This window comes from Ambystoma mexicanum, chromosome 6q, assembly GCF_040938575.1.
Source record: "Ambystoma mexicanum isolate Mex_15411 chromosome 6q, UKY_AmexF1_1, whole genome shotgun sequence".
In the NCBI taxonomy this organism is placed as follows: Eukaryota; Metazoa; Chordata; class Amphibia; order Caudata; family Ambystomatidae; genus Ambystoma; species Ambystoma mexicanum.
Genome location: NC_090937.1, coordinates 484,721,101 through 484,793,189, shown reverse-complemented (window position 1 = coordinate 484,793,189; position 72,089 = coordinate 484,721,101).

Below are 72,089 nucleotides of genomic sequence, written 5' to 3'. Positions count from 1 at the left end.
GTCCAGATGGGTTGAGGCCACAGCTTTGGCTATGGTTACTGCCCAGAAAGTGGTGGAGTTCCTCTCTGCGGTGTTTGACAGGGAAGGTGTGCCTGCGGGGCTGGTGACCGATAATGGTGCCCAGTTTGTGTCAGAGTACATGCAGAAGTGTTTGCATGATCTTGGTATACGTCATCATAAAGTTGTGTTATATAATCCACAGGCCAATGGTTTGGTAGAATGCATGAATCGTTTTGTCAAGGGTGCGGTTCAGTTGGCCCTTGCCAATGGTCTTCCCTGGGGGAGAGTAGTATCGGAGTCTCTTAAAGCATACAGACCTACTCCTTCCGTTTACACTGGTCATTCTCCTTTCGAGTTGATGCGAGGGAGGAAACCTGGCTCCAAATTGAGAATCCCTGCAATGGGTGGTGGGGTTCAATCACAAGTGGATATGCAAGAAGTCTTAGATCGAGTACGGTGTAGGCAACAGCATTTTCTGCAGGAACAACTGGCCCGCAGGAAGCCCTTGCCGGTCAAGATGGGTGATTGGGTCCAGATCAAGAATCCCAGGTTTGCAGCGAAAGGACTCAGCAAGTATATGCAACTACGTTTAGTTGTCAAGTGTGGTCGTGGTTACGTCAAACTTGAAGATGGCTCCAGATGGAGTCTCAGGCGTGTGGTTGTGGTAGACAAGGCCAAAATGGATTCTGCTGGTGGTGCGTGGGGGGAGCCTGATTGCGCTGTAGGCGATGATGGGGCGGTGGTTGAGTGTCCCTTGCTATGCCCTTCTACTTATGGGGAAGCTGCTGATAAGGTGCTTTCTATGCTGGCCCCTTCTCACAATTGTGAAACTGCTCCTGTTCCAGTGCGTGAACGTGATGAGGAGGCATCCTCTGTTACTGGGACGTCTGCCTCTGTCCAGAGTAATGCTCATCCTGTCAGGGCGAGGAAGGTTCCTTCTTAGTACAATGATTTTGTTTTGGGTGCCATAGTTCGTTAGCACCTGTTCTTGTTCTTATGTTTTCCCCTCTTTGAGCTGCATTTAGGTCCTTGTTATTGTTCTTATGTTTTTCCCTCCTTGAGCTGCATTTAGGACCTTATTATATGTGTTGTGGTGAATGTGTGTGGTTGCCTGTTGGTCTGTGTTGCGGTAGTGTGTGGTGCTGTGTGTGTGCAGTTGTTTTGCCGTCAGTTGTGGGTAAAGGGGGGAGAAGTGTTGTAAAGTGTCTTTTGCTCTTGAGTGGAATTCTACCTCGTAGAATTCCACTCTTTCTCTGATGTCATGTTTACTTCTGTTAAGAGGGGATATTCTATGAAGAGCCGTTAGAAGTGCTTAATCAAGGAATGGGTGTTAATTAGCAGACATTGTAGAGTCATAGATGGACTTATAGCATACAAGGAAGTATCCTCAGTGTTAGCTGGTATACAAGTATTGTTAGAATTAGAAGTGTCCAAGTCTCTCAAACTAGTTTCATATCGGTCACTCGTAGCATATACCAGTATTAGACTTACTAGGACCCATCGGCTCTGTGACAACAGAAATAATGTTCTGAAACTGAGCCAGGGACTGTGAGGGAATAGGATCCACAGTCTTAATGAGGATTTCATGCCCAGCTCCCAATACCAGAGATAAACAATTGGCTGTAAAGTCATGTCAGAGATGGACAACAAGTATCAATAATACCTGCATCTGATTCAATTACACAGGGCAGTACTATACAAGCATTTGTGGATTCATATGCGTGGGGTGCAAGAGCCATTGCTTGATAGCGCTCCAATATAGCAGCCGATTTATTCGATACATTGCACTAGCCATTTCCCACCCACGGCATGCTCAGTTTGTGAAAGGAGTTATAGTATAAAGTATGGCAATAAAAGCAATATGTATATATGAATAACAAGCAGCACAACTGAACTTACTCTTACAAGAGCTCTGAAGAGTGCTGTGTCCTTCTGCGATCCTGGCACAAACCGGCCCCAACAGGCTCTAACGCGCCAGCGTGAACGCCACTGAAAAGATGTTATACACTGGAACTGATGATGGCTCCTGTAGTTCCTCAGAAGAGTGGAACTACAAAGATATCACAGTTGTAAGGAAAAAAGAGCTAGCACAGTCCAAACAAGTGCAGCCCTAAATGGAGCAACACACCAATGAAATATGTGACAAAACCAGATTTTAACTACTAAAAAGCACACATCCTAAGCACTTGTAACAATGATTCAAATCCACAAACTGTGCATGCACTCGATACAAACTAGCAGCCAGTCACAGCAGGGACATTCTGGATAGTTTTTAGTTTTAACTTCTCCCTTTTGGGGAGCCCTACGTAGCAGTTATGAGACAGTTGTGTTTCTACAGAACTAGCATGTGGATTATTCAGGCCTTGTTTTGAAGGTTCAGGAATGGCAGAATTCTGTGCAGACGTGCATTTGGAGAGGCTAGTTACTATTCAGAGGAGCTGCCTGCCAAATTAAGAATATATATTTGTCAAAAGTGATAACTAATTTGGGAACTTCATGCAAGGGATATACAGTGACCATTTCTGGAATATATTGATTGTGGCTGCATCTTCATGTAGGTGATTCACAGCGACCAGTAATGGCTTATATTGATTGTGACTGCAGATTCATGCTAGTTATTCACAGGCACTTCTTTTGGCATAGATTGACCTTAGCCTGATAAAAGTGACATTGCTTTTGGCTGCAGAAACAAGCAAGTGAATTACAGCCACCTTTACAGGCATAGATTGGCCATAGCCTCATACAAGTGAATTGAAACAAAGTTCCATGATATAATTGCTAAAGAGATGCAAAAGAAGACACATTAAATGATGTAGATTAAAGTCTAATCTCTCAGATAGTGCTTATGAAACAACTCAGAGGAGAACTATTTACTGCTTGTAATTAAACCCCCTGGTTTCCAGATACATTTCATGAAGAAGCTGAATGAAGAAGCATTGCCTGCTGGCAATGGAAGTCCAAGTTTCCAGATAATCTTGATAAAGCAGAACCATGAAATGCTGGAAACTGAATGCCACATTCCCAGATAAAGATGAGAGAGAGACTGCTTGATAGCCATATCTGATACAAAGACTAAGATAACTGTGCGACTGACAGGACAAATTTGAGAATACAGAATTACCTGACAAATGGATTCTAATAAAACCACTGAACTATATCTTGTGTCACTTTCAACAGTTGGCACAGTTGCAAAGTACTGCATGTTGGTTTGAGTTGGAGCAGGGTATCGTGGTGTCACCGTACATGATAAATCCAAAGAAATTGTCTGCCTTTCCTGTTTTGTGTATTAGTGGATTGGAAATCACTTCTTCCTAGCCTTTGACTTCCTCAAGTGACCAAGGTCTACAATGATGTCTGCATTCTCCCACAGTGGAATGATCTGCTGCCTCATCTGGCGGGAAACTTCCAGCAGAGATAAGATGCCTTTTTTTGAATATGCTTCCTCAGGTAATTCCATTGCTTCTTGTGGTTATCCAGGCCATGGGGATGTGCAGCTATAATGTTGAAGGGCATGAGGATGGCCTCTCTCTACTTAGGCACGATGACCAGTAGTGTTGTAATCATCAACCATTCAAACCGAAGCACGTTTCATATTCCTTTATGATGCCATCCTCCTGAGTGGTGAGTTCCTTGTTAGAGAACTCGACTATGTGTGTTCTTCTAACGCTCGGCCTAATGGATTCTTAGTTTTATATATATGTGCACGATAGAATTCAAGAGATTATTTTAGAAGGCCACAGGCTATTGGAGCAGTCATCAAGAGCAGGTAACCATGCATTGTGGGGGCCCACACAGACAGGAGAGGAAGCAGTTCTCAGAGCAGAGCAGAGGTAGTACAGGAGAGGGCCCAGCAGTAGAGAGGGCATCAATCTGGTGTAGAACAGAGTTTTAGGCAATGCAGGTGGCAGGCAGCTGCAGGTGGGATCAGCAGGACTGACACAGTGGTATGGAGTAGAACAGAGCATAGAGAAAGGGGCACAACAACACATCTTAAGCATAGGTTTATTGGTTAAAGAGTGTGCTGGTGTCACAAAAATAAACCCTCCCCGTAATAAAATCTCCCCTGTGAGACTTTATTCTGAAATAAAGTCTCCCGGGAGAATTTATTCTGAAAAGGAATCCCCACCTGTGAAATAAATTCTCCCCCATGACAAGAAATTAATTTCCTCTCATTTTGGACCCTTCAACATCCAGCATTTTTTTAAAACTGTGTCTTTACTCTTCTATGGGTGGTTTTGGAAAAATCCAGTCAGACGAGTCTCTGTTGAAATATTGTTGAGCCGTCACCTTGATGGGGAGAGACTCTGTAGCATAAAGGGGAGACTCTGTATCAGAATACACTCTCCCCATTGAATGGTGGAGACTATGTAGCAGAATACATTCTGCCCCTTGAAAAATGAGACTCTGTATCAGAATAAACTCTCCCCTTGATGGGGGAGATTCTGTACCAGAATAAACTCTCCCCATTGATGAGAGAGACTCTGTAGCAGAATGCACTCTCCCCCTTGTAAGGGGAGACTATGTACCAGAATAATCTCTCCCCCTTGAAGGGGAGACTCTGTTTCAGAATAAACTCTCCCCTTGATGGGGGACATTCTGTAGCAGAATAAACATTCTCCCTTGATGGGGGAGACTCTGTAGCAGAATAAACTCTCCCCCTTGATAGGGGAAACTCTGTACCAGAATAAAGTCTGCCTCTTGAAGGGGAGACGCTGTGTTAGAAATGACTCTCACCATTGAAGGGGAAGACTCTGTAGCAGAATAAGCTCTCCTCTTTATGGGGGAGGTTCTGTAGTAGAATAAACTCTCCCCTTGATGGGGAAGACTCTGTAGCAGAATAAACTCTCCTCCTTGAAAGGGGAGACACTGTATCAGAATAAACTGTCCTCATTGAAGCATTATGTCTGAGATGCAGGCCATATATGGCCTCCAAAAGTAACATGTCCACAAACTACAAGAAGGATAATGGCATATTTATGCACACATGTCTGAGAATGTGCATGATGTGCACAGACATGTCCCTATTGTGGGGTGTGGAAAAGCAGTGCAGTAAGGATCCACATGTGACAGATTCTTGCAACTTGACCACAATAAACCCCATCCCAAATGAACCACTCAACTAGAGGTAATTGACAATTGTGACAAAGAGGGTGACACACCAGAATGGCCACATCCAGACATGCATGAATTAATGTGGCCATTCCATAAGGATCAAGATAAATGCACATCTTACCTGTCCCCTGGGCATGCAGTCGACAGTCAAAATTCATTCCATGGAATAGCCATCATTCCCTGACAGACGGATCTTCAGAAAATGTAAAAATACAAACTGAGTGCAGCCAATAAATCCATGCACTCAAAAACACAGACCCATGTGCCCTCTTCAGTGACATGCAACACTTGTAAACAACTCACAAGACAACCATCAGCATGTGTCCCAGCACACATGCAGCAACACCTGCACACTGCATGCAATTCAAACACACAAAACACACACACTGCCAAACAACCACAGCCCCACACTGCCTGACCCCCTCAATGACATGCAGCAAAATGTACATGTCACATATCCCCATTTCCAAGCCAATGGCACATACACAACAAACACATTAGTGAACATGCTGCTTGTAAATGAGAAGATATAAGAAATGCAGATAATTGAGCACCCAAAAAAGCAGGGACCCCCCTGGAAGACAAGCAATGACATGACAAGGCATGCCATCACCAGCGTAGTAGTGGGACACTGCAGTGAACAGAGTCATGGGAGCACATGATGCAAAGCACAAGAAGGTGTTGGGATGGAAATGAGTACATCCCACCCCCTTAGGCTTTCAGGTGAGGCAAATTCCCTATGAGGTAGTGTAGTGTATAAGGGGGGAGAGAACCACACTATGAAACTCAGCGCAAAAGCAATATAGCACAAACAGCAGATGCATGGCAGTAGGAGACACATAGAAAGAAATACCATTTTGTAGTTATGGTGAAAGCACAGGCTTGCATGACTGCGCTGCTCCAACAGAGCTGCATGGAAAGATTTTACTAGGCCCAACATCATTAGGGCAGATTGGATGCACAACGCCAGTTCTCTCGGAAATCCACTTCCCCCATGTCCCTTCACTGTTGCAAACATTTAGTATCTTTCAGAGGAATGCGCTCTGTAAGAGCGTGAGAAAAACAAGGCTGGGTGCAGTGCCCATTCATCACCACCAAGCTGTCAGCAGTCCTCTAAACCCCACACTGCCAGCCTGAAGCCAACACCACACCACTGACCCGACCCCCACACCCCTACATTCCAGGATAAGCAAGCAACCCCCCTGTCCTAAGACAAATCAAGTTTCCATGAAAGATCTAAGCATGCGTGACTGTTTTACCCATAGCATGAAATACATCTTTTGTAACACAAGGTACAGGGAGGGATGTATTATAGATCAAACCCAGGGTGGAGACCATTGAGTGCGAGAGGTGCAGTATCAACAAAGCCCAGAATGTGTGGGTCAGTGTGACTGTAGTTCATCCTCCCTTCCCCCTGGCACCACTCCCCACGCCACCCAAGTGCATGCCGCAGTGATATAGTAAGTAGGCTTAGCATGTTAGTTTAGAAGCAACATTGTATTTTATGCGTGCCCCGACCTTCACCAGACTCCAAGATGAGTCCAGCTGAACAACGTGGAGCCTAACCGACGGCTGAAGAACTAACCAATTGTAGCCTGGCATCCCATATGGAGCAGTATTATATATACTGTCTGCCCAATGAAAAGTGCAAATGTAGACCCTATATGTGATGTCATCAGTGATGAGTTGGTCTCTTATAATACACTGTCATGTCTTGTAGAACCAGAACGTTCTAAAGCAGCAGAGTCCTTTGCTTTTGTATTTTATTATATTAAACCTTGTTATCCTTGCAAAGCAATCTCCTGGCTTATTTCCCTAGAGGGTTGTATTCACTCTGGAGTGTGCGTAAAAAGGGACTTGCCTTCAAAGGCCAGCACACAAATACTCACCTCTTGCACTCCATTCAGGACCATGTTGGAGGCAGCATTTCACAGAGGCCGATGTCAGACTGGAATGCTCGCCACTGAGGCAACTGCCATGGAAGACATAAGGAGACACGACAAAGCAATGTGAAACTGCTGACAAGGATACATGCATGCAAAATGTAGGATGCAAGGGAAAAGTGCAAAGTCAATGCAGACTTCATTGTGACAGCATACAATTGGTTCAATTGCGCATTCTATTTAATGCATCAGCACCATGCACCCAGCTGTGGTCAACTTGAAGCTGCAAACACCATGGTGCAGCATGCATGGAACATGCATCTGAAAACACCAACACTGCACAACGTAATGTGCCTGTACACAACATAGCGTCCCAAAAATGTGCATCAATGATTACATTTTTGTGAATTGTAACTGGGGTTGCACACCCTCAATGTGGAACCCTGTTCAAGAGAGGCCAAATGTGCAATAAAACCATCACCCACCAAACATTGCATGGGATGTAAAGTGTCACTTAGTACACATGTGCAAAGTGCAATGAAACACACACCAGCACAACTATCAACACTTATCACAGACCACAAACAGCTGGCCCTGTCACCCACTCCCAACCAACCAAAAAAGGCCCCCACAGCTGGAACTACTACAGTTTGGAATTTGCAATCTGTGGCCCCATTAATCCATAGAAACCACACCATGCCCAGACCCACGCCATGTGACAAATTCATCCATGAAGTAGTACCAGTGGCCCACAAGACAATTCAATCCAAAGTGATCACACACAGTGCAAGACTCCCAGCCAAACACCACACAAGTGTCTGCAAATGCCCTTCACTTACATGCACAGGGTACCCACCTGCCTTGTATACGATGCAACCCACCGGGAGACACATCCCCTAAAATCAAATACATGCACAGTAACAACAGAAAAAACTGCACATCCATGGCAACACATGAATAGAGGATGTAGAAATGCTGAGACCACTAACTGCAGAAGGACCACAGGGTGCAGGACATAGATTGTGATCTGCCCATGAGTGCAGCATAGCACAACAGAGAGAAAGAGTGAAAAAAAGAGGGAAGGCCAAGTGAAAAACGCATCAACAAGTACACTGTCTTGAATGAGATGGCTGAGGACAAGCACTACACCACAGTAGGTGTGGGCATAGCTGAATTGACCGAGGGAGTGACCTGAGTACCACTTGAAAAACCATCCTGGCAGGGTAGCATGCAAAGCACATATAAGGAAACTTCCAAATGCAGCAACAACGGGGAACAATGACGCATGCTGAACATGCAAGACAGTGCTCATGCTTACCTGCTGACTGAGACGGCATGATGTGAATCCTGCATCCCCTTCACCAGGAACTGCGCCTCCAAATGAGTGACAGGAGGGCCAGTGCCTGGCAAAGGTCATGGGGAGCATTGGCCTCAAAGGGTGCAGGGTGTCTCCCCCGGGACAGCAGTCACTGCCTCATTATGGATTACTGAAACAACATGGGACAAGACATTACAAGAGGCATAGTTAAGTACCATTCACGCAGCACACATGTGTCAGGATACACTAAAATCATAGTTACCTGCACATGTCATTCTGATCACCACCATGCAAACATGCAAGTTGACCTCACTCTGCATGCCTGCATGCCCACCACTGCATACGTCATGGCCTTGAGAGGGCAACTGCGTAACTCAAGTAAAACATAAAAAACAAATATAAAAGAAACCTGGAAAGGCCAACTTAAAAATAAAAAGCCAACATTTATTTAGCCGGGGCCTGGGGTCTACAAAATTTGAAAAAAAATAAAATAAAAAAATATCCATCATAGACAGCGGGTGTGGGTGGGGTTCACCCAGGATGGGGGAGGGGTAGGGTGCATGTCAATAATAAAAAATAAAGAAAATAATAAAAAACAAAAAACCTTCATTGGGCTTATGGACCTTACGGCTATGGTGGACCAGGAGGCATGTCTGTGCTGACACCCCCATCCTGCGTTGAATCTGCAAGTGGAAGTGGTGCTGGAGGCTGACCATGCAGTGCCCTGGCCTAGTCCTCAGTGGCAGCCACCATGTGTAACACTGATGAATGCACCAGTAGACTGAGGGCTATGAGGTCACAATGCACAACCTCATGGATTGCATAGAGTTCCTCTGCGATAGTCTGCCTCAATGGTAACACCGCCTGGTGGAACAGTCTTCTGGTCTCTGCATGTTCCTCATGGATTGCAGCCCTGTGGGCCAACAGCTCACGCATCAGGGCATCCCTGTGTGCACGACCCTCTGCAAGTAGGGATGCCTGCAGACACTGCAGATCTGCCCGTCAGCCCCTGATGCTGGCCTCCATGCGCAGTCTGTAGGAGCGGTGTGTGAACCGCATGATGTGCAGCTGTTGCACCACCTGTGTTCCTGGGGGGGTCATGGAAGTGACCACCCTATCCATGCCCTCCGCCAAACTCTCAAATGCTGCACCCTGTCGGTGTGCGGAACACAACATCTGCTGCTCCCATTCTGTTTGCCAAGATTGCACAAGTCCCTCATGTGTGTGTTGCCCATGCCTGCCTGATGCAAGGGAGCGTGGCCCTTGCTGTGATGCCCCTGTCCTTGGCTGCAGGTCTCCATTGGACATCTGTCCCAGGACCAGAAACCAATACATGGGAGGGTGGCCTTGCAGCCATAACCACTGCAGATGGGGGGGCCACCACTACTGGCCTTGTAAAGGCACCTGACTCCCTGCAGATTTACGGGCAACAACTGCTCCACCCATTGGTGCACTCACCTTCGCCAGCATTGAGGACTGCACATTCGGTTCAGCATCAGAGCCAGCTGCGTCCAAAGATCCGGAAGAGTCCGTAGCATAGCTGATGATGGTCTGGAGCACCAGTGGGTTCTCAGGGCCTGTCACGCCACGTCCTCCACTGCTGGTCTGAAGCACCACAGACACTTCTTCATCCTCCTCCTCCTCTGCATCTGTTGCATCCTCACACATGAACAGAAAATGACGTGGAATCATGTGCAACTCGTCTACAGTAAACATGTATATCACATACCTGCCATGCAACAGCATGCAGGGCATGAAAGTCAGAAGAAATACAGCATCCACACAATATGGCCAACAAGCAATGCAAGCATGGCATATGCAGAATGGCCAACAAAATCCCTGCCCAGAGTCATGGTGCCAGTGGACACATGGCCAACCAACAGGGCCGTTAAGAAGCACGTTAGGGGCCATGTTACTGTCCACGTTTGACTAATACCAGTGAAATGGGCATGGACATGTGTCTCTGTGATGTACAATTACATTACATGGCAACAGGCAGCCACACATATGCACATACAATGCTGCATCCATCACATGCCACACCAGTGTTGGCTGGGTACAGGTACTCTAGACAAAGAGAGCATGCCGTAAGTTAGGGAAACAGCAAATAGTCATAGGTGATGTATGGGTGTAAGAGCATCACCTAGGCAAGGTCTGTGAAGTGGATAGAGTAAGTTAATGGAATTGTAGATAAAACCAGGGTACAGTCACCCACAAGAGGGTTAGGGGCTTGGGCACATGGAGTGTGAGTCATTGTCATTGGGGCAGCTGGGATGTGTACAGTCTGAACAAATGCACACTCCCTCAGGGCATGCCATAAGGCATGTAGTGTGTCAGCTTGGATGGTCTATGTGGCATGGCAGCACATATATAATACATGTGTGAAAAAAGATTCAATACCCTGCATGGCATGACGTGTAACTAGGATTTGGGACACATGCACATGTCTAGCAGAGCAGGGTCAACCACATGAAGGATGCTTAAGGTTTATAGTGAAAAGACCGAAAACAAAATATCGGAAAAAAAGGTAGAACCAAAAATTCTCGAAAAAAAAAAACCAAATTTTTTTTTCAATACGTTTTTTTTACTTACCTGACCCCAAAAATACATATAAATAAATAAATAAATAAAAAATTCGATTTTTATTTTTTTCGAGATTTTTTTTCAACATTTTTGTCATTCGATATTTTTTTTTCGGCCTTTTGACTGACCACCTGCTGCAAACAATTGTGCATGTAGTGGTATCATGTGGCAGATGTTGAGGGGGATGCTTGTGGGGGATGAGTAGTGTCAACCGGACATGTTCCACTGATGTACACCACATGGTTTGTATCCGCTATTGTGTCCACTGGACAGGAGTCAGTCCACCACATGACGTGGTTCACCCAGAGCAGTTATTGCAATGCACCCAGATGTGCACCACAATTATAATTCTCGCTGATGCATTACTTCACATACTCAGGATGCACAATGTTGGTCACTCACCGGACGTGTCCTCGTAATTTTCCTGGTCTCCCATGCCTTGTACCTGCTCCAGTATTATGAATTGACTCATAGCCTCTTCATGCTGGGTCTGCTCCTCCTCCTCTGGTGATCGCCCTCCAGTTGTCAGAGCAGAGGACAGGTTGGCACCCAGCTTGGACTTGGTGCAATGGGTGAGATCATTCCAGCACTTCACTACCTGTGCAGCAGTGCACTTCTCAAACCCCCCTAAGGCGTTGATCTCATCCGTGACATGCTGCCAATGCACCATATGCTGATCAGTTGTATGGTGCTCAACGGATGCTGGCACATGTCATGGTGGTGACTGGCCACGTAGTACATGAGGATCTTGAGTTCTTAATCATGAAGTTCTTCTTCCTCAATGTGCCAGTGTCCTGTATCATGTCATGGGGTTGAGTCTATTCCTATTGTGCATGCTTAGCCTTCTTGCCACGGGTGAACGAGGTATTGGTGCCACCCTTGTGTGGCTGGGACCACTTTGGGATCCAGATACTGGACCACAAGTGGCCTGGGGCATGGCCTGACCCATTGGAGCTGGGGCAGCTGCTTCCACAACACGCTCATGACCCCTTGGGGCTGGGGCAGCTGCTTCCACAGCACGGCCTTAACCCCGGCCCGTCTGTCCCCTTTCCGTCTTGGGGCCTTTCCACTCATGTTCCTGGTGTAATGGAAATATTGAAGGCACACCAAGTATTTGTCCTGGGCAATATGAGTGAGGGGGCAGTCTATGTGATGGAAGACGTAGTTCTGTGGTCCACAAGGCTCAAGTGTACCCCAGGTTTGTATAGCACAGTACGCTTAATGCACAGGCACCCCAACAATAAAAATGCACACGCGATATCAGGGTTGCTTCCAAAATAAGAAAAAAGAAGTATGTGATACGCAGTGGCACCCAGCAACACAAACCTTGGCCACCAAATAACCCCAAATGTGTTTTCCACAATTCTTCCTCACTGTGTTGGCCGCAGTCAGCGGTGGCTGTCTACGGATCCAACATGGCGACTGTTCCGAAAAAATATGACGCAGCTCACGTTTTAGAACATCCAATCAGCGGGCGCATATGGTGTCCATGAACGTTACGCCAAACTCTAATTGGTCCAGAGATGTCCACGGACTCCAAATCAGGAAATGAGTCCACGTACTGGACCCAGATATCACACATTTTTTAACCTACTTTTTGGGCATTTTTAAAAAAAAATATTAGACAGATTTACACCAAATTTACAAAAGCACACTTTTGGGACAAAGCCGTCTCTCCTGGCGCAAATTTCTTGAAAATTCGTCCAGCGGTTTTGGCTCTAGGCACGAGCAATAAATGTCTTGTATGGCAGCTTTGAGGATTTCAAATATGATGGGACCACACCAAACTTCAGAAATTCATTCTGAGGGGGACATATACTGTTTTTGCAAGGTTTGGTGAAGATTTTTTGAAAGGTGCTAAAGTTATAAGCCACCCAAAGAGTGCCCTCTCTCTGAGTTGAGCAACTTAACCATAACTACAGGGCAGCTACCGCATATATATATGTGACGGTGCCCATGTCACCAGAGAACCAGGTATCACTAGAATGCTGTGTAAAGGAGATGCTGGATGTATGGATGCCGAAATCCAAACCCGCGGCAGAGAACTCTGGCTGAGTCCAGAGAACATGGATGAGGTGGGACATGGTAGGAGCAGCCCTCCCAGTGGAACACAGAGACCACATGTCCCTCTGCCGCATTCGGCATGCAGCGATCTGTCATTTTTCAGCCGCACATCCTTACCTGCTGATCAGCCTTCCCGGGTCCTCGGTTCTCCGGTTCCTAGTACCGGGAAAGCCGGTGTCTCACGTTTGGATGTGTTTGGTAGCGGGGCAGCATGGCAAACCGCTACGAGGGAAAAAGGGGCCAGGGCCTGGATGTGTCTTTATGAAGGCATGAGCAAAAATGCTCCTGATTGGCTACTACTGGCTCAACCCCCTATAAGAATTTTAATAGACAATTGACTAAGAGTGAAATGCTCTAACCCTTACAGAACGGACGCAACTTTGAGAGAGCTGCAGAAAAAGAATACTGCTGGGCATACAAGGACTAAGAAGAGGGACAGGAGAGTTCATCCATATTGCAGAGACCGAGAAGAAGAGTGGACCTTAAGAGACTGAAGCAAGTTTCCTATGAACTCAGTATATCTCCTCTGCACCTTCTTCAATAAAGTTACATTTTGGTTCAGGCAACTCTGCTTCCTTCATCCTTCCACAATATAGAAACAAAAGTCACCCTAACAATAAAGCGTTTGTAAATATCAAGCATATATACAAGTTTGGTCATCAAAGACTTTAGTTGTCAGAGTGGAATGAATGCTAAAAACTCAAAATTACTAGTGTTGTGAATCGGCCAGACTCAGAGAAACAAAATTGGTTTTATATTTTTAAAAAATGACAAGCCGCAAATTGAAAATAAAGTGTAAAAAAAGTGATGGCCACTCCTCGGCCCATCTGCTGCCCTAGGCCTGGGCCTAGTGGGCTTTGTTGTAAATACTTATAACAGCATATAATTTGAGGAGGCTGGTTAAGATCATGCTACTATTTACATCCCCAGGAAAGGTTTCACTTTTTTGTCCCAACCAGACTTTTGCGGGGTGAGTCACACTTGTGACAGCTGCGTACGTTTTTGCCATGTGTTTAACCTGCACTGATCGCCTTGGGATGTCACCAAAATGCCATGAAGTGACATCACACAACCCTTGAACTCTGATGACCTCACAGGAAGTGATGTCATTTGACCCCACTTCGAAGTGACATCACAGGAAGCAATGGAACACAACCTTTCACCCCTTGACAAAACAGAAAGTGGCATCACATAGCATTCTTCCTACGTACACTACGAAAAATATGGTTACGATATCACTGTAATGAGATATACATTTCATAGAAGAATGGATCACCACATGTATCGTTAATATCAGTGTGCATAGGTCCATATTACTGTGAATGCAAGGAGATGTCCAAGCCTAAATGATAATGATGTGTTATTATAGCACTTACGCTTAAGCGCTTTACATATGACATGATATGGCATTTATAACACGCCTGTACAAACGTTTTTCTGAACAAATATTCAAACAATATCATCTAACCTGTGTTGGTACTCATTTATCAATCTCAGAAGGATGAAAGGCTGAGTTGGCCTTGCCTGATTCGAACATGCAACCTGCAGATCATAGACACATTGCAGCAGCGAGCACCCAACCCATTGAGCTATTTTACTGGCTCTAGCTATTTTATCGTCTATAGTAAAATTAACAATTACAAGTCTGAATGTTCTCAAAGTCAGAAAGCAAATTACACTCTTTAGTGGATACCATTAAACTGGCAACTGAAATTTAGTTTTTTTTTTAAATACCTTTTTTAAAGGGTAGCAAGGAAGACCACGGGGGTCGCAGTTGTGACCCCCAAATGACGTCCCTGCTGATCGCCCATCATGCAAATAGACAGTTGAATTTGCAAATTACATACATGCCAACATTCTTAAACACCTGGGAGTGCGATTTAGCAGCGTAACGCGGGAGAAATTCAATTCCTGATAGGATTACTTTAGAGATTAAATTATTTTAGATGGGAGAAAGCAAAAAAAGGTAATATTTCTACATAAAATATTGAGGGTCTCCAGCCTAAATCGGGAGGGTTGGCATGTATGAAATGATCAAAACGGAATCTGTAATATTAATTACATACTTTTCTGGTAGGTGGCAACATTAAACGGAGTTGTAAACGATGTAGGAAGAATGTCGCCTTGGGTAACTTGAAGGTTGGCTGCTAATCGGGGAGAGATTCTATGGGGGTCATTCCGAGTTTGGAGGTAAGTAACAGTCCTTACCGGCATGGCATAAATAGCGTGTCCGGGCAGTCATTAGTCCGCTAATAGAGGACTATTACTACTTCGTGGGCACGAGCTTTGCGCCATGCCGGTAAGGTCATTACCGCCATGCCGTTAAAGGCACGAAAAATACCCTTAGCGGCATCACGCATAGCGCAGATAGCACTACCGGCATGGCCCAATGCGGCATTAGCGGTGACCGTTATTAGCGGTCACTGTTAATAACGGTCACCGCTAATAAGCAGAACCGGAAGCAGCGTCATCGCACAGGAATGGGAAGGAGCATGGCGGCCATCTTTAAAAACACAATCCATTGCCATCCTCACAACACAGGACCTGTTGGACTCTGCTGTTGTTCCGAAAACATTCTCTTATCACACCACTATGCCCAAGGCCCTTAAGAAGGCAGCTGCCCGCCAGCGGAAGGAGAGATTTATTGAGGATGAGCTGGAGATGCTGGCCGGGACACTGCAGGAGCATGCTGGGATAGTCTTTTCCAGCAACATGAAGAGGGAGGCAATTCTGAAAAAAAGGAGATCTGGGCACTTGTTGCTCAGAAAGTCAGTGCTGTTGGGAACACCCAACGCACCATCAAAGACTGCCGTAAGTGCTGGGACGACCTGCAACTCAGAGTTAGAAATATACTCTCAATGAACAGGAGCCAGGCAATGGGGACAGGAGGAGGTCCCAGCTCACCAATCAACTTGACCCCAGGGGAGGACATCTGCGCCAACATGATCGGAATGGAGGGGATAGAAGGTGTTGACGAGATGGAGTTTGGGGCCACAACATCGGGCGATGGAGGTGAGTGTCCTAAGAAAACATTGTAATGCCGAGTCTGATGAAAGTCAACCAATATGTCAGTCCAAAGAGTCAAGCCATGGTCCAACACACACACACTCCCAGCAAAGTAGGCAGACACATCACAGACACATGCAGATGCCTGCTGCAAGGCAATGCCGTACCTGACACATACCACACAAAGATGTAAATGCTATAAATCACACAGCGTGCAGGCCCCAATAATATGCATGTCAGATAGCATAGCTCTTGGCCAAAATGAGTGACGCTGACGTATGCCTGCATAACCCACCCATGGAACAAACAACGTGCTCATCCAAACACAAATGCCTATTACCCCCAATTGTGTGGATGATCAATTGTCCAAATGTATGTATGATACCTATCAAAACATCACTCATGCCGTCCCTCTCTTCGACCCCCGCAGGCTCTGACCATGACAGCGATGGGCAGGACGCATCCCTCGCAGAGACCACACCCTGGAAGAGGTCCCGGGATGACGCCAACCACCCTTCGACCTCGAGGGGACAACCCAGGGGCCACCGTGCACCAACAGGCAAGACACCCCAGGTTGCCAAGACACCGGTGCTGCCAAGGGCCGTAGAGGCCGAAGCACCACCACCCATTGGCCATCCTGAGGAATCAGGTGAGGCATCACATTCTGAGGAGTCCAGTTTGGCTGGGGAGGTGGCAGCCACAGTACCCCTGGCTGTGGTGGACCCACACGATGACATATGGGTGCCCGTTGAGGACGATGCATCAGAAGTGGTCTGTACGCCCAGTCCACCGCCATCCCCCCAAATATCGTCCCTCGAAACTGACCACGCCACCACCCCGGAGCAGTCTGATCAGGAGCAAATGTAAGGGCACTTCAGTCCCATTTTGACGAATATAGAGGCTGAGCAAGCTGAGCAGGACAGCCAGGGACCATCAACCTCCACAGGTGCACCCGCAGGGCCGCAGCGTTCAGAACAGCTGACTGCCCTTGTGCGGCAGTTTGTTGAGGACAACACACTGCCAAACAGGAGTGGCGTGAGAACTTTGCCTCTCTAGGCAGGTCCATCACAGAGAACACCGCCTCCATGGCCAAAACCTTTGCAGATCACACCAGCCGCCTCTGCGAGGAGGTCTCGGCCTTCTGCCAGGTTTTAGGCCGCAGAGCCGATGCCATGGAGGCAGGGCATCCGGCTACACAATCCCAGCAGGCGGCCACACCATCATCATCTAGTTCGACGCAGACGAGCCTGCTCCGCAGGTTAGCACGTACCCTGCACCGGCAAGACATGCCGCCACCTGGAGCAGGGAGTGCCAATTGATAGTCAGGGTAGCCTCATGTAGGCATTGGAAACTTGATGGGACATGTGTGGGGGAGTTGTGGGGGAGGGGGAAGAGGGAGAGAGTGTGTGGGGGAGTTGTGGGGGGAGGGGAGTGAGGGTGTGTGGGGAGTTGTGGGGGGAGGGGGAGGGGAGTGAGGGTGTGTGGGGAGTTGTGGGGGAGGGGGCGAGGGTGGTGGAGGGTTTTTGTACTTTCGTTATCATTGCTATATTTAATACACCGTTGTGTGAAAAGCAAGACCTGAGTGGACAGTCATCATTGCGCATGTGTCATTTATTCACATACAGTGCATAGTGTACTTTACACTTTTGTTATTGTTGTTATATTTAATGCACCCGTTGTGTGAAAAGCAAGACCTGAGTGGACATTCATCATTGCGCATGTGTCATTTATTCATATACAGCACATAGTGTACATGTACCCCCACACCCAGTGCCCTCTGTCCAACTATCATGTCACACTCTGCTGCCATGTGTGTCAGAAATATTGTGCAATCACTGACTGGCACACAGCACGTCCCTCCTGTGCATCAGCACCGCGATGATGTCCAGCCACATCTTCTTCATCCCCTTCATCCTCACCAGGTGGTAGCAGTTTAATGTCATTTCAATGTCAGAGGGCAGGGGCACGTTCCGGCGGATACACAAATTGTGCAGCATGACACATGCATGACACATGTCATGATGATCTTGGCCACCTTCTCATGCCTGTAGAGGAGTGCCCCACCCGACCAGCTGAGGCAGCAAAATCGTGCCTTCAACAGGCCAAAGGTCTGCTCGATGACCACACGGGTACGGGGATGGGAACGATTGTAGTCCTCCTCGTGCCTGTTCTGTGGCTTTCGGACAGGGGTGAGGAGCGATGGCTTCAAGGGATAGCCACTATCACCTGCATGAGAGGCAATACAAGGTAAATGTTAGTTGATTCATGATGGACAGCTGTACTAGTCACACATGCCTGCAGATTATCGTTGGCCACATGCACATGTCCCTGGATATTTTTACGCCATTTTCAGTTACTCAATGTGTCCTGTGCCATGGACTAATGGTGTGGGTTGCATCTTCAAGATGATACATGGTGTGCACTGACGTCTTGTTGCACATGCATCGTGTACGCATACAGCTGTGTTCGTGTCAAATTTGTGATGTGTGGTGTTCTGTGAGATTCACTTAGAGGGAGCGTCAGCAGTAGTCTGTGCAATATTGGCCAATCAGCGCTGATCATTCCCATGGTGGCAGCACTCCTGTGGGTGTGGCGGCCCTGTGACAGACAGTGGATTCCGTAGTTGGTTCAGTTCAATGCACTCCCAGGGATGCTTGCCCTGTGTGGTGATTTTCTGGAGACAGCAACATAGTGCATGTGCACTGCATGGTGCTGGATGGCGTTACGGAGGGTGAGGGCCACTGATGAGTGGTGCACATATTGTGGGATGTGGGGTGGTTTGCTGTTAGTCATGTAGTGATAGGTGTCAACCTTACTTCATTCCTATGGAATTTGGGTGTCATGTACCGTTTGTGATGCTTTGGGGCACAGTGTTAGGTGATGTGCACATCGTGCCGTCACATCAACATTGGCAGCATGGTGGTGTGTGCATCTCTCCCCCATTTCAATGCCATGTGCCAGTCATGCAACTTACCAAGCAGCGAGGAACGTTGTGCAGCATGTCGCTCCATGAAGCATGGTAGCGTGGAGTTCCCCAGGACCATAGAGCCATGAGTTGATCCGGGACATCAGGCACAACAATGTGTGATGATCTTGCTGGCGTCGCATACCATCTGCACATTGATGGAGTGGTATTGCTCGCGGTTGCGGTTAACCACCTCCATGACATGCAGGGCCACCAACTCCACGTGGGTGCAGTTGAGGGCACCTACACAATTTGGCATGCCTGCCAGTGCATGGAAGCCAACCTTTGTATCAAATGTCTCCTGGGGAGTCCGTGGTAGGGATATGTAGTCCCTTGTGTGCTTGAGGAAGGCATCCAGCACTTGGTTCAGAATTCGAGAAAATAAGGGTTGTGATATGCCATGCATGTGCCCCACTGTGTGCTGGTAGGTGCCTGTGGCAAGGAAGTGGAGCACGGACACTACCTTCCGTAGAGGGGGATGGCGGTGCATATTTTAATGAGGCTGACAATGTCATCATGTATCATGTCCACAATTGTGGTGATGGTGTCCCGGAGCAGACGGTACAGAGTGTGGATCTGCTCAGGGCATAAGTTGAAAGGACTGGCTCTGATGCGAGGGATAGGGGCCTGTTAGGCAGAATCCCATGCTGTTCCCTCATGGAACACTACCCAGGATTAGGACTACAGGTGAGAGCAATAAATCCCCTTTGGTATCAGTCTGTACCACAAAGATTTAGTTGGTAGCTGTGGCTAAGCAGTCAGACTTATCTCAAGAGGGAGATGAGCAGTATTCAGGGTTTACACAATAGGTATCACAGTACTATGGAACAAGGAACCACTGACCAAAGCTTTGTATCAAAAAGAGAATATATATGTATTTTATACACATCTAGTTCAACACATGAATCACAGTTAATAAAGCCAGTTAAGTTCAGTCAAGGAAAAATATATACAACTCCCTATTCAATTGTAGACAAGTTTGCGGTAGCGTGACAACTGAGCAAAACGGCACAGTGAAAACCAACTACAAATGGCACTCTATCAATTTAACGAAAGGGAGGGAAAGCACAAGTTAAAATGAAATATCTTCAGACACCCCCTAGCAACACTTCCCTGAAGTTTTGTGAACAAGTAATGCACAGTAACACTTTAGCAGAAAGATAAGTGAATGAAAACTGAGCAAAATGGCACTCCACAAGTTAAGACAGTAGGAAGGAAGAGGGGTTTAGAAGATTCAGGTGCATCAACACACTTCTTATTGAAAATCAATCTAGTGAGAGCAGATCTAACAAATCAGCCAGAGGCAGTAGGCCTGAGCCAGAGTCTGTGGTACAGGACCAAGAGCTTTGGAGCAAAAATGTTCTTGTTGCTGCAGTCAAGTCTTTGGTAAACGAATATTGAAAAGGTAGATGCGAGGTGAAAGACAATGTTAAGAGAGAGGGCGGCCAACCCAACAAGTAGATAAAGGATTTAAAACACCTTTAGGGCTAGCACGGGGAAAGGGAAGCCTGGCGGAACAATGTACCTTAAACGTGAAGAAGTGGCTTCTGCGGTGGCGGTTGTTCCTGGTAGCTCCTACAGGTCGAGGGGTCCAGCAGAGGAAGAGAGGCTCTCGTCGTGGAGGAAGGTTCGAGACACTGCACTACCCAGGGATGAAACCAACCACGGTGCTGCCAAACGAAGTTTAAAAGGTACGCTCCTTTTAATCACGGTCCGGGTCGATAGCTGCCTGGCTATCCGGTGTCCAAGTGCTGGGCACTGTCGATTCGACCAAGGCAGGTCTGGGGAAGCGATGGGTGAACTGGTTGCTCCCACCAGCTCAAGGGAAGAAGGCTCTTTCGATGAAGATCTCCTCTCGTCGTGTGGAAGAAAAGTGGTGAGACGATCCGGGAGGGCTTCACCGGTGGTGTAGATGCTGAAGATGTCTGTGGCTTCATTCCCCTTCTGTTCCGTAGTTCCAGTGGTGACGTCTTGCTCTTCCAGTCATCAGGACCCTGCTTTAATGCAGAGAGACCCATTCATACAGCCTAGCTGCCACTCACACAGTGCAGTGGTCTTCTTGGCAGGAGACCCTCCAGCTTATCAGGTTAGAGTGCGACCTGTGTTGCTGTGGCAACTCTGTCCAGGGGTTCTACTCCCCCTCCCAAACAACAGACCCACCCCAGACTCAGAGGTGCCGAAAGGAGGGCTTCTTGGCAGAAGCCCGCCAAAAGAGCGAACAAAGGATCCCCGACCTGGGTTAGGAGTTTAGAGTAAGACACGAGAAAGAATTTAGATTAAAGTTCTGGCAAATAAAACCTACCGGAGTAAAGTTAATAATAAAATAACCCGGCGGTATGTTAGAGGCTGTCAGTAAAAGTGTTAGCTTCGAACAATGGGAAAATCCCATAGGAAAATATTTGCAGTTGAATATTTATGGTAGTGACCACTGCCACCAGCCAGAAACTTTATAGAGCGGGACTTTAAGGTACCCCCTCGAAAATGAACCTAAGGGAAAAACTATTAACCCTTTCCAGTACCTCCATAGTAAGATGGGTTGGACTGGTTAAGATCATAAGATTTGACTAGTAAAGTCAATGGGGACTTTACATGCCCTGGGAGACAGTAGTCAGTCCCAGGGTATGGAGTCTATGTTTGGGGGTCGCTACGACACCCCTGTGTCACTGCACGGAGGGTGTTGTGTAACACATGTGAATAAAGATGGTTCCTATGGGTGAGCAAAAATCCCATAGGCATTAAACACAGAAATAGCCTAGAACACACATAGCAAAAGTGCCTAAGAGTGGGAAAAAGAGTCTCATTCTTAGCAGGTAAAAAGAAACAAACCCTTCAAATCCAGCAAAGCTGCTGGGGGACTCTATAGGTAAGGGAAATTAGCCAGAGGGTGAGAATTCTCCCTAACAGGGGCTGCCTGCGTGGTAACGGTGGCTGCACTGGTGGGGCATGCTGGGCCAGTTTCACCCTCCTTCTCCTCCTGCGTCTCCTCTGTGGTGCCGGCTGTTGTTGTTGCTTATGTTGTGGCAATGCAAGCATGTCCTCCAGCTCCAGTAATGCTACTACTATTGGAATCATCTTGGTGTGGGAGGCGGTGTGGTGTGTGGGTGTGCTCCTTTTGTACTGGGCCAGACTCCATTGCCTCCACCTGTGCTGATTGTGTGCACCTGTGGCAGTTGGGAACACTGCACAAGGCATTTTACGGTTGGTGAGAGATGTCGGTATTTACGGCATTCCGGTAATCACTTTTAACACCTTCATGATGCCAGTATTTGTATGTCCGCTTCACTTGTGATCTCCTCCAGTTTACGGCATGTCGCTATTGTCGGCATGATGGCCTGCGTGCCCGCGCCCATGCCGCTATTAGAGGCACCGTACTTTACGATGCCGCTAATAGCGGTCTGGCTGGTCAGAATAGCCCGTAGCGGTAAGCAATGCCGATAATCCTTTACCGGCATCGTTTTCCCTTTCCCTCCAAACTCGGAATGACCCCCTATGTCTTCACAAAGTGAATAGCTGCCCTGCATTCCCACAGTGGTCTTCAAACAGTTGGGCTGGACCCCCTGAACTCTTTCAAAAGGCAGTATGGTGACTGCTTTTAATAGAAAATATGAGCAGATATGGCATCTGGGAGTGATAGGGTGGGAGGTAGCAACAATATGAGGCTCTTCATAACAAACGTTTGAATACCACTGCCAGAGCCTTGGCTGCCAAAGGTTCACGATAAATGGCTTCCTGCTTATTAATAATTTGCTTAATGTTTTGTATCATTGGATTGAGAGGACTGCGCATTTTCACCCATCTGAGAGAATTAATTCTCAAGGCTGTACAGCGACGTACGTGTTACTCTTCCTGGTGAGAGCTTGAAACAGGATTCTAAAGAATGGAAAACATGCAGGTTGAACAGGAGGAAGCAAGGTCCTCGTCACATTAATTCAGCCTCCTGCTAACCTCAGTTTTAAGATGGCGTGATATGTCCTCCAGGAGAAATACGTACGTAGTGAAACTTTACCCTGGCAGTGCACTCCAAGCCACCTAGCCCCTGGGCTTTTCTATGTCAGAGTGCTAGTTCTGTGATTTTTCTCTGCCCACAGGAAGTCATAATGTTGCCTAATTTTAAAGCAAGACCTTGATGTGCAAACCTCGTTCTTTACTATGTACTGCAGCAATATAGCACTTCCTAAAGGCTACAGAACAGCACAATCAATGTTTAATAGTACGGTTCCGTTTATTTGCTTTATTCAGTCCATATATGTTTTCTAGCTACTATACGGAAATCATAATTATTGATGAAGCTTAATACAAATAGGTTTATTATTTGTGTGTCTAAGGTACTTTTCACCAAGTCGGTTTTCTTTCCTGGGACCAGATAACAGAAACGTTTCACTGGTGCAAGTGCAAAGTTTGGCCGGTATTAGCACAAGGGCAAAGTTTGCCCTATTTTTAAAAACACTGGGGCACATGCAGTTTGGCATATTAAAAGCACCAGAGCTAAAATTGCCCTAGTGCTAAAAAGATACATTTATGACGCATTTTTGCATCAGGGCAAAGATTGCCCTAGTGCTAACACCATTCCGTATTAGCACTAGGGGAAACTTTGTCCCGGTGCACAAATGTACAAGCGGGCCAACCAATTATAGACGGCCACATATCAAAGACACCTATAGTTTGTGTAGCCAGTAGATCATCATGTATTTTGTGACAATGAAGATGACTTGCACTAGAGGAGGGCTTAGTTGTCCACCTGATATTAGAGACCCGATCACAAAAGTCAGTATGGAACGTATACATAGATGTTTCTGTTAAGCCTATCACATCCCCAAGTCAGTTATCTTAGTCTGCTAAGTAGTATGACGTCAGTAGTGTCACATTTTCTGAATAAGAATGTTGTTTTTTATGAACTGCATTGAGATCGTACTGTGCAATGTCTGTTGATGTCCGTTGTATCGCACTGTTTTGGATAATTGTTAATAAAACAGTACTAAGTTTTGCCAACTTCCTGAGTCGGTTTGATTATTGATGTATGAGTAAGTTCTGCATCCCCATCCTTCTCTAAGTATTGGTACCTCGTCTTAAAGGGCACCAGGTCCCTGGGTTCACGTCGTAGCAGAGGTAGGATGGTTAAAGATCCATCGACCAAGTAGGCTTTTAAGAGTCTTGGAATATCGGATGTCCTCCACAATTTAACTGGAGGACTGCGAGGCTTCCTGTGGATAGCGGCCAAAAAAAGTTCTTGCAAGACATAAAGAGATAGGTGGGATGGGTCCCTCTTTCACAAACCTGGTTTCTACAGAGAGCTGAGCGGACCGAAGGCGACAGTGGCCGGTTGCGGAGGAGACAATCCCGAGCGTCAGGAGTTGAAAAGCAAATGGTGAGTAGATTGAGAAAGGTGGCAAACAATGAATGAGCATTGAGTCAGGAAAGTGATAAGGGGAAGAAAGTAACGGAGGGGTGATGGGGTACTTAGTTAATGAAGAAGAGCGTCACTCACATATAGGTACTTAGTTAATGATGAAGAGCGTCACATAGAGGTATATATGATGAGGAGCGTCACAGATTAAGCCCATAATCCTACGTTCAAGGAATGTTTAGAAGAAGTCATTTCAAAATCCAAATGGATAAATAGGCGACGAGCGAACAAGGTTTGTTAAAGCGAATAAAGTACACTCCACCAGAGTAAAATTTAGGGGCAAGAACAGCAGCGAGGAGCGCTGAGAAGAGATATATTTTGGGGATGGCCAGTTTGTCTGTTTGTGTATTGTATGTGTTTTATGTGTAGAGGAAACAATGAGATGTCGAAGAGCGATTAAGGATTGATTATGTTAAGATGTTGAGAGAATATTATTTATTTAGTCATTGATGGTGTCGACTGAATAGGTAGATTGAAGTAAAGTGAGACATAAAGGTTTGGAGTGGCAACGATTGATGCATGCTCATATTTATAGTTTTTCTGAGAAGTATCTTTGTGTAAAATAATGGTAGGTATGGACAGTGGATTGAGACTTGTCACAATGGAGGATGTTACTCCGCTCATGCACCTATGCAAACAGCTGCCAAAACATGCACCCAAGCTTAAGCAATATATTGCAGAATGGGTTAGGGGCACAGCAGATAAAATATTTATGCCATGGCTAAAAGGGGGATCACTGTCAAAAGCGGTTTTGCAACATATGACCACATACTTGCCCGCTGCGTACACAGGAAATAAATTAGAGAAAAGGTTAGCTAGCCTCGAGCTTTGAAAGATGTATCAGGAGGAACGGAAAGACCCGCCTTCTGAAGACTGAATACTTAACCAATGTAAAGAGGAGGTGTTGCGCCTTCTGCACCTCCTACTGCATCTGAAGTAAATGGAAATAGTACAAAAGATGAAGGATTGTATCCATTAAGGGAGCTTAAAGCAGCGACAGGATACAGTAACCCGATACATGAGCCACCTACGTATAACACTGACAAGAGCCCACAATGAACTCCAGATAAGGATGTGATCTTTAAAGTCTCATGGGACAAAGAGAAAAGTGAACTGCAGAGTGTGACCCTAGATATAGAATGGGAAATTAAGAGATGGAAAGGAGAAAAACACAAAGCTGACAAAATAGCCCTCATACAGAATGAATGGATGGGTGGTCAGATACTGCTCAAATTTGGTGGGAAGAGCAGTGAGGAAGTAAGGCAAGGAGAAGACCAAGACGACCAAGATGAAAAAAGACAGGGAACGAGAGAAGCGATTGAAAGAAGACAAGTGTAAAAGAAAGAGTAGACAAAGATGAGAACAGATGTGTCAGGAAGAACAGCTAAGGAAAAAAGAGGAGAAGAGCAAAGAAGATATGGTAATAGACAAAGAGTGATCGAAGAACACAATAGGCTAGAAAAGAAGAGAGAAGAGGAGGAAGAGCAGAAATGAAGGGATAAAAGAATGCAAAGACGAAGAGATGCGTAGGGCAAATGAAAGGAGAGAAGTGAAAAAACAAGAAGAAGAAAGGGTTAGAGAGGAAGCAAGGAAACAAAGGGAAATGATGAAGAAATCGAACGAAAGAGAGGACAGAGGGCACGTGACATTGATTGCATCGAGAAAGAGCTATTGTAACCAAGTCCAGTAATATTATGGGAAGACATAGAGGAGTTTCTCCTGTTGCAAGAAGCGACTCCAGGACCCTGTAGGGTAAACCTAGAGGAGAATACCGAGATAGGAAGTATCAGAGACAGAATCGAGAAGGCTTATCAGGAGATGAGGACAAAAAGTGAGTCAAGAAATAGAAGGCAAGACGATCGATCTGAAATTGCCCAGTCACAAGGCAAGGAGGGAAGCTTGTTTAGTTTCGAGCACAGAGCTTGTCTTTGGACAGGCTGACTCTAAACAGAGACGAGAAAGATGATAGCCATACTAGTTGTGGACAAGATATGTCAGACGAAGACAGGGAAACCTTCCGAGAGGAGGAGGCTAGTGCATGCGGTCCTGAGGGATGTTTTCCGATAGACAAGGAAGTAAGTTGGTAGGACTTACACCAACCTAAAGAAAGGATGCCAGAGCCTATGGCATACCCAGAGTGACCTTAAAGACGATCTCGTAGAGAGATGGGGAAATTGCCACCATATGTGAGCAGAATTAGGTCATTACCAGGAAGAAGGCGATCAGGAACCATTGTCCCCACTATGTATAGGCAGACGAGCTGATTGCGATTTTGGGATTATACAATTCCCTTTGTTAGAATAAGGAGGGGCAGACCGCAGTATATCCCATGGCCCCAGATGGATAAGTACAATTTAAGATGCAAATTGCCAAGCATAATGGCGGGGTGGGAAAATGGATCTATGAATTGGATAAAATGACAGAAGGAAATATACTTTAGCTATAGGGGACATTAAGGGTCTTCTAGCATCTATCCTTGGAGAAAGATCTGACGATATTTGGACGAGAGCAGGATACTCCAGTGTCACAGCACAGAAAACAGTGCATGATGGAGCACCGTTTAATAATTACAGAGCGGCAATCTGGGAAGCGCTTAGAGTACAATATCCTGACATGGGTGCAATTATGGCACGCAAGATGCAGGAAGGCGAGGATCCGCTTCTTGCATTCAGAATTTTCAGGAACAGTGGTCTTTGGAAACTGGAGAGCCTTGGGGTAAATCAATACCTGTATTCTATCATGTTTAGTGTCAGGGATTGCCAGAACAGGTACAGAGACAGCTCAACAAGCTTGTGGGTATGGAAGCAAAACCATACCCACGAGAAATACAGCTGACCATTGCGCACCATTGCCGACTGTTGCAGGAGAAACATTGAAAAAGGGAAGATGCTAGAAAGCTCGAGGAAGCTAAGCTATAACAGAAAACATTATCAAAATGTGCTATAGAAGGGGCAATGTTGACCAGCGGGGAGGGGCTGGGGACACAGCAAGTAGCGGGGGAGCGGGGGGTGAATAATCAGCGGCAGTCGGATCAAGGAGGGAACGGATTCATGCCAAGAGGCATGAGAACAGGTTTTAGAGGAAGAGGAGGCTACCAGAATAATCAGGCAAGCTTCCAGAATAAACAAGGTGGTTTTCGGAACGTGCAGAACCATAATCAAGGCATGCAGGTGGGCAGATTAGGAGACTCCCTCCTGTGTGTTGGACATGTGGAATGACAGGGCGCATCGCACAAACATGTGGGAGCCAAGGGTATGTACAGAATGGAAAATTCTCAAGAGTAGGGACAGCTAATCCTCCAGCATATAGCCCACAAGGAAGGGATGGGTTCGCCCAAGATCAGACAGTGTATCAAGCACAAGTGCTGAAAATTCAACAGGCTTTGCAATCACAGCAAGCACAGTTGAATCTGTCACAAGGGCAGTCACAGCACGCACCCATGCAGATACAGCAGAGTGCAAACACAGGGCAGGTATTGACTCCTAGAGTAGGGGGGGACACTATCACGGGAGGGAATACTTTTACACATACGGGAATAAGCATGTACCCACAATAGGACAGCTCACAGGGTGACTTTATGTGTTCAGTACTATCAGTGACACCAAATTCTCAAGAGGAACCAAGGGTTGATGTTACCATAGGAGGCAAATCTTTTTCTTTTTTAGTAGACACTGGGGCAACTCGCTCATGTATATGAAAGGGAAGGTTTTCATTATCAGGAAATGCCATGAATGCTCAAGGGTTCTCTGAAGCTAAAAGTAGAGTTTCTTTCACTGAGAAATTACCAGTCTCTATAGGAGAGTGTGATATGTCTGTCCCATTGTGGCATTCAAACAGACACCAGTTAATATTCTGGGCCAAGATTTAAAGACAAAGCTGAATATGATGATTTCCTTCACTGACGAAGGCATAGTGTATTCCACGCCAGGAATACATTATTTAAATATGGATGAATTTATCATGGCATTTATGGGACAAATCAGCCAACAAAGGTCTCCTTTCTGCAGCCAGTATTCTAGCCAAAAGGGCTCCCGGCTTCTGCCCCTCGCTGTACTGTTGTACCTGCAAGTTTTGACTCAGGAACTTAGTCTCCCTTCTTCCCTTTATTCTGAAATTCTGCCAGCTAGGCCCTCACTGCTACTAGTGTCCTGGGGGTGGCCGCGGCGGCATAAACCCCTTCCAACTCTTTCAATTTTACTTCACCGGCCTCGAGCTCCCTCCTAATATTCCTAAGCATACCATTCTCTTTCGCCATACAGATACCTCCGATGCAACATTTAAAACTTTCCCAGAGGACCCCCTGCGATCCCACTGAACCTTCATTACACTAAAAAAAGGACACAATTTCATCCTGAACCTTCTGGCGAAACACTGTGTCCGTCACTACATCAGATTTGAAGCGCCGTGTGCACCCTTCCCCACACTTCCTCTTTGAGCCACACTCCAAAATCACAGGTGAATGATCAGACAGAGTCCTCGGAAGGATTTTACAATCACCCAGGGAAATTCCTCCCGCCTGTGACACCAACAGGTAATCCATTCTGGAACTTGACCCATGCTCCCATGAGTGAAAACTATACTCTTATCACAGTGCTGCACCCTCCACACATCTACCAGGTCGTACAGATCAATAACAAGGTTGTTGGCTATGACATTTTGACTGCCTGGTAAATAGGTAAGAACAAAGTTAAATTGAGAAAAGAAATACGCCCAATGGGCCTGTCGGCTGTTATGGTATTCTATGTTTTGTAGGACCTTAAGGTTTCTATTATCAGTTCTTAATTCAATGGGATGAAGGGCCCCCAACAGGAGATGTCACCACTCTGAGCAGGCTTGTCGGATGGCAAGCAACGCCCTTTCAGTCACGGAGTAGTTCATTTCACTGGGGGTCAAAGTTCTGGAATAGTAGCCTACTGGATGTTATAAACTGTTGGAACTAACTTGTTTGAGTACTGCACCTATGGCATTTAAAGAGGTATCCATTTCCACAACAAAGGGCAACGCCTGGTTAGGCTAGATAAGAATGGGAGCCGAACTGAGGGATCTTCTAAGATGTTGAAAGGCTTGTTCGGCTGCTTCATCCCATTAAAAGCTGAAATTCTTTTTCAACAGACAGGTAATTGGTTCAACAATAGTCAAGAAATTCCTAATAAAGCGCTGATAGAAATTAGCTAGGCCACGAAAGCACTGTAGGTCCTTGACCGAGAAAGGAGAAGGCCATTGTATAACAGCCAACGTTTTGTGTGGATCCATTTCCAGTCCATGGCAAGAAACAATAAAACCAACATATGGTATGGATTGGACTTCAAAAGGTCATTTTTTGGATTTGGCATATAGGGTATGTAAGCATAGATGATGAAGTACCTCTTTGAGATGATCTTGATGTGGGCTCTCATCACTGGAATATACTAAAATGTTATCCAAGTAGATGATTACAGAGTGAAAGAGTAAGTCGGCAAAAATACAGTCCATAAACCTCTGGAAGACTGCTGGTGCATTCACCAAGCTAAAGGGCATAACTTGGCATTCAAGATAACCAAATAGTGTGCAGAGCACAGTCTTCCATTCATCACCTTCCTGGATACGAAGGAGATGGTAAGCTCCACGAACAGTACGTCTAGGGAAAACTGTGGCTCCCTGTACTGCCTCCAGAATATCGTTAATGAGGGGCTTTGGATAGCGGTCTCTGATCGTCATCTTGTTCAGACCTCTGTATTCTTATCTTCAAAAACATCACAGTAATCCCAATAAGCCAAAGGGATGCAATGAATATCTACTGATGGCCTGTATTCCTGCACAACCACAACTTTAGACTGATTAACAAGGGTGCCTTTGAAGCTGCGTTTCTGACATTCAACAGCAGCAAATTGCACCGTATTGTATGACCAATCAATCTGTGGATTGTTTTTGCAAAGCTGCTGTGTTCCTAGTATTACAGGAAAATGAGCAGCATGAATAAGAACACATACTAGTGTCTCATGGTGATTGTTATCATCCATGGACAATGGAACAGTTCTTTGTGTAATTGGTCCACAGCTTAGAGGCCGTCCATCCACTCCTTCCACGGGTTGTGAATACTCTTTCTTTCTACTTGGTATATCCTCTTTCTCTGGCCAAAATGTGTCCATAAAGAGGCCTGCAGCTCTGCAATCCAGGAGAGACAGGACCTCCAAGGCAGGCCTTCCTTTAATCCTTATCGTTATATGAATGAACAATAAGTCTGCTGTCTAGGGCATCCAGCAGTTCTTTAGATATTGTAGAGGGGCAAGTAGTACAACCCTGAATAGCAGGCCCTTCTAGGATCAGGGTCTTTCATTTCCCTGGCATCTAGAAAGCACCTATAGACAATCCCTAAGGAAATAACCCTTGGATCCACAATGCAGACATCATTCTTGATCTCTTCTTCGCTTTCTTTCAGCCGAGTTCAAAGGAATACAAGCGGTTCCAATTTGCATAGGTTCCTCCTGAACCGGAACCTCTCCGGAAGGTACAGATGGCAAAGACAGAGGAACAGGTCTGACTGTTCTGTTTTTTCTTCGTTATTCTCTATGCTCCAGTAGCCTGAATTTTATCTGCACGGCCATGGAGACTAACTCAGCAAAGGAAGCAGGGCAAGGTACCCTTGCCAATTCATCCTTTATATCTTCATTAAGTCCTCTCCTGAAGATTATATATTGGGCGATATCCAGCCAACCTGCTTCAGTAGCTGTTTTCTTGAAACTTGACACGTAAGATAGCACACTTGTGGTTCCTTGGCAAATGTCCAAGAGTGATTCATGGCAGAAAACGTTTGGGTCTTTCAAACATGTCCTTTATAGCCTAAACAAAGACTTGATAATCAGTTAACAGAGGACTTGCAGAAGTGACCAGCGGAGTAGCCCATGCCAGAGCATTGCCGGTCATGTTAGAAAACATGAATCTGACTTTTGCCCTATCAGAGGCGTAAACAGTGGTTCGGAAGGTAAAGTACACGGTGCAAGAGTCTAAGAACTCTCACAATGTTCAGGGAGATCCTTTCCAGATGCTAGGTTGAAAGGAGGTAAACCCATACTCAAAGCATCTCTGGTGGTAACCATCTGCCTCAAGGAAGCATTTTCAACCTTGAATTGTTGTCCTTCCAAAGAGAGGGCCTGAACTGCATGTATTAACTCTTGTAATTGCTCCATCTTGATTGAGATGTCTTGGCATTGCAAGTTCTCAGAAAGGTCATCAGACCTCTCATCTGATTCTTGCACTGGTTCCGTCTCCTTGCTTGGTCTCTTCTCTCTTCTCCATCACACTGGCTGGAACTCCTTGTAGAAGAAAATGCCTGTTCCTCTCAGCAGCCACCGTGCCAGTTTGATTAGAAGAGACAAAGCCTGAAAATGCCAATTAGAGAGACAAATGGGGCAAAAACCTGTGAAGGCAGAAACCCCCCCCCCACATGGAAGACTTGTTGTTGGAGTGGAGGAATACACTCCAAGGGAAATGAACCGCTGAAGAAACTTCGAAATGCTGACAAATGCAAACTGTGATCCACGGCTGAGCGTGGAACTGCAGTAAGATAAAATATCCAATGGAAGGCAGAGTTCCTTTTTAGGTTTTAAAACCTTGCAGTCTCACAATGAATGGGAAACAAGTACTTAGTAACCCGCCACCGGGGAAATGAAGGCAAGGCAAGCACCCAATGTGGAATAATACAAGGACATATGAAGAATGGTCGCAGGCCAGAGGAGGAAGGTAACTAAGGCCGATTTGCAGAAAACAGATCAGAGACAAAAGAGGAAAGTATAAGAAATCACGGAATACACAGGAATGGTAATACAAGGCCCAAGCGTCTTACCCTAAGAACCGCAATACTTGGGGCCGCGCCTAGTCTGCAGTGATAAAGATGCACAGTACCATGATGAAAAATTCTAGGCCTGCATACTCCATTTACCAATGTGACGTACCTGCACACGAACAGAGGTCCTCTTCCTCTTTTTCTACAATGTGCATCTGTTGGTCATGACAGTGAACATAAGAACATTATTGAACTCTTAACAAGAACGAAATATTTTCTTTGTTATTTACTATAAATAAACACATTCTTAATTTAACCTTGTTTAATTACTTTAATAATTTTAACGTGCAAGACTACATGCGGACATGGGAGTGTTCATGTGGTCAGCTAATTTTAAAATGCAAATAGATTATAACTTGTCTTCAAAATCAAATTTCTTTTGGCACAATCAATAACGACTGACTTCTTTCTACCCATTTCAAAAAGTGTCCTACAGTATCAATGCCACCTTTATCCACAGTTTTATGTGAGTTTGCTACAATAGTAACCACTGGTATCACGAGCAGGGGGAATTTGGTGGGGCTGTTTGGTGTGCCACTGCAAAGGCAATTACGTTTGCCGTATGAGCAGGAGCACACCAGAAACGGGTGTTCATGTTATCTTATGTAATGTTATGTTATATTATGTTGTGATTTGTAATTTAACTTGTTGACACTAACTAATGCACCAGACACCTCAACCTAGTTGTATTTATAACATGTATTGGCTAGAACAGTGGTTCTTGAACATCCCAAAACTAATTTAATAACAGTAAATCTATTTACCAATGATATCCCACAAATGTATAAAACATACATTTATCATACAGTATCTGTATTGTTTGTTACAATCAAAATTCCTATTTTACTAGTTGATCAATTAACACAATTTGACTTTATTAGAAACAAAATGTTGCCATTCCTACCTACACGTGTTTTGACATTCAATTACAGGTCTTCATCAGGGCTTACTCAAAATTCTGTTATAAGTGTGTTAACAGATCACTTATTTTTTTTTTAACAATTTTATTAATTTTCCACAACAGTGTAACTTACAGACTTTCATATCCGTTCACATAGCAATATGCATCTGATTGTTTCTGTTTGTCCCCTACAATCCCAAATCCCCCATCTCTCAGCCTGTTCCACCTACATTATCTCTACAACACTGCAACTGACTGTAATCAATATTTAGATTAGTCTCTAGTCCCTCTGTTGTATCACAGCCTGCCCACCTTCATTGGTATGCCTGCGCGCTGAGGAAGTCAGCCCCATTAACATATGTTTCCAGGAGTCCAAATCCACATTTCGTTCTTCCAGACCCCGGCGGGCTGCCTCTTGCCATGCTGAGGTTTGCTCTCTCGTCCATTTCTGCAGGTCCTCCCACCATAAACGTACTTCCGAACCCATGTGTGCTTTCCACACCATCGCTATTCTACTTTTCACCAGTATGTATGCCAGATCTTTAAACTTACTCACAAGTCTCGCCTGCTTCTGTCTCACAAACCTCCTGAGCAAACAGGCCGTTGGAGATCTAGTATGTAATGTAATGCCCGCCCGTGATAAAGTCTGGGTTATCTCTTCCCAGTATTGTCTAATCTTCGTGCAAGCCCAAAACATGTGTACTAGGTCAGCATTAATCAGTCCACATTTCGGTCAGGATTGTCCCGTTGCTTTACTGAATTTGGCTATTTTATTTGGGGTTAGATACGCCCTATGAGTCCCATACAGTTGGATCAGCTGTAATTTTGTGTTTCTGGACACTTTCTTGTGGTAAACCATTGCTCTGCCCCATGTTAACTGCTCCTGCAAATATGCTTCCCAGCTATGCCTGATCTGCACTAGCATATCACCTGGCCTTGACATCAATAACTCATATATTCACAACACTTCATGCCCTCCTTCCGAAATATCAAAAACGATTCTACCGTCTCGTCTTCCTGCAGTTCCCTATCTATTCCTGGCCATTTCTGCCTTAGACTAGTGAAGAGTCTGGTATAAGTTATATGTTGGCCCAGTTGTACCCCCGTTTCCAAAGCAAGTTCCATGAAATGTTTTGGTCTTCCTTTCCGTAGCACATCCCCCACCGTCGCCACCCCCATTGGTTCCCAATACTTCCTCACATTCAGTCTCAGTTGAGTATCTTCCACTTTAAGGGTTGTCAACCGGATCTGGGGGAGTATGGTGTTGTCTTCCCCAACAACCAACAGACCTTGTACCATATTGACCTGCCAACCTTCAGCAAAAGTGGAGGTTGTGGGTAACGTGGCACAAAAGTCCATATCACCTCTTTCAAAAAGAATGGGACACATGCTGCCTGCAGCAACTGAGTTTCTTGAGTCTGCTCATCTGACAGCCATTTTGCAACAAATTTCAGTTGGCTCGCCACAAAATATGCTTCGAAGTTGGGCACTCTTATACCACCTTGCTCGTATGGGCTATGCAGTTTCGTCAGTGCCATCCTGCACCGCGAGTTATACCATAGGAAGCCCTGGCATATAGTGTCAAGTCTCCTAAAGAAGGCTTTAGGGATGCCGTACAGGACATTAGTGAAGTAATGAAGGAGCCTCTGGAGCACCACCATCTTCAACAGTGTGGCTCTCCCTATTAATGAGAGCGGCACCCTGGCCCAGAAGGTCATGGATGTCTCAATTCTATCTATCGCTTTCAGTGTGTTTTGTATGTGTTCTGTGTTAGGATCATGAAAAATGTTTCCTCCCAGGTATTTAAATGTGTTCACCTCCCACATGATTGTTAATGTTGGCAATGTGTTCACAGGTTTCCCTCTATACCCCGCTAGGTGGAACAAGCACGACTTCTGTGCATTGATCGTGATACAGGTCCACTTAGCGCTCAAACCCATCTAGAATATACTCTAAGTTGGTTTCCGGGTGTTGTAGGTACAGAAGCATGTGATCCGCATATATAGAAATCAGGTTCCAGCCCCCTGGTGTAGCTATACATCCATCTCGATATTCCTTTCGGAGATAATCCACTAACGTTTCCAATGCCAAAATAAATAGCATTGGAGACCATGGACAGTCCTGTTGTGTGCCTTAGCTTAACTGCCACTGTTCCGAAACGAGTGTGCCTGTCCTGATTCCCGCTACTGGTTCGCTATATAGCAGCCGTACCCACTCATTATACGTGGGCTCCATGCCAAAGCTATTCAACACCGCCATCAAACATGGTCATCTGACTGAATCAAATGCCTTGACTGCATCGAGTGAGGCCACCTCTAAATATTGTGTGCGTCCTTGGGTATGGTCTATGATGTGGTGTAGCCGCCTAAGGTTACTCAAGATATTTCAATTCAGCACGTACCCTGTTTGGTCTGAATGTATACCCTTCAATATAGCTGGCTTAAGCCTGTTGGCTATTAGAGCTGTGAGAATGTTCCCATCTTGATTAAGCAATGAGAGGGGTCTATACGAGCGGCAATCGGTGTCAGGCTTGTTGGGCTTCAATAGTGGGATGATAATGGACTACCTCGGTGACCCCGGTCTAACGCTTCATTGAGCGTAGCTAACAATGGAGGCGTGACATCTGTCATGAATTCTTTGTAAAATTCACTGGGTAATCCATCTGTTCCAGGGGCTTTGCTCATCTGCAACTCTTTTATGGTGTGTTCCAGTTCTTCTTTGGTGATGGAGGCTCTCAACCTGTTAGCTGTCTCTGCGTCCAGCTTCAGGAGATCTATCTGTGAGAGGGCCTCATCTATCTCAGACATCTGAATTACTGACGTCTCTGCATATAACTCCCTGTAGTAATTATAAAACATAGATTTATGCCTTCTTGCGTCCCACATATCTCCCCATTTCCCCCTACAATCGCTTGTATCATATCCTGCTCAGTTTCGCTCTTGTATAGCCAGACCAACAGGCGTCCAGGCTTATCTCCTTTCACATGCTGTCTTTCAAAATATTTTTATAACTCAGCATGCCCAACCTACACCAGTGTTGTAGACATTCCTGCTGCATGTGGGCAGCCTCTTGGTCATGTTCTTTAGACCTGTCCTTTAGACCTGTCCCCAGAGCTTTCCATGACTTCCAGTTACTTTCTGCCTTGTATAGGTCTCTTTCTATTGTGGTTTGCATTCCTTTTGTTTTAGCTATTGCTGTCCCTCTAATCACTACTTTGAAGGCTTCCCGTAATGTGCCTGCTGATTCCACGCTGCCCTGTTATATTTGATGTATTCTCTCACCCCCTCTCTTAGGTGTTCACGGAATCCCGTATCCCTCAGTGATTTGCCTCTAAGCCTCTATGTCGGGATTCTTGCCCTGGGGGAATGGTTCTGCCATGCCACCACTAAGGGGGTGTGGTCTGATAGTACCCGGGCTTTGTACTCTGCCCCTTTACATTTTCCTAGCGTCTCTTCCCCTGTGAAAACGTAATCCAACCTAGTATATAGATCTTGAGAAGCAGTGTAATGTGAGTATTCCCTGTCCTGTGGTTGTAGGGTCCTCTATATATCGGACAATTTGAATGCACATAGCAGTGTATTCAATGCCTTAGCTGAAAGGGCTAGGTGTGTGAATTTGCCGTCTGATCTATCCATTGCTGGGTTAAGCGTGCAGTTAAAATCTCCCCCCCCCATATTAATGTACCATCCCTCTATGAGCTGATTCAAGGATATAATGAACAGATGATTCATTATAATGATTCGGTGCAAATGTGTTAATAACTCAGATTTCTCTCTGCTCTACCAGAACCTGTATTACAATCATCCTGCCATTGGTATCTTGGAAGGTCCTAAGGACTCTTAATGGAACAGATGGCACCACCCATATCAGGAACCCTCTAGCATATGCCGAATATGACAAGCCTACGGTTATGCCCACCCCCTTTTTGGCTCGGGCGATTTGTTTCTCTCTGGTGAGGTGTGTCTCCTGAAGGAGAGCGCTATCGATTTTCTGGCATCTCAAGTATTTCATTATTCCATTTTGTTTGATGTAACAGTTTAATCCCTTGACATTCCAGGAAGCTATTTTAAGTTCCCCCATCACACATAAAGGTTCTGACATACTCTACCAGTCTGATGCACAAACAATATCTACCCAGTGTGGATCTATAGGCTAACTCTGCACTAACTACCTTAACTTCCCTCCCTTCCCTCCTCTCAACAATGGCCCAGCTCAATACCTTGTGCTCAGGCATCCCCGCTTCTCACTCCCACCCCAGATACTTGTCCTGGCACTCAGGGTGCAGCAGGAGGCTACGTAACCGCTAGTAACCAAAAATAAACCAATCCAGTCTCAGGTGAAGGAAGTTTTCTCCCAGGGCATACACGGATGGGCACTTCACTGTTGGCTCCTGCATTCTGCAAAGAATGTTAGCACCCGTGTCTCCTATGCATTGCGGTTGCATCCAATCCAATCAAATGGCTGTCCTTCTTCGTGTCCATCCAGTTTCTCTGCAGTTTGTAAGGATGTGTTGCCTCTGCCACTCGTTCAGTTATCCGCTCCGGTTGGCACATTTTCCGCGTCCATCCACTAATGTGCATCTTCAGGGATATCAAAGAAGGTGGAGCAGCCTTTGTGTCTGATTTTCAGTCTGGCCAGGTATACCAGCATATACTTAAGGTTCCCCTCCTGCAGCCTCCTCTTGACCTCTGTTTTTGTGCCAGTAAGTTATAGTCCGGGTATGCAGTGATGTTGGCCAATGCTTGTTGAATCGTTCCCCCTTTGCGGAAGCGTTCGCGTATCTTTTTCCTATCCTTGTAATTTAATATCTAGGCTATTATAGGCCGAGACGGGACTCCCGACGGTGGCTTCCTCGTCAGGGACCTATGCGCTCTTTCCACTGTAAATCCTTGAGTGCCCATGGGCCTTTTTCTTGTAGCAGCATATTTTCTATGAAGTTCGTTGGGTTTGACCCTTCCTCTCCTTCAGGGAGCCCAATGATTATTGCGCTATTACGTCTGGCTCACCCCTCCACATCTTCCACTCTGCCTTCAAGGTTCTGCATGTGTTGCTGCAATATCATTACTTCTCTGGAATTGTCTTTCAAGTTACTTGTATTTACTGCCACCTCTTTTTCTAGAGCACCAGCACACTCTGCAAGCGACGTCACATCCTGTCTCAAGAGGGTCACATGCAGGCTGATAGCATCCATTTTAGATTCCAGTGCTATCTTCAAAGCTGCTATGGCATCCAGGACCTCTTAATCTCCTTTCCTTTGCACCTGCTCCTCTTGTGGCGTTGGGATCATTGGCATAGTGCCTTCAAGTGCGTGCATGGGTTTAGCAAATGTGTCTAACGTAGGCTGTTGCACCTTATTCTTTTGAGACTTGGACGACATGGCTGGCTGGGCCCGTGCCGTTGTGTTCGTTGCCTTCTGGTTCCTCACTTGCCTCGTGTTATGCCGCTGGGGTCTGATGGTTGCTCGGTGAGCCCTCTCAGCCCTGCGTCTGTCTCGTTTCTCTCCAGCAGGTGTCAGTCAGGGGCTTCTTCACGTTTTCCGGGGTTGCAATGCTGGCTCCTTGGTATCCACAATATGCTCTTTTGATGGGCATTTATCACTGTTCACGCCGTGGTATTTAGTGCCACCATGCCACAATGGAAGGGGCCCTTTCTTTCACACTCTTCGTTGTGTACTTTGTGATGCCCAGTATTTTCAGGCCAGGGCCCCCTAGTGGTCTATGGGAATGCCCATTCGTGTTTCTTCTGCACACTTATTCAGGACCCCCTGTACCTGTGGAGGCCAGTATTCATCCCCAACGCTCCCTGTAATTTTGGGACCTTGAGCTTTGCGTGCCTGAGACACTCCTCCTTATAACATGCCCCCGAATTATGAGTGCACATCCTAGCACTTATTTTCCCTGCTTCGGGTGCCTCTCCTGGCCGTCTACCCTACCAGGGCATATGCCAGCTACTGTATGTCCCTTGCGTTACTTGAAGTTCACTTCATAATCAACTTTGATTCTTATCAGGCCTTGGACTATGCTTGTGTGCGTTGCCTTTTTCGATCTCTTCACAACCCCTGTTCAGGGCTGTGTTTCTATGGATGTGTGATTGCACCACATCTGCTGCTATGTGCCCCTTTGTATTTGGCAGCGTGTGCGCACTCCCTCACCAGCCCTCAGTGTCTAATGCTGGCTACTGTTTCTGCCTGCTCCAATGCTAAACCAGCACTGGGTTCAGGCTTTCTGAGTGAGGGCCTGTGCACTTGTGGGTATCTCCCCGCTTCTATGTATGCTTAGTGGATGCTCGCCACTCAAACTTCGAATGGCCCCTCTGACGTCCCCAGGCCGTTTGCGCTCAGGGCCTCGCTTCCTCCTCCTGGCTCATTGTGGTCCCACGGCACCTACGGCAACACTCTATATTTTGCGGGTGTGCCTGCTGCGCTCTCACAGCTTGCCAGGCTCCACTATGGCCCGCCTCTACGTCTTCAGTGTACCGCTTGCCCACCTGCAGTTCTCCTTCTGGTCGGTCCCAACCTTCCATGGACTCAGTGAGAGATCACGTCGAGTCGCTGCTGATCTCTACTGCCATTCCACTTCTTCCTCTCTGCCGCGCCATCCTCCGCTTACTCAGGTCTTCACCTTGAGGTAGCCACCATCTTGATTCCTCCTCCTCTCACCGGGTCTCAATCTTCTATCGGCCCATACTTTGCTATCTTCGTGGCCACCACCTCCTGCTTGCACATGCCTATGCCCCAACCTTCATGCATGTGGTAATGTTATTTCAGGCATCCACGTGCCATAAAGCCCGTGATTCAGGCGAGGATAATTTCGGATCTGCCAGCGCTTCGGAAACCTCGTCCCTACTTCATGGCTGCTTAGTCACGTCCCCTAACAGATCACTTATATACTCTGCGCCAGCCTTTGTGTTTGTGCTCGATCTTTTGTCATCAGCACGATTACCCAAATCAGCAATATGTTTTGATCCTTGTTCATACTTAATTAAAATAGTTCCTTTTATCATAATAGTCTATAGTAGTATTATGCGTGTCAGTACAACCTTTCAAATCACCAGTACATTTTAGGCATCCCTCGTGCTTCTTTAAGTCCATAGCGGCATTCCGCGTGATGACAAAAGATCTAGCACAAACACAAAAGTTGGATCAGAGCATATAAGTGATCTGTCAACACACTTATAACCAAATGTTGAGTAAGCCCTGATGAAGACCTGTAATCGAAGGTTGAAACACGTGTAGGCTGGAATGGCAACATTTTGTTTCTAATAAAGTCAGATTGTGTTAATTGATCAGATAGTAAGATGGAATTTTGATTGTAACAAACAATACAGATGCTGTGGGATAAATTTATGTTTTATACATTTGTGGGATCTCATTGGTAAATAGATTTACTGTTATTATATTGGTTTTGAGATGTTCAAAAACCATTGTTCTACCCAATGCATGTTATAACTACAAATAGGGTGAGGTGTCTGGTGCATTAGTTCGTGTCAACCAGTTACATTTTAAACTTGTTGTGACAATAGGCTTGGAGTCATATTCTGAACTAACAGATGCAGCCAATTGACCCCATTTTTAGTAAGAATCGTAATCAATGTAATACAGAATAGAATTTTTGGGTAGGGAGCGCAAGGAAGTAAAAAGCCGTTATTCACTCACTCACTATGTTGTGATTTGTACCCTCATTGCTGCCATTTTTATGGTCTCCAGGCACCCAATGCCACCTTGCTCTGGCAAGCAGCCTGTAGCAGTGTGGGGCATGGACACCACACAGTGCTGTGTGTTCAGGGCTACTCGAGGCATGGCCAGTCTGTGCCGCTGACCAGTGCCCCATGACCATAGGAGCCCACCCACAGGCACCTGCTAACTGTGGCATGATGTTTTTTTCTGTGCATGTATGACAAGCTTTGCGAAAGACACCCAGAAGGGAGGCCGTCGCGCAGCGGGAAGGGTGTGGAGGGGCTGCATTGTCTGCGCCTAAGTTTCCGGTCTGGCAAAGTGGTGGCGCATACCATGCATTTTTTTATAAACCAAGTATGGTGTGCGTTGTTGCTTGGCTAGAGTGCAGTAATAGGGTCCATATTCAAGTCACCATATGGGGTGCAGGAACGATTGTGTGTACATTCATTGTTAATTGTCCATGGTCCTTTTGGTGGCAAAAGTAGCACAACTTTTTTCATGGCATGCCCCCCAATCTTGCTACTCTAGATAGTCTCCTGACAGTAACGGTTAGTATTATACCACCAACTCCTACACCCAGGTGACAGGTGTGATCATGTGTTTCTGTACTTGCATCCTCTCTATGGAGACAGCCAGCATCGAACACGGGGGAAAAACACTTACATTTTTACACATTGGCACCAATAGGTGCCAACTATCGTGTTTATGCTCTGGTTGTTGGGTGATGGGTAACAGGGTCACATCCATAGGTTTCGCAGACTCGATGATAGGTTTGAAGGATGCAAGGTATAGAGCTTGTGCTCTGTGTGTTGGGGAGGCTGGATGTGAGCTTGTGAGTCTTGTGAGTGACAGATGTATTTTTATTTTTTATTTTTTGTGTTTTACACTACTTAATGTGTATAGATCCCTCATATAATGGCATTACTATTGCAAGAGCTTTTAAATCAGGTTTCAGTTTTTCTTCAATGTAAATTCAAGCACCCCATCACAAAGAAACACAACGTATCACGCCCACGCACAGCCAACCCATCTTCACACTTCTAAATAAACACTACCTGATTATACAAATGCACTGAAAACACACATTGCCACCTCAAGCTAATGCAACTTAGACACACACACATTCTGTCCATCAGTTACATCATTTCACCCTTGTTACTCTCCCACCTCCTTCAAAATGAGTCACTGCACCTATTCCCTCCCCTGATAAGTATATGTTGCTGCTTGTTACCTAGCGACTCCCTATCCACCATCTGTGCTGGATAGAAACACACAAACTCTTTTTATAAATCCTCTCTTCATGTCTCCCATGACTGGCTATGGTCTTCAAAAGTCCATTCAACTGCACAGGGCTTCTTGAACAACCCATGCCATAAATGCATATTAGAGCATGCAATACATTATATACGGTTGAAAAACACAATACTACAGACATACAGAGAAAGAGAAAGACAGACACATGGACATAGGGTGTGGGCTACTTGTTTTCAGTTGGAGAATGCCCTATAGAGCTACAGAGTGGGCCAAAATTTTGAATAGATCATCATACAAAATGTCTGCGATGTCATCTTTGATGTCATGGGTGTTATTCTTAGCAGTGCACGGTGTTGGCGCGAGTTATGGTTGCTTAGCTTACCATAACTGGCGAATTTCAGGGGTTTTTCGGTTTTACTTGGAACCATAATGTCCCTTTAACAAAGTTTTTTCTCTGAATTTCATAGGTTTTTAGTAGCGCAACCATAATGTCCCCTTAACAAAGTTTTTTCACTGAATTTCATAGCTTTTTAGTAGTGCAACTTAACCATAATGTCTACAAACATCTGATTTCATTGCAGACCTTCCGGAGAGTTCCACATGACCATATGCTGGTGCGCACCATGATGACGTGTCCGAGAACCCGTACGCACTTCACAATAAGATCTGTGCTTCGCAGACAGTTTGGAACTGCATTCTCTACTGATCTAGGAACTTTCAACTTCAAAATTTCCCTTGCAAAGCTCCAACACCTATTCCTACTCATCCATTAACAATCTAGTACACAGTACATAGTTTTAGCAAAACTGCTATTTATCTTAAAATGGCATCAGCTAAGCCCACCCCTCCTCCCCAAGAGACACCACCACTGCTGTAATCAAGGAGCATGAGAAACACTGCCCCCTACCTTAGAAATAACACGCACGCAACATTTTCCCCTGTCCACCTGCCCCTCCATATTAGTGTTTGGTGCTTCTTCCCTCATTTCCCTCCCCACCTTTCTTTCTAAGCTCTCCTGCCAAAAATGATCCATCCAAAAACAAAATAAATATTCCTTTACGAACCACCTTTCACAGTTAAAAAACAGAACTAAAAAAACACTGCACAGACTCCATCTACTTTATATTTCTCAGTAAAGTACATAGACTCAATAAGATTTTCCAACAATTCCATTTGCATTTTGTGTTATACTAATGGGAATATTGGGACGTGCATCCTCCATTCCAGTGACTGGAACGGTGGATACCGGCCCAGCAGCAAAACTTATCAGCCAAAGCGAAGCGAGGGTGGATAACAAGGTCTCTGAACCATTATCCCCCCATTCCAGCCCCTGAAATGGGGGATGAAGGCCATTAGCAGCCTAGGTTCCCAAAGCGGGAACCCGTGGTACTAAAAAAAAGAATTTTTTGTCCTACACCGGGACATCTGTGTCGTCCCAGTTTAGGAAGAAAAATCCTTTTCCAAGATGTCCACCATGGAAAGGGAAGGCGGGAGTTCCATACAGGGCCCCTCTTCGCTTTTCATGGCAGCCTGCAGAAGGCAAAAAGAAAACCCTATGACCATATTACCACAAGCACATATTTATTCCCTTTCAAATCTATCCTAATTTCGAATAACTTTACCACAAAACCAGTCCCAGGTGGACATGGCCTCTTTAATCCTATTTTATGTCCCTTCTGGTCATGGCCAGTAGCCAGATTGTCCGGATCATGACCGCATTCCATGACCCGGACATTCTGGTCACTGCCCATGACCACAGGCTACCCCTCAGTCACTAAAGCTATACCGCTATTTTTTTTAACTACATTATGACACTTGTCAAATAATAAAACACTGCCACATTTGTAAAACCATGCCTGTAGATCCTTACCAATGTGCCGTACGCATGTTTGCTGGAAATCCACCCACGTTTTATTTTTTCAAAAGTGTAAAATAAATGCACATACAATCGTCATATAAGCTACCTCCACTTCACAAAATCCATTCAGACTTTACAAAAACATTTATATCTACATCTATAATCTTTTAGCAAACCTTTGTGTACATTTCTCAAATGGCACCACATTTATAAGCCTTTACATTATTTTGGGACTCCCCCCCTCTAATTTTGCTCCCTCTTGACAGAATCCCACCAAACTTTGCAAAAACATTTATATGTAGATCTATTATCAGTTTGCCAAAAGAAGTGTATATTCATCAAATGACAACTCATTTATAAGCCTTTACATTAATTTAGCACACCCCTCTCTAATTTTGCCCCCTCTGCACAAAATCCCACCAAACATTGTAAACTCATTCGAAATCAGGTCAAAAATATCCCATCCCATCCTCATCACCCCTCACCTCCCCAGAGATTATTTGATAAATTTGACAAATGCAATGCTCAGAAAATATTATTGTTCCGAGGGTTTGGGCATTTATTTTTATACATAAGTTGATCCATCCCACAAACATTTCCAATGCACCTTACCTGACTTTTCCTCTTTTATAAACATGCAAAATCTGGCAGCAGGGCGCGGCCATCTTGTGCTAATGTTATTCATTGCTGCATCGGCCTAAGGTAAACTACCCTGATGCCAGTAAATCATAGGCCCCGCCCCTGAGCCTCACATCACCAAACCCAGTGATATTCTCCATCTTTCTCGATTACGTTCCTCCTCAGCATAGCCAAACGCGCCCATAATCTCCTACGTGACGTGACGCAGAACCCGAAAATCAACACACATCGACTCACAACACACCACGTCACAATTCGGAATATTACACCGTACTTTAAAGGAAAACAACAACAATGTACAATTTGTAAAGTACTTGAATTTCACAATAAATGCTCCGAGAACATCCGACTATTGCCATAATCAATCAAATTGCAAATCTGTTTCTTCGCTCGCGATCCAAAATGTTTATCGTGATGCACTTGTTGTTCTTTTTGCGTACACAAGGTGTTCGTTTTCGATAAAAGAAGCGCTTCGGTCGCACAGTGATTTCCAGTGCTTCTGCATCAACTTGGGGCTAGACCACCTTAAAGGATGTTATGTTGCTCCTAATCGCTAGTAAAGCATAAGGGCATATCGGCCCTTGGCGATCGTCCCAAAAAAGAGTCACTGTGATCCAGGAGTTCACAACTATGTTCAGCTACCGGTTAAAAAAAACGTCAGTTGGCATCTGGAATCTATGACAATCACAGAATGGCAGGATGTACCTGTTTCAAAAACATAACAGAAATATGTCTCAGTACCCAATCTTTATTAAAATGTATCTATTGACTTATTAATTCGGCATAGAGTTTAAACTAACAATTAGCACAGACATGAAACAATCTCAACAGAGAGAAAACAACGTGGAAAGTGGTACACAATTCGAGATGGCCATACATGACATTTTAATGAAATATTAGCGTTGAACCTGGGGGAACTGAGTGGTGGTCAACATGCACCTGGATGTCGTTAGAAAGACCACTACACACAAAGGTTGTACTTGCGTTTCATTGCAATATGCCACACAGAACAAACAAATACAATGTAATCCAGAAACAATGTTCAGATAACAATAACTTAATGCTCATTCGGTTATACAATCGTCGAAAATCAAACTTACATTATATTCACCATTTCCATTCTCTGGGTGTAACTCAGACCGTAACGCACACTGCGTTCGCACCAACGATTCTTCATAAACTGAATGTACATGTTCCTTAGCCGATTTTTGGAATGCATAACCTTATCATATCTTCATTATTACAAACCTCCTTTCATTCAATTCCTTTCGGAATGGTCCCTTTCTCTCAAGGTCAAAAAACAATTGAAACTTATACTGTGTGTCCAATGCGTGGGCTTCCTTAGCTTGCAAGCAGAAATTCAAAGCTGGTGACCTTCACTCAGAATCAAAATACATTTTTACTTCGCAACAACTTGCCTGAACGCATCCATGAGAACTGTTATTCTCATCCCCGTCCATCAGGCACTGCAGGTGGCTGCCTGAGGTGCCAGGCTCTAAGGGGCGCCAGTCTGACTCCATTATTATTTTAATTACATTTTAACACAGACATGAATAGCCCTTTATTTGCCGCGCTCTGGGTGTAGCACCAACCCATCAATTTATAAACATGTGTTTTTTAATTTGTTTTTACCGCAATGTCCGCGGACACCAAACACAAATCCAAGATGGCGGGTGCATCGAAACAATCCGACGCACTTCACGCTTCATCCCAACCAATCACTGAACACGTCCCATGTCCGCGGACATGACGCAAGCCGATAAGCCAATGGGTGTCCTGTCCGCGGAACGAGCAGGGAAGTGAGTCCGCGTAGCGGACATAGAGATCATTCATTTTTTGTGACCTACTTTTTAGTCGTTTTCAAAAAAACTACTGGATGGATTTTTACCAAATTTACAGAAGCACGCTTTCGGGACCAAGCCACTGCTCCTGCCACAAATTTGGTGAAAATCCGTTCAGCGGTTTGGGCTGTAGGCGTGCGCAAATTTTTTTCCCCATTCAGTCTATGGGAAAAAATAAATTTTGGGACCCCCAATATAATTTTGCCCCCCCTGGACCAAACCTCACCAAACCTTGCAAAAAAATTCAGAGTGGGCCATATACCCTCTTTGCAATATTTGGTGAGGATTCGTCCAGGGGGAGCGAAGTTATAAGCTGCCCAAAAAGGGCTCTTCCTATGGGATTAGCAATTTAACCATAACTACACAGCCACTAGTGTGGCTGTGTAATATATCAAAACACATAAATATAGTTATATTTGCTGGGAGAAATGGGTACATCCATCGAGACACACTTATGGATGAATGTATATAGACAGACACTGATGGATATGCACATTGATATATATGTATAAACAGATACATTATGTAAAATGTATGGAGAGATATGGATAGACAACAACAAACAAAGAGATGCAAATGTATATGTGAATGTAAATATATGGTAAAGACAAGCAAGCACTGATCGAACAGGGCAGGCATAGAGGGATGGATACAGCGAGATATACAAATGTATGGTTATTGATGGAGAACAATAGGTGGGTGGATATATAGAGACAGACATATTTATTGAGAAGGTTATATATAAAAATGATGAAGCTATTTTTGCCATAGACATACAGAAGAATAGTGGAACAATCAGTCTGTACCAATTCAATGCTTCCATTTCTTTCCAATGCCAACGAGAAGTAATCAGCTTCATACTTTACAATAAAGTGCACGATTGTTGGATGATTATATCCATATATTTCCAGTCTATTTGCTTCGCGTTGTGCAAGGATAGCCCATAATACGCAATTACTATCAACCACACAACTAATTCTTATTTTCCTGTCAGTCCATGTCTTGTCTGCAAGATACATCCGAATGTGATCAAGGCATATGGTATCATATTGAGTATAGTTGTTATGCAGGTTATGGAGGTAGGATATTTCCATCTCATGAAACTGCAGAATCACCATCTTCACCATTATTGTCATAGCCCCCATTTTAAACCATTATAGGTTAACCCTTGTGTATGAGGTGAAAAATTGTATCACTTGTGTTTATATATTTAAATGTAGGTAAAATAATGTTATTCTGTTGTTGTCACCTGTATTTACAAATTCCCGACATAAATGTTTAGTAACATCTTTCACCTGTCTGACTTTAATGATACATTGTTGGTCGTGCAGTCCTTTCCATCTATGTGTCTTTTCTCAAGGTTCAATAATTTTAAATGAACTATTACAAATGAGATAAAATAAACTAACCATATGTATATAGAGATTTAATAATAAAAATACTTTTCAATGATTTTGCAAAAAAGGAACAGATATAAAATGTGGACATTCTCATTTGTTGCTATAATATCATTTGATATTATTGAGGCAAATAAATAATGAAAAGTTTATAAAAACACACTTGGTAATACATATCAACCAATATTTAATAAAAACAGTAAATAGATCAAAATAAAGATTCCAAAATATTTAAAATTATATTTTATAACAAGCATTTTTTTAACAATACAGTTTCTCACCCTAAAGTATGAAGTATGATTGAAGTATGCTTTGGATGAAACTGTAAAGACCATAAACAACACTTTATTTGAATCTTGAAGTCAACTTTTCAACAAGTTCATGTTTTGGTGGACAAACCACATTAGCAATGTTCTGTGGCATAGACTGGGCCCTGGAAACAGTCAAATTCTATCTGCTGTAATATTGGCTTTGCCACCCATTGTTTTGTTCTTTTTGTACAAGCCATAGTCTGACAAGGCATACCGAAAGTGCCAGTAGTTTATGCTTGTTCCCTTCCAATGCTCTCATTGTGTGTAAGTACTGCCAGTCTTGTTCTGGCCTCCATACCATCTATGCTGAAATGCAACCTTTCAGGCCTGTACTTTAGGCACATATTATGGAAAATTCTCAACTAAAGTTGGCATTACCTCACATCGAAGGCAGGTACACCAAATGGAAACATCTTTCATGTGAATAGGATCAGGATGCTGCAGTAGATCGTCATGACTTACAGTAGATTGCCCATCTTTTCACCTTCTATCGCTACCAAGCATTTCCTCTTCTGTATACTCTGGCTTGTATAGGTAGGGCTGAATAGTTGTCATAATTCTTGAGTATTGAAGAAGTATAAAAGCAACAGTGGGAGAAAAAGTTAAACATTAGTAATTTGGCTAAAGTAACGCAATGAGGTTTTAGTTTAAAATGCAATGATAAATAATCTCATGAGAAGAAACAGAAATTTTTTGAAAACCCATACTGCAAAGACAAAAGGAATAAGCCCAAACTTTTAAATGTCAGTTTGCCACATTTAAACAATAAACCATGTAAATATAAATGTTTTAAATGGTTTAGTAAAGACAATTGTAATTATATAAAAACATTAAAATATAAAGTGCTAACATAGTTGATTCATTTGAGGTAGTGTAAGTAGCTCTTCTCAGTATGTCGTACTTGGTAGATAGATGAGCACAGCAAAAAGAGGTTGTGGAGGCTCGGAATGAAATAGACTGGCTGAAAGGAAGAAGTAAGTCCAATGTTGTCTGATCAAAAAGGGTTTGTTGATACTTATCGAGGAAAGAGGCATCTTGACATTTCCATGGAGACATGTCTACAGATTGCGCACAGAGGACATGGACATTCAGATAAGACGTGCACTGGCTTTGCAACAAGGAGCGTAAGCGTCTAGTGATGTCAGCTTGAGGGGCGGGTGGCCTGATTTACTGCCGCAAGGGCACAAGAGCTTAGGCGATTAATCAGTGGATAATACTATCAGAAGATGGTGGTTTCCGAACCAAGAGTTTCACATGTGCAAATGTGAGAAAACCAAAGGTAAGATGTATTGGAAAATAAATTTGATTGATTGATATATGCTCAAAAATACATGCTTGATCCATTGGGCCAATAACATTTCTGAGATAACTTTTGCTTTAAGTTTCATTGATGAATTTTTGAACATTTTGGGTTGGGTTAAAGTCAATTTTCAAATAGGTATTAATATAATTAACTTGTAATTAAGCTTCCTCTAAGTAGTCCTGTGTGTTTAATATCACAAGCACTTCTGCTTTACCTCGCTGATAAGGGAGGAGCACTTGTGATATTAAACATAGTGGATAACATTAAAGATACAAAGGCCCTCAATATGAGTTTGCTGGTATCCCTGTCCTTACCATCTCTGCCGCCTGATATCCTGGTATTACCAGGATATTACAGGCAACATAGAGTGGTAAGTTCCTATTCCCATGGAGTCCAATAGGCTTCCATGGCATGGGATTGCCTGAATCACTTACGCTGGTATTACTGGTGATTCAGGCATTTCATTGTTGGTAGGGGCCTGATCTACCAGCAGGTCAGGCCTGCGGGGAGATACGTGGCCACCACTGGCAAATTTGAAACGTGCCGGTCCAGAGAAAATGCTGGAGCTAGAATTACTGGTCGGGTTTATGCCGAAAGGCTTTTCCTTGGATTTAGGAACATCACCCATAAGCGTTTAAATTACATTTTGGTAACTACTCCACAATACTGACAACCGTCTGCTTTCCTTGGCATTATGGTGCACAGCTTCTCATTAACGTTGCACAGATCGAATGTTGGTCATCTAGAACTTTATTTTGTGCAAGCTAAAAAAACATGCTGCTGTTTCATTCTTGTTGCTACCAGCTGTGAAGATACAACTGAAACTCAATTATTCCTTATTTTTCTTGATATCCATAGGTTTGGGACAGGGTTTTTCGGATTTGCCCAACAAATGGGCAATTCGTCAAATTGTTCACTGTTTACTCACAACCCAGCCTTGAAAAAGACCGGTAGAAAGGTCATAACATGTATCAGCTGTTAGTTGTTTTATTTTCAGGCAGATATTTTCTGAATATCTGTTTAGTTGTTGTATTTCCAGGTTTATTTGATTTTGTACCTAAACCTCTAATTTGGTTTGAATTAAAAACTTTAATTTGGATCACTACACATCCTTTCCATGCGCATTGTTGTCAAGGGTTATAAGCCTGAGGTTTTACCTTACTGAACCCTTCAGGCTCAGGTCTCTTACCCAGACACATGCATGCTGCACACATATCATTATTATTTCCTTTAGATTCCATAAAGTTTTGACAAGCGCAGGTGGCCACATAGTTTGAAACCCGCCCACTTCTTTGCAACATTTTAGACTACCACATCAGATGGTTCCTTTTTACAGCTACTTAAAATTACAATGAGAAGACATCCAGCTTCTCCATGGATCGGTGGTAAGAATATGACCGCTAGATGAATCTGATGATCTTTTGTGCGGGAAAGTAGTTAAAGGTAATAGAAGGTTGTTTTTGATTGAACTATTACTGAAGGACATGAATTGTGAGATTAAGTGCTTGCTTCTTGGAGCAAGATATATATAGGCCAACTTCACAAATGACACCAACATTTTTTTACTTCATATTGATCAACCTTGTTGGTAAGGGTGGACACCAATTTTGATTGCTTTAAGATGAAAAATGTCCATAAAGAATTATTTGTATTTATTGATCATGTTATTGTGCTGTTTGTTAACAGATATAAACGGTGTGTTTTATGAAACTTCAATGTCTAAGTCATTGCAATATGGATACATTTTTCTTTCGAGCATCAACATATCCATTAATGATAAATGTTCTTTTTTGTAGGAAAGCATAAAGGACTGTCCTTTGGAAGAAAGACTTGATATCTGAAATGCGCTGGGAGTCATTGCTATAGTCCATACTGTGGAAAGAATGCCACAAAAAAAACTTTTTTTAAGGGACTGTATGTATTATTCATGAAAGAGATGGATTCTCGTTATTAGTGGAGGAGAATAAACCGAGGGTTCCTGTTTTTATACTACATTTATTGACTGTAAAAATTTGCCTTCAAGAAATTTAAGGTCAACTAACACAAACCACAGCACAACTCCAAACATCTGTTTATGAGCAAATGATGTCCCGGTTTTCTCTTGCAAAACAATGACAAATGGAAAGTTTGGAATGTACCATGTCCAATGGGAATTCCTACGGCAGCTCTCTGTTCTATCGCTTTTTAGCCCATCTGTGCCATCCTAGAAGTGCAAAATCTATATGATATGACTGGTTATTTATAACACTCTTAATACCCAGAAGTTTCCAAGCGCGGACCCAGGGATCAAACCTGTCTTGCTTCCAAGGCAAGCATGTTGCCCCTGAGCTATCCTCCCGTGACAAATGGCTCCTGGGCACACCCCTAAAGGCAAAGTCCAATGCAAGCTGATTTGGCCAATCCATTTTGCGCAGGACCAAAAGCAACCCCCAGACATGCTTCAGCCTTGTAGGATGTCATGAATGGAGCCCTCAGCAATGCAAATTGGGATCCACATCTGAGTATGCCAAGGCCAAGGGGAGGGCTGGAAAACTTTGAACTACTCATGACCACCAGGAATTCCTTTGGTCCTCTCTCCATTCCATCATCTGTGGCACAGCTTGCAGATTTCCGAAAGTCACTTTTCATGCATGCCAGGTGCATCTTCAATCACTAAGCAGTCGTAAATGCCTAAAAACTCACCTGCTCAGGTCATGCTCTCCCAGTGCCACAGCTTCTCCCTTGGGGGAGGCTGGTCCACAGGGAACTCTGTACATTTTCTGGTGGGCCTCGTTGGCCTGCACCATGGACCTCTTTTATGTGGGCACCCTGGATTCATTGCCTCCATTTCTTCCATCATCCTCGTCTTTCATCTTTAATCACCCACCACATCAATTTGAAGTAAAGGATTTGTTAAAGCTACCAGTATGTCATTTCTCATGTTAACATACGATATGTGTCCATGTTTTCTTATGTTTGACTATTTTTTAATCAATATATAGGGGAAGATATGCATTAAAATCATTTATTTTCAAAATGTTCTTGTGGAAGAATCCTCCAGACACTAAGCAGGGGCTTGGGGTTTGTTGCATGGGATAATATGAAGCCACTTTGAAAAGAACTTCCAGGGCCACTTTTGGTTCAATGCTTCCTTCTACTGCCATTCGCTCTTCGATAATGTGATAATGTGATCCCCACTTTGTTGACGAGATGAGCATGGCAGATCTGGGAAGTAGGCTGGGAGAACATCCATCAAAAAAGCATGGGTTTCATTTTAGGCCCAACTTTCGTGGCAACCCATTTTGTCCCACTCATTTGGCAGGGGCCGCTTTCCTTTAGATGTCATGTTCCCCCCACTGCAAAAAAGGACATCCATGTGGAGAATGTTTGGAAAATGCAAAGCAGCGATTTTTAGCATGAGGGCAATTGGTTGTCTTTAGGAAATAAAATATCATTTTAAAGAAAGTGGCTTTGCTTGCAAGCTGGTGGGGCCCCTAACAGAAGTAATCTGCAAAGTGTGACTGAAGCTAAAGAGAAAGAACTAGAGTTCAGCCCTTCATTGAATACTTCATGAAGTTTGGTTTGGCTGGTGCCGAGGGTAATGAATCAAACACTGGCACCGAAACATTTATATTCAGCCGAGCAAAGAGGAAATGGAAAATGTGAAATGCAATGTGTTGGACAACTGGAATGAGAGCACACATTCTACGATATAAATTCTGCATTGTGACTGATAATAGCGTCCTTATGAGATGTGTTCATTGCTGTACAGAGATGGGCTTCATTTCGCAGTTATGATCGCTTTTCTGCAAAATGGACCAGATTCCCACTGTTTAGCTAAAGGGATTTTTTTTATGTTAAGGCATTTTAATTTGTTTTACTCTTTCATTAGCCATTGCAGATTCACACTGCAAAGTCAGAGCAAGTTTTGTATTGTTTCAAGTTAAAGCACTTAATTGCTTATTCGGCGGAGAGACATTGGGCCTCATGACAAGTTTGCTGGTACGGAAATAAAGGTGCCGATATGCTGACCGGCACCCTTGTTTCCAGACCGGCAAACTACGTGTTTGCCTGCCGGAGCTGCTGTGCCTGACAGGTCTGACTGACCTTGCCGGGTGCAGCGGTCCTGGTGACAAACCCGTCATGGAAGCACCGGCACTGTTAGCAACTGTTAGCAACGGTGCTTCCGTGTCCCCACTCCCATAGATTTTTTAATGCATAACTTTAATAGAACAACCACTCTACCAAATTACATTTTAAAAAGTCGTTCTCCACTTCAACGGGCCTCATTTCATTACGGGTCTGGCGGGGGTTGCCGCCAGACCCGTAAAAAAGTACTGCCACCTGACTTCCCAGTGCAACCACTCAATACGAGTCCGGTGGCTGGGTAGTCAGGCGCTGGTAAATGTGTTAATCCCCAGTCCCATAGGACTCCAGGGGAATCTACGATACCAGGGGGACATTTTCGAGCGCAGTGTCGATTGACTGTAACATTCAAATGTATATTGTTAGTGACCCACATTCCATCTCCACCTATTTGTACTCCAACACAAAGGTTCTGGCTTAAAAACTAATAAGATCAAGTAGATCTGGAGAATTGAAATCGCATATCTACTTCCAAAAGGATGACAATGATCAAACTTGAAAGGATAACCAACGACTACAAATAGAATTGGAGTCGAGATAACAGTCAGTGATGTGAACACATTGATTTCCGTCTCAGCATTCAGTGAAAAAGGTCAGAATAACTGCATGGAAATGTATGTCATAATCTGCCACAGCGGCAGATGTTGGAGCATTATTATTATGCACTGTATGTGATCAGTATAGGCTTTGAAACGCAATGAAAGAAATACCCCTGCGTGTACCCTTTGGCTGCTCCAATTCAGATAGCAAAGGAAAAGGTTGATCCGATCTCCAACTTCTGGATCTTCAATTATAATCGCTAGGACAGTGCTTCATTTTCTCTTACAAGGGAGCTTGAATTTGATGTTTACTGATGGGGTGCACTATAAGCACGTATGTGATGTGTTTGTAACATCTATACCCATTGGTTGAAATAAGAAGCACAACAATCGTCTGAGCCAACACTGAAAGTTGTTAACATTTTGTTTGCACCAGTCGAGGAATAAAGCCACAAATGGGAAACAGCAACAAATACGTGATTTAGCACAGAACACAATAGGGATTATACCATTTTGGCACAGCTACCTGCACACATCCACAAATACATCAGGAACTGAAACACCGCTTATCAAACCCCATATACTTTGAATGACATTGCATACTCAGGACATTGCCAAGAAGTCCCGCTTTCAGCTTTTCGTTCTGAAAGGATTTCTACCTTTCCTCACCTTCCCCCAGAGACTCAATTTTACCCAGGCTCTGGTTCTCTCTAGACTTGACTATTGCAATAGCCTCCCTAATCCACCTTCGTCCACTTTGCGATCCCTGCAGCTAATCCAGAATAGGGCAGCAAGATTTATCCCTGGCCTTAAGTCCAGGGACCGCATCTCTACTGCCCTGCAAAGTCTTCTCTGGCTCCTGATTACAGCAAGGATTAAATTCAAATCCCTCTGCATTATCTTCTAGTCTTTCTGGGCCAGGGACCACTCTATCTGCAACTTTTCCTGACCAAATACTCCACTTCTAGACTCCTGCGCTCCTATGGCACCAACTCCCTGTGCGTGGAGTGGTGTGCCAAACAGAGGGCAGGTGGTCGATCGCTTTCCTAGGCAGGCTCCCTTCTTTGGAACAGCCTCCCCCGCCCTCTTCTTCCTGAGCAGGATCTCCTTAAGTTCCGGAAATGCCTCAAGACCTTCCTCTTTACCTCTTCCTTCCCTCCCTCTCTCCCCTGCTAATCGCACAGTAGCTTGACTGGTGTGCAGGGTCCTTATGCACCCTCAGGGCCCTGACCTCCCACATCTTATCATCCCAGCTGCTGCCTATCCTCTGCACTTGCCTCAGCTCACCCTCCAACACTGGATGTTGCTCTTACCTTTCTTCATAGTACTTCACCTGCTGCTCTCCATGAGCACCACAGCACCTATCCCATATCCCCCTCCCCCTGCCCTTGCACGTTCTGAACACTCACAAGGCATAGAAGGTTTGTCTTCCCCTCCCCATTGTCTCTTCTTACTTTGTTGTATTTAATTAGTAATTGTTGTAATTACACTGTCTACCATCCCCTGGCCCCTCCGGGTGGCCCTCTGGGCATTTCGAAAACAGTATTTGCTTCCTGTATAAGCGCCTAATAAGTGAACAATAAATAAATAAATAAACATGCCAAATTCCACCAGCAAAATGACCACAAATCAGAAGGAAATACAACACAAATAACACACTGCGCACTTGCAAATTCAGAAATATGCTTCCATGGGAACCGCTGTGCCGCGGACACTTCTATCCACACAGGATGTAACCAACTGTACCAAGGAGTAACGCACATACATGCACACAATCTCTGAAGTGCCAAAAGTCAAGAGTAGGACTTCCATCCTCAAACAATATGGCATTCACACAGCCAAGTGTCGACTTCACCCACTGAAATGTCCAATCGAAATCCATGATTAAATACCGAATGTTCAAGCACACGTTTCACTCACAAGGCGGTGCAGCAAGTAGTCTAGGAGGTGCCTCTGTTGACACTAGCCAGGGGGTGTGACTGGGATCCCAGTGTTCCCTGCGGTCACTTCATAGGAAATGGGTGCAGATGCCCAAAGCCTCTGCTGTGCCTCATTGCATTGTCCCTATGGGCAAATAGTGAAGAGCAATGATCAATTTCAGCTTTGCTGACATAGCATGTGCGGTTCTCTTTTTGGGTATGATGTAGACCTCTGTCATGTGCAGAAGGTTTTAGAAATGTTCCTTATTGAGCTGGTATCCCTGTGTGTATTTGTTGTCAGTTCAGTGGGCCAGTGTTCTGCGTTTAGTATTTTTATGCCTCTGCACTATTCTACTTGTTCGAACCATGTCTGCAAATGCTTCTTGAAGCCACAGAACCAATTCCTTCTGTTTCAGCTCTTGCCGCTGTCTGAGTGTTCCAAGAGATAGCAGGGTTGCGTTACCTGCAGAGTGGTTGGGTGTGGTATGATTTAAGTCAGATTTCTACTAGTTTGGGTTGGAGGATTGCCTCATGGGCGCAGCAGTTCATTTATGCAAGTGTTATCTTGTGATAGCCATCAGGTGATGAGATTCCTGATACAGTGAGGTTATTATTGTGCATTATTTTTCACATTAGGTTATCATAAATTGAACATCTCCAAAGTTCAATTTCCTGCTGGACATATTTCTCAATTTTGTTAAATGCTTTTCTGTTTGCTCTCATGTCTATTGTGTGTAATTGACATCTTAATAGTTCTTTGTACTCAGGGACATCTTAAGGGTTTTGGGGTCTGGGCCACAGAAAAAGGCTCTCCTCCCAACTAAAGAATTTAGGAGATTCAGGAATCTGTGTTCAACTTCCCACCCTCATCCGCCATCCCTTCATTACAGTCTCAATTGGCGTGGTATGGTGCCCTGGCAGGGAGGGAAATAAGCCTGGGCACTCCCTTGAAGTCCGCTTACCCCTTCATCCATGATGAGATCAGCTGATGGATTCAGAATATTAAACAAGTAGCATGTCAAGGTCAACAACACTCCACGATGAATGTATCTGTCCAACATACAGGACACATTTTAACAAAGGCAAGAATGATCACAGCTGCTGATTTGTCCTGTATCATTCGTGACACATCAAGCCACTCTGGGCTTTTTCCATTGCAAACGTGTAATTTCGTTTTCCCCATTTAAAGTATGGGCCTACAAGTCCCAGCATGCAGTGGGAAAACCAGGAGTGGCTAGACATGTCATGCAACTTGGTATCTATACATGCGGAACATATGGAGACAGTAGTTTGCATGCGGGACCCAGAGCAATAGCCAAACCAAAAAGGTACACACACACACACCAGCATTGAGGTAGAACTCAGATTAGCAGCCCACAGAATATAGAGGTGTTTGGTCATGGATACATTTGACAGATTGGAAGCAACAAGGAATTTAGACAAAGCATAGACAGAGATCGAGGAGACAAATTAAAAAGCTATTTGGCCGGTGCACACATACACTGAAATTAGAAGAGGGCTATGTTTTTCAGGTGCTGTTGCGACCAAAGAGCTGCGAAAAAGATGATTTTGTGTTGTGCAATTTGTGAGTAGTCACCTTAATTATATATGTACTGTAACATAATGTGAAGTGTTCTTGAGTATGGCCCTTTTGCGATTATGGTGTCCTTGCTGTGCATGGCCCTGCTGGCCCAGCAAGGTAAGTATGGGGTGTGGTATTTGGTAAGAAAGAGGGTTGAGGAAGATGAGGAACCTCAGGTGATGTTGAGTGCAGGCCTCATCAGCTCAAATCCTGAGTGTCGCTGTGATTCTATGGGCTTGGGCCCATGATCTGATTGGGCTCACAGCGTTCTGCGTGAGCCATTGATCTAGAGGCTGGTATATAGCTAGAGAAGGAAGCTTTGTCACAGCTCAATTAACGTACATGTGTTAGCATCTGGTAGGCCATCGGGTGCAATGTGGAGGTGTTTGTGTATGCAATGTTAGGTGGTAGGGGATTTTACGGTGACAGACAGTTATTTCGGATGAAGAGGGGAAGATGAATGAGGGGTACATTTAGTTGGAGCTATGAAGAGCAATGGATGCCATGCAGGTTTAAAGTAAATGTGTACCATCCTTGGAGAGCATTAGCGCTGGAAGTTGGATCTTCTGCATGTGTTCATGTGATTTTGTTTAGGTTGGAGCAGTCCAATGATAATGAGTTGTGAAGGCATCATGAAGCAAGACACAGACAACGGATTCAAAGTTCAAACAAAAGATCTTTATTAACTCAAATGTCAGGATGGTGTAAAGCTTAACTTGCTCTCTATTAAGGTGCGATTTCCCTACCTATATAAACTAAGGATAGTCTGAGTCAGTAAGTTCAATTTAAAAGTCTGTCTTTGTCCAAAACCTTTACTTGCCCTCACAACTAAAGCTAAACAATGTGCAGGGATGTCAGCAACCAAAGAAACAATGTTCAAACTAAAGTTCTGAGCTTCTTCCAGCTCCTTGCTTGCTCTTGGCTCCCTTCCCCAAGTTCAAGACAGTTCCACCAAAATGGTCTCAGAGTTTCCTTCACCATGTGCAACACAGTCCCACACAAAAGGGTCTTGGGTCCCCTTCCTCAAGTTCAACAGAGTTCCACAGAATGGTCTTTCGGTTCCCTTCCCCAAGTAGGCAGCTCTTCTGGCTTCAAATTCACCGTCAAATCACCTTGCTTACTCTGCCTTTTCTTTCTGTCACTTGAACAATCTTAGGCTGACCAGACTCAGCCTCTTGACTTCCGTTGGTTTACTCGAACTAAGGGTTCCTCGATCTTAGCACAGTTTTCGGACCACACTGTCCACCCATCACAGCTAGCACAACAGATAACCCTTGGCACTTTACAACAGTTTGTTCCTTCTGAAGTGGGAGAATGGAAAACCAGGCTCCCGTCCTTCACCTCTCGCGCTTGGCCTAGAGGGTCACGACCCAAACACCCGCCACGAGAAGAGTTTGCCCATTTACCAGACGACCAGGTACCCTGGTACAGGAACATACGGATGTGTCCATCTGCTTGCCCAGCAGCCCGCACTGGCCATACCGACACCTGCGGCACGGATCAACTAGACTAAAATCTACACGTCGTTAGAGATGGCATGACGACCTAGACAACGGGAAGCACATCTGTACAAATATACACACTGGACATTCCCACACCAACCTACACGAAGAATATACTCAGTGCTATGACGTAGGCGACAGGCATATTCACGGACGTGCATCTTTATTATTTTCATATAGGCTTTCAGAATGCAGAAACGCAAGACGCGTCATGAACTTTTATTAGCTTGCTCACGCTTCTCTTTGAAACCAGGTACAACGATGAGAAATATAATAAAGACAATACCGATTATGGAATTATATGCTCCTATAACCTAAAGCACCTGTGCACCAAACGAACAACTTATGCACCGGGCCAAAGTAGGCCTCAAACAAGAGCTCCCGTGGACATCAACAAGACAAAAGTCAGTTGCTGATCCTACAGAATGAGCTTGGCAAAGCAACCAGCCAAGGTCGCAATGTTGCAAACCCACGTTCCAAGAGCAAATCATCAAAGGCACGATGTTGCAATCTCGCACTCCGCGCACCAACGTTAAAGTCACACCGACAAATTAAAGCAGACGCACAGTAGAAAAACAATATTAATTGTGCAGAATTATGCCTCTTTCACGGTCCCTCCCCACGTGATCAAGCCGAACCTGACGAGATGCCAAACCCTGGAGAACAGAGGCGTCTGGATCCCTCGCTACGAGACACTGGCAGATACACTTGAAAGGCTCAATGGACATTTGCAACGGTGGGAACGGTACCCCGTCTAGCTATGAATAAGTCCTCACATTGTCTGCATGTACCCATAGTGAAACATTGTTGCAACTTACAGGTACACCGAGAGCTGGGAACGACGGTGGTCCCAGGCTGGGGAGCTCACGGGTGCACCAATCAGAACTTGGGGCTCTTATCACTGACGCCAGCACATTTAGCCAATCCTCAGGAGCCTTCATGTAACAATTTTCATGTATCTTATTGTAGGGACAACCCAGATATACCACCTGACTACACCTTATCCACTAATATCTTTCTCTATATGTGTGCTATACTAATCCTACCACTCGAACATCCAATTAAGAGTGGCGATAGGTTTTTTGTTAACTTTCTGAAGTGACGCAAGTAGCGCGTCATAATACAGTAAAAAGGGCCTGCGAGCCCCACAATTGTGTGTGTGTCAGGACGAACGCGTGCGCTCCTTGACCCATCCCTGCCGTTTTGTCTAATAAACAGCAGAGTCACCTTGCTCCTTGTGTGCGTCTCATACTCTATCTCATCTTATCTGGGATACACACGGGAGGAGTTGGGGCCTCCCTGCCTGGAGGTCTGCGGACGGCCCGGCCGACCCCGGCAGAATTTCCCCCCGACAAGTTGGAGGCACTGCTGAGATCTGTTTAAGATCGACTTTTATTTTTACTTTTTCCAGGCACTCCCGTTGCGAGGAGGCCCGGCGGCGCGGCCCCCTCTGCCGTTGCCCCCTTCTGAGGACTACAGGACCATCGCGGAGCTGCGAGAAGACCGGACAGCGCAATCCGGATATTGGCCCTCGGGAGCCGGTTGAGAAGTATCCCGCCCGCGGTTGGCGAGTGTCCAGACGTGGTCCAGACGAGGGGAGGTGGCGAGCCGCTTGGAGGGGTGCACGCAGTCGAGCGGCCCTGCATCGAGAGAACTTGGTGAGCATGGCACACACAACGAGCAATGCGAAATTGTGAGGGAGGGGGGAGGAATTAAATAAGGGAGGAGGGAGGTGTTGCACAGGTGCGCGGCGAAGGGTTGACAATATGGTGTTGGAAATGGAATGAAAGGGAGTGAAAAGAGTGCGAGAGCAGTGACGTGAAAGAGGGGGGCGGAGCACGAAAACATCACGTGTGGTCGCTCGTAGACACTGATTGGCCTAAATCGCGACTAACGTGTAGGGGTGGGCGTGTGTGGTTTCCTACGATTTGGCATTTATTGATCAATGAGTAGATGAGGTTCCCTATTGTTCGAGCAAGAAACTCGATAGGTAGATGAGGTTTCCTATTGATCGAGCAAGAACTCGATAGGTAGATGAGGTTTCCTATTGTTCGAGCAAGAAACTCGATAGGTAGATGACGTTTCCCTGTAGGGGGTAGCTAGTTGCATAGTTGCCAAATACGGAAGATAGTTGGCTGGTTAAGCCCTCCTGTTGAGGGGCGTATCACACGCGAGGCGACGCAGCGTGTGCAGTCCAATTATATTATTGATGAGATTACCTTGTTCCAGGAGAGACAGGAAGACAGCTGTAGGGTTAGTGGGGATAAATTGCAAGTGTATTTTGAAACTAATAATGAGATTGTACTAGTAGCGTAGAGACATCGGTGACGTCACCAGTAGGGATTTTATAGGATATCACGAGCACAAGGAAGATTGAGTTTTGAAGGCGGTGGGGAAGAGAAAAATGATGAGGGAGTGGATAAGAAGATAAACAATAAACGAGTGGATTGGAAGAGGAGAAGGGGAGAGGGGCGTGGCTGAGCACGGAGAACGCCAGCCACGGCAAATGTAAAAGGGGGAGGAGAACGAGGAATAAGGACGACTGTATAAGATCGTCGTAAGGGGTACGCAGCCACAGGGGGCTGCGTGCGCTTCGGCCGCAGGGGGCCGTAGGGGAAGGAATATACAATACAAAATTATACATATATATATATATTTGTGTTTTATTATTTCTTGTTTTTTTATTTATTTTTTTTTTTTTTACTATTATTGCATACTTTGTAAAGGATTGTCGTAAGTCCCCACACTTACGGGGCCAGGTAAACAATATAAGGTTGTAAATTGTAAACTGATAACGAAGGGAGGAGTAACAAGTAGGGCACAAGTATGTCATCTGGGAAAGGGCCAGGAGGGTGGGGGAACACCCTCACTACCCCACTACAACACATATGCACAACACTGCCACCCCATAGGGAGAAATTAATTAAGTACAGCATAGAGTGGACCCAGGGGACGGATAACAAAATGTTAACACCATGGCCGCCTAATGGTAGTTTCGATCCTTATGCCCAACATTCATTGCTAAACCATCTGCATAATACATACAAGGGGAAGAAGTTGGCGAGCCATATGGAGGTGTTTAACTTATGGAGGATGTTCCAGGGATCCCGACCAGGACCAAATGGAATGTTCTCTGTGGGAGAAACACCGGAAGTAAAGGAGATTATAAAGGAGGGAACGGATGGGGGAAAGGGGTGTGAAAGGAAAAAGAATGAGGAAAACGAAGGAGAGGGAAGAGAAAAGATTGACACTTTAAAAGACATAAAAAAGGAACCGAGCAACGAGATACCCATAACACCGGGAGTGAAAACTGAGAGAGAAGGGTTGTACCCTTTAAGAGAACTAGGAGAAATGGAAGGACAGTTAAGGGCGGCTGAAGGATACTCGAACCCGGCTTACAGCCCTCCACCATATGTGGCTCACAGGAAGATAGTGGGGGAGGGGAGGATTGGAGAAGAACAGATTGTAGAGATAGGACATGATGAGTGGGTAGCTGCACAGATATTATTAAAATTACGGGGTTCACTAACGGGAGAAGAAAGGGAGGCTGTAAAGAGAACAGGCGAGGATAGTAGAAGGGAGAGTGAGATGAAGGGGGAGGAGCTACTAACACAAAGAGAAGAGATTTTGGAGGAAAAATTGGCAAAACTAAGGGATGAGCAGAATGAATTACTAACACAGCTTGAGAGGGGGGAAAAAGAGAGAGTGAGGAAAAGGAAAGAGGGTAAAAACGAATTGGACAAATTAAGGGAACAAAATGAGGAGCAAAGGATAGAAGATGGAAGGGTAAGAGCAGCAGCAGAAAGGGTGTCAAGAGTAGTATTGAGAGAAAAAAAGAAGGAAGAAGAGGAAAAGGAAAGGGAATTGGAAATATGGAGGAGGAGGGTAGTATCAGAGGCAGCTAAGAAATATGAAGAAGAGAAAGCAATAGAAAGAGAAAGGGTGAAATGGGAAAGAAAGAAAGAAGATGAAAGAATATTGGAACAGATGAGCAACGAAATGATGGAGGAATTAAAAAGGAAAAGGGAGGAAAATAGTAGGGAAATGGAGGAGAGGAGTGATGGGGAAAGAGGAGGGAGAAATAAGGAGAGTGAAAAATGGGGGGATGTATATAGAAGTAGAGAAGTAGCGACAACATCAACACCCGGGGGAACAGTTGATAACAAAGGAAGAGGAGAAATGGAGCGAATAGACTTAGAAACAGTAACAGTAAAAGGGAAAAGAACAGAGTGGGGGATAACATCTATGAATGATTTTTGCAGTGAGGAGGAAGAAGGAGTAGAAAGGGTAGGAAGAAAGAGTGAAAGGGAAAGCTTAGATAAGCTGTACCTCACTAGAACCAATATAGACTCGCCATGGATCCGTAAGAGAAGGGAGGAGCTGGAACAAGGTGAGGAGAGGGTGCAAAAACTAGTGGAAAAACAAACCCATGAAACCACACCATCGCCATCTCCATCACGCCCTCCCCCATCGCACCCTACATGTTCAACGACCACACGCACGCTGCGCAAAATAAAGCTTGCGCCATTCATGGACGAAGTGACTCCCTATGCGTGCCGGCTTAGAGACCTCCCTAGCCGCAGGCAAGACAGACAGATAAGCATACCCATATTAAGCACAGAGGATGACGAAAAAAGGGGAAGGGAAGGAGAGGTAGGTAGGAGGAGGGGTAGCAAGGAAGAATTTGATGTGGTAAGGGAAATAGGGGAGGAGGAGGGGTGTGAGGACTCAATATTATGGAACATAAAGGGTGATATAGGACACAACTTAATGCCACTGTTGGAGAGAGGAGGGGTTAGACCGCAGTATGTACCATGGAAGCATACGGATAAAGAAAATATAAAATGTAGGCTCCCATCACTAAGTGGAGGTGCGGGTAAGTGGATATATGAAATGGAAAAACACACCGCAGGGCAGAAACTAGCAGTAGGAGATGTGAAAGGCCTGTTAATATCAATATTAGGAGATAGAGCGGACGACATTTGGAAGAGAGCGGGATTCAATGGGATAACAATAACAAACACATCGCATGATGGGGCGCCATTTGCAAACTGCAGACATGCGCTATGGCAGGCACTGAGAGTACAGTACCCAGACACATCAGATATAGGAGCAATCACTTCCCGTAAGATGCGTGAGAATGAAGATCCCGTTGATTATATACAGGATATTCAAGAAAAGTGGCGCATGGAAACGAGAGAACAATGGGATAAAACACCAGCCATATTTTATCATATACTAGTACAGGGGCTCCCAGAAGGAGTACAGAAACAACTAAAGAAAGTAGTGGGAATGGAAGTAAAACCATGGCCTGAAATACAGCTGACAATAGTACATCACTGCAGGATATGGCAAGGAAAAATGAAACAAAAGGAAGAGGACAGGAAAACAGAAGAGGCCAAACTAGTACAGAAAAAATTAACTAAATATACAATGGAGGGGGCACTAATAACTGCGCCCACAACAGTGGCCCAAAGCCCCACGCAAATAGTGGCTGCACAAGACCCAGCTCTAATAGCACCTCGACAAAGTATAATACAGCAAATGCCGCCACTACAATTACAAGCACAAAACGTGGGAGGAGGGTACCAGATGCAAGGAGCTGGGTATTATGGGTATAACAGAGGGAGAGGTGGATTTATGAGAGGGAGAGGATACGGATATAATACCCAACAGCAGGTGGGGGGAGTTGGAAGTTCATACCCCACAGGGCAACAGGTATACCAGGACAACACAGGGAGCTTTCCATGGCAAAACAGAGAACCACCAGTGTGTTGGAGTTGTGGAATACTAGGACACATGTCACGCACGTGTAGGGTCAGGCCAGGGACACCAGCATGGAATGAGCAGGCCCAACCTAGGCCATCGCAAGAACAGCAGGGCATGCAGCAACAGCAATTAACACAACAACAGCCACTGCAGCAACAGCAATTAATACAACAACAGCCACTGCAGCAACAGCAATTAACAAAACAACAGCCACTGCCACAACAACAAATAGTGACAACACAACAACCCCAAAATGAACAAACACAATTGGGTAGGGTGACAGTATTGGGACACAACCCTTACACAGGAAATGGCCAATCATTGTACCCCCAATAGGACAGCCCACAGACGGCCTTGGTGTGTCCCATCCTGTCAATAACACCTAATAGTGCGGAGGAGCCACGCATAGAGGTAACGATAGGTGACAAAAAATTATCTTTCCTTGTTGACACCGGGGCAACCCGGTCTTGCATAAGGGAAGGTAAATTTAAGATGTCAGGCGAAGCCATGAACACCCAAGGATTTTCTGGGGCTAAAGGATTGGTTCATTTTACTGATAACGTTCCCTTATCTATCGGAGATTACGATCTGTCAGTTCCACTATTGTATTATAGTGCCTCACCAGTAAATATACTGGGGAGGGACATAATGAATAGGTTAAATATGACAATCTCCTTTACAGAGGATGGTATAATTTGCTCTACTCCTGGGATTAACATGCTAGCAGCGCGACAGATTATGCAAGCATACTGTGGGCAGACAGCGATTAGGGCGGAACCAATAGATGGCGCGATATTCCAGTATGGGACAGACATGGCAATTGCATGGATGCCAGGGATATAAGGTAAAATATGGAGGAGGCCAGCAGCTTACCTGTTCCGACCAGAAACACCTGTTAATGAACAAGAAGGAAAAGTGTTTGCAATAGACATTGAAAGCATTATTACAACAGCTGAGTATATTGCTGTGCACGCCCAAGACAAAGAAGGAAGAGCATGGAGGGCAGTGATTGCACTAGCAGAAGGATGTAGGTTGACCCAGGTGTCAGATGAGGAACTGTTTTCAGAAGAAAAAGAGGAGGGGGAAATGGTGTTCATGATGAGTGTAGAAATATGGTTACGAGTGGCTCACAAACATATAGCGCAGAAAATTGCTATGGCACTTGAGGCACCTGCATGCACCCCAGTCCCCTTCTTTAAGGAGGATATGGCAAAGGTGCCCAAATCATTATGGACCATTAGCCCTTATGACGTAGGATGCATTAAAAGCATAGGGGGTGTACGGATAAAATTGAAAAAAGGTGCAATACTACCAAGAGTAAAACAGTACCCATTGTCAAAAGAGGCAGATGAGGGCATATATGAAACTATAACGGCCCTTATAAACAATGGCATATTGGTCCCCTCAGAATCACCATGTAACACGGCTGTGTACCCAGTGCGCAAGGCTAAAGGGGGGTCTTGGCGCTTCATACAGGACCTAAGGCCCTTGAACAACATAGTGGAAGCAGAATATCCAGTAACTGCAAACCCGGCCACAATATTGTGTGGCATTCCAGCAGAGGCATCACGATTTACAGTAATAGATCTTAAGAATGCTTTTTTCTCAATACCACTACACCCCGACTCACAAGACCTAACAAGTTTCACTTACCGAAATACTAAATGGAAACATACCAGGTTACCACAAGGGTATTGTGAATCACCCTCAATTTTCAATAGAGTTATACAGATGGATTTGGGTAACGTTGAGGTGGAAAGCACAGTGTTACAATATGTGGATGACATAATAATTTGCAGCACAAATGAAAGTAAATGCAGAGAGGATTCTCTAAAAATGTTGACTATATTGGCTGAAAAAGGGTATAAAGTTGACATGGAAAAAATACAATACTGTCAGGAACAGGTACTGTACATTGGCCAACTGATATCCCAACATGGAAGAAATATTGCACCACAAAGAGCACAGGCCATATCAAGCACTCCCATGCCACAGACTGTGAGAGAACTGCAGCAATTTTTGGGGCTATGTAATTACTGTAGAGCATGGGTGTTTGATTACAGCTCATACATAGGACCCCTGCTTGAGGGGTTGAAGGAAGCAAATAAAGGGGAGAAAAGGTTGGGGTGGACTATGGAAATGAGGGAGGCATTTGACGAATTAAAGGACGCGATATCAACAGCTCCAGTACTGGCAACCCCAGACTATGAGCGACGATTTTTTATATTTTCACATTGCGACTCAGCAGTAATGAAAGCAGTATTGGCCCAAAAAACAAGCATGGGCTATAAACCAGTAGCGTTTTATAGCGGTCACTTAGATCCCGTGATGTTAGGCCACTTCCCTTGCGAACAAGGCCTCGCTGCAGCTGCTTTTGCAGTAGAAAAGGCATCAGCAATAACCATGGGGTGTCCAACTACACTGTTTGTGGAACATGCATTATTTGCAATATTGAATAAACCCAAGTCCACACTAACGACACAAAGGGCATCAGGTTATGAGATCATTTTGTCCAGGGCTGAACTAGCGATTGTTAGATGTAGCACTGTTAACCCTGCAAGATTTCTAGCAGAAATAATTGAGGAGGGAGATTACGCCCACGACTGCACCCAACTAAATGAAATGTATTCATGTACTAGAAAAGTTGAAGAGAATGCACTAGAGGGAGGTGAGCTTTTGTTTATTGATGGGTCATCAACTATTGATCAAGGAGATGGGATAAGGAGAACTGGGGCAGCAGTGGTAAAAATGATGGAGGCTCCGGTGTGTGTGGCTATGAAATGTGTACAGTTACCACAGCATTACTCTGCTCAAGCCGCTGAACTAGTTGCACTAATATTGGCATTGAAAGAAAGTTTTAACAAACGTGTAACAATATATTCCGACAGTGCATATGTTACATCCACTGTCCACTCAGGGTTAACAAAATGGAGGAGAAGAGGGTTTAGGAGAGCTGACGGCACTCCAGTGCAACATGCCCTCTTGTTGGCTGAATTAATTGAAGTAATAAACGACCCCCAAGAGCTAGCCCTAGTAAAATGCACCGCACACACCAATGGTGAAGACCATGTCTCAAAAGGGAATGCAGTAGCAGACGCACATGCGAAATATGCTGCATACTTTGGTGAGATATGGGACCCCACAGACTCTCAGAGAGGGAGAGGGAGGGGAATGGCTAGGGAGATGTTAATAAGAGAAGGGTATACCCATCTCCCAGCCACACAGATTATGGAATTACAAGCAGCAGCACCAATGGCCGAAAAGGAAATATGGGTAAAAAGAGGATGTACAATGTCACCAACCGACGCACTATGGCGCCAGAGTGGTACTGGGAAAGTTGTAATACCATTGGCACTTTTAAATACCGCCCTGAGCCAATTACATCACCCAGCCCATACAGGCAAGGAAATAATTGCAGCACGAATTAGAGATGACTGGTTCTGTCCCGAGTTAAATTCTCATGTTTCAAATTTTATCAGCAATTGTCTCACATGCCAACAGTTTACGGCCGGTCACACCCTAAAAGTGATAAGAGGTACCATACCCCGGCCAGAAGGACCCTTTCGGCACCTCCACATTGACTATGTTGATATGATCAACATATGTCAAGGTAATAGATACATGATTGTAGTAGTATGCCCATTTTCTAGGTGGATTGAAGCAGGGCCCTGTTCACACCCAGATGCATTTAGAGCAGCCAAATTCATGGTAAGAGAGGTCTTCCCCAGGTGGGGAGTGTGCGAAGTATTAAGATCAGATAATGGCCCACATTTCGCAAACGAAATGTTCCAACATATCACAGCCCTGCTGAGCATAAAGCACAAATTTGCATGTGCATATCACCCACAGGCTAATGGCGTATGTGAACGCCTAAATGGCTTATTGAAGGAGGCAATTGCAAAGATACAACAAACAACAAAGAAAAGTTGGTTGTATTGTCTTCCGCTAGCATTGTTTGAGCTGAGGAACAGGCCAGGGTCCGACCACCACCTCACTCCACATGAGGTGGTTACTGGACGTCAAATGCGCCTTCCTCTAACGCCAACGTCAAGGGCATTCACTGACCACGAAAGTTCAGCGAATATACTAGGTGATGAAATGTATCAATATGTGTCATCTTTGATTACTAGTGTTGTGTTTGTGTCTCAACAGCTCGAGCGCACACGGGGCGGGTCCACCAGAGATAAAGAAGAAGGCGCCAGTACAGAATTAGAAAAAGAGAACTTGTGCAAAATTGCCAAAGGTGACCACGTGCTACTTCGTAATTTCAATAAAAGATGGAACGATAAAAGGTTCACCGGTCCACATCTGGTAGAAGACGTATCAACAAGAGCAGTAAAACTAAAGGATAAGCGTGCTTGGAACCACCTACATGATGTAAAGATATACAAACTGCAGACCCGCCCCAGCGCCAACGACAGGTCCATTGGAACAACAGCAACAACATCCCTGACAGCGGAAGGAAGTTCTACCACAGACAACGACCCAATTGTTCCCTTACCTTCCCACTACCCAGATACCCCAGAGACGATAACTGACGAAGAAAGGGGTGATCACTGCACTGCCCACCCCATGGTCACACGTTCAAAGAATAAAAATAATTACGCCATCCCCCCCCCAGGACAGTTGTAACATAAACTAAAAGAACTTGGTCGCACAAATACACATGTAAACACGTGAATGTTCTCTTTCTCTCTCGCACATACAGGAACTGCGTATTATTGTATTGTTAAGTAGAAAAATAACTAACAAAGTCCACTGTCCAGGCGTAGATGGTACTCCCAGACGATAACTACCCAGAAGAATTGTCACACCAATTTGTATACGAAATAAAAAGGCCAACATACCTAAAAAGAAGAAGGGTACGTGTTTACTACACAGCCTTCCTCCTGGCCATAGAATATTACATGCCCCACCTCCGCCCATACTTGCCGGTCTTAAGAGACCAATCACTTAGAGTAGCGTGGGAGCAGCTCTTCGCCTGGGCACTGAATGACTATTTGATAGGGAGAGCTTAAACAAAACAAAACTAACATTTAAAACGAGCATTTCTGAGAATTTTTAGGCGGGCAACTTTAACGTCGCAAGAATAAGCTGCCAGGACTGCAGCAAGGTAAGAGCAAAATGCCGGTGAGATTAGCAATTGTAATAAAAATAATAGGGATTTTGATAATCACCGGATTTGTGGCTGCTTCTGTATGGCAGTATAGCTGTGCTATCAATTTTGTTGCTGCACCCAAACCTAATGTACCCCCGTTCCTTGCTGCAACAGGTGTTACGTCAGGTGGTAGTAGTAACATTACACCAAAGAAAAATAGAGTTAAACGCAGCACATACTCAGACAATAAAGGTATTGATAATTATGTACAAGATTCAGCACACGTCACAAACAATATATGGTACCAACACATGACCCGCATTGGTAAGCAGACAACTGAGGATAGCTGCTACGTCTGCTCATTAATACCATACGCCATGAGTGCGTCACGAACATTTGTTGCTACAGAAATAAATGAGAAGGTAGCACAGTGCATAATATACTTGGCACTGTTCCAGACGAAAGGAAGATTTCAAGAAACTGTAGTGCACATGACATGGAAAACACGAGACTCATACCCATATGAAAACAACTTCCTCAAGACCTACCTGAGTTATCACAAGACCAGTTTACATGCTGAAGCATTCAAATATATAACAAGTGGCCCTGCAAAAGGAGAAACACAGAAAGTAACACTGAAGTATCTACCATGTGATTGGTACGCCACTGAAATTCCGGGTAAACAAGGATGCTGGGAGAGGCCGCTACTGACGATAACGGGAAAGGTGTATCTGGATAACAGCTGGGAGATAGGAGTGATTGGCAGCAACATGGTAACAAAAGAAACTATCTCAACCATCGAGACACACAATCACCGATGTTGGACGACGTGGATCAAGTATGTACCAATGCTCACATGGGTAGAAGAAGATGAAGACCCAATAACGATACTACCGTTGACTGCGCCCAAGGTATGTTACCAACATAAAGGAAAGGTGGACGTAGGATATAACACCAATTGCGCAAGTGTGACGGAGTTACCTGAGGGGGGAGCAGGAACAGCAGTAATAATGGATCATTATTGGGCCTGTGGAGAAAAGGCATACCATACACTGCCTCCCCTGTGGAATGGTGTGTGCACAATGGTACACGTCAATGTACCATCACTAGTGGTACCTAAGAAGCACGTCGATGTGGCGAAATTTCCCAGAATGAATGAGGGGGATAAGAGAAGAAAGAGATCTGCACCACTCCAGGAGGAGCAAAGGAACAGGACCAACAGCAATGACACTGTCCTAAATAGAAGAAAAAGACAAGGAGAGCCGCTGACAGGAAATTACCTATGGGGAAGGTCGGAAACGGCACTAACATCAATACCGCCAGAACACAGACTATTCAGCAGAGCAGCAATGTTCTTCTCCTCAATAATACACCCGGGATTACAGGCTTACGCAAACGCAAAATGGCTCCAAATAACTAGATGGGAACTAATGATGACCATCAATTCTACAGTAAATGGGTTCAACGCAATAAAAGAAGAGCTGCGAGCTGTAAGGATGGTAGCACTACAGAACAGATATGTATTGGACCTTCTCACAGCAATGGAAGGAGGAGTTTGTGCAAAAATAGGACAATCATGCTGCACGTTCATACCTGCCAATGATGCTGACAATGGTACACTGACAGAAGCTGTTTCACAATTAGCCCAAATGCACTCTAAAATGACGGATGAAAGCAATGGTGTGAACAAGGATGAGAGCTGGTTTTCACTATTATGGTCATGGATGCCATCTTGGCTGTCAGATGGACTGAAAATAATAGTGGGCTGCACCATATTGGCTGGAGCTACCCTGATCATAATTAGATTTTGGAAGGCACGAAAGGCACGCAATACTGACGAATTGCTGGAAATGGTGGGAATGCACCCCTTGATGCCAGCAGATGACGGCCAGCATACAGGTGTAATTATACAGGAAAGGGAGAAGCTGCGCACCCAAATAATTACCAACCATCTAGACCCACCGTCAGTAAAGACCGAGAACCCAAGAAACCCCAGGAGTTACATAGGAAGATGGGTATATTGTACTCCTGGGGGTACCTGTGAATATATGTATTGGTCATTTGAAGATCATGTAAACCACTATGGACATCTCGGAGGAATAACCAAGATATGGCGAGTAAAAGGAGATAACGAGAAGGATATGTTTGTGGTCGACAAGTCGACCAGAGGGGGGACTGAAGTGGGAGAATGGAAAACCAGGCTCCCGTCCTTCACCTCT